Source organism: Salminus brasiliensis, chromosome 4, assembly GCF_030463535.1.
Source record: "Salminus brasiliensis chromosome 4, fSalBra1.hap2, whole genome shotgun sequence".
In the NCBI taxonomy this organism is placed as follows: Eukaryota; Metazoa; Chordata; class Actinopteri; order Characiformes; family Bryconidae; genus Salminus; species Salminus brasiliensis.
Genome location: NC_132881.1, coordinates 9438951 through 9511039, shown reverse-complemented (window position 1 = coordinate 9511039; position 72089 = coordinate 9438951). Strand labels below are relative to the sequence as shown.

General features: G+C 39.4%; 6 non-coding genes across 6 annotated transcripts; all 6 read left to right on the top strand.

Annotated features, from left to right (window-relative positions):
• The first annotated feature begins 45217 nt into the window (after positions 1-45217).
• trnar-ucu (transfer RNA arginine (anticodon UCU)) lies at positions 45218-45307 on the top strand. The gene is given in 2 exon segments: positions 45218-45254; positions 45272-45307. It is a non-coding gene; the product is annotated as a tRNA-Arg (tRNA).
• An 833-nt stretch (positions 45308-46140) lies between these two features.
• Positions 46141-46230, top strand: trnar-ucu (transfer RNA arginine (anticodon UCU)). The gene is given in 2 exon segments: positions 46141-46177; positions 46195-46230. It is a non-coding gene; the product is annotated as a tRNA-Arg (tRNA).
• Positions 46231-46756: 526 nt separating this feature from the next.
• trnat-agu (transfer RNA threonine (anticodon AGU)) lies at positions 46757-46830 on the top strand. Its single transcript has one exon. It is a non-coding gene; the product is annotated as a tRNA-Thr (tRNA).
• A 1888-nt stretch (positions 46831-48718) lies between these two features.
• Positions 48719-48808, top strand: trnar-ucu (transfer RNA arginine (anticodon UCU)). Its single transcript is given in 2 exon segments — positions 48719-48755; positions 48773-48808. It is a non-coding gene; the product is annotated as a tRNA-Arg (tRNA).
• A 4337-nt stretch (positions 48809-53145) lies between these two features.
• On the top strand, positions 53146-53235 carry trnar-ucu (transfer RNA arginine (anticodon UCU)). The gene is given in 2 exon segments: positions 53146-53182; positions 53200-53235. It is a non-coding gene; the product is annotated as a tRNA-Arg (tRNA).
• Positions 53236-56690: 3455 nt separating this feature from the next.
• On the top strand, positions 56691-56764 carry trnat-agu (transfer RNA threonine (anticodon AGU)). The gene has a single exon. It is a non-coding gene; the product is annotated as a tRNA-Thr (tRNA).
• The last annotated feature ends 15325 nt before the right edge of the window (positions 56765-72089 follow it).

Sequence of the window (72089 nt, the reverse complement as noted above, 5' to 3'; positions counted from 1 at the left end):
CTGTAAGACAAAAAAAGAAAGTCAATACATGTATAGAAACTAAATGACCACCTACCTGTTACACACTTGCAGACAGATAGTAGCGAGTCACACACAGTTGGAGATGCACAGACCCTTGGTTCATGAGGTCCGAAAAACCTGTAAGACAAAAAAAGAAAGTCAATACATGTATAGAAACTAAATGATCACCTACCTGTTACACACTTGCAGACAGATTGATAGCGAGCCACACACACAGTGGCAATGGAAAGACCCTAGGTTCATGCGGTCCGAAAAACCTGTAAGACAAAAAAAGAAAGTCAATACATGTATAGAAACTGAATGATCACCTACCTGTTACACACTTGCAGACAGATTGATAGCGAGCCACACACACAGTGGCAATGGAAAGACCCTAGGTTCATGCGGTCCGAAAAACCTGTAAGACAAATAAAGGAAGTCAATACATGTATAGAAACTTAATGATCACCTACCTGTTACACACTTGGAGACAGATTGATAGCGAGCCACACACAGTTGCAATGGACAGACCCTTGTTGGTTGTATGCATCATCAGGAAGGGGGGAGCCATTGGTCCTGAAAGCCTGTAAGACAACAAAAAGGCAATATATGCACAGAAACTGAATGATCACCAACCTGTTACACACTTGCAAAAAGAAAGTAGCGATTCACACACAGTTGCAGATGCACAGGCCCTTGGTTTATGCGGTCCGAAAAACCTGTACGACAAAAAAAGAAAGTCAATACATGTACAGAAACTGAATTATCACCAACCTGTTACACACTTGCAGACAGATAGTAGCGAATAACACACAGTTGCAGATGCACAGACCCTTGGTTCATGCGGTCCGAAAAACCTGTAAGACAAAAAAAGAAAGTCAAAACGTTTAGAAACTGAATGATCACCTACCTGTTACACACTTGCAGAAAGATAGTAGCGAGTCACACACAGTTGCAGATGCACAGAACCTTGGTTCATGTGGTCCGAAAGACGTTTAAGACAAAAAAAAAAGTCAATATATGTATAGAAACTGAATGATCAACTACCTGTTACACTTTTGCAGACAGACAGTAGCGAGTCAAACACAGTTGGAGATGCACAGACCCTTGGTTCATGATGTCCGAAAAACCTGTAAGACAAAAAAAGAAAGTCAATACATGTATAGAAACTGAATGATCACCTACCTGTTACACACTTGCAGACAGATTAATAGCGAGCCACACACACAGTGGCAATGGAAAGACCCTTGGTTCATGCGGTCCGAAAAACCTGTAAGACAAAAAAAGAAAGTCAATACATGTATAGAAACTGAATGATCACCTACCTGTTACACACTTGCAGACAGATGGTAACGAGTCACACACAGTTGCAGATATACAGACCCCTGGTTTATGTGGTCTGAAAAACCTATAAGACAAACAAAGAAAGTCAATACATGTATAGAAACTGAATGATCCCCTACCTGTTACACACTTGCAGACAGATAGTAGCGAGTCACACACAGTTGGAGATGCACAGACCCTTGGTTCATGATGTCCGAAAAACCTATAAGATAAAAAAAGAAAGTCAATACATGTATAGAAACTGAATGATCACTTACCTGTTACACACTTGCAGACAGATATTAGCGAGTCACACACAGTTGCAGATGCACAGACCCTTAGTTCATGCGGTCCGAAAAACCTGTAAGAAAAAAAAGAAAGTCAATACATGTATAGAAACTGAATGATCACTTACCTGTTACACACTTGCAGACAGATATTAGCGAGTCACACACAGTTGCAGATGCACATACCTTTGGTTCATGTGGTTCGAAAAACCTGTAAGACAAAAAAAGAAAGTCAATACATGTATAGAAACAGAATGATCACTTACCTGTTACACACTTGCATACAGATAGTAGCGAGTCACACAGTTGCAGATATACAGACCCTTGGTTCATGTGGTCCGAAAAACCTATATGACAAAAAAAGAAAGTCAAAACATGTATAGAAACTGAATGATCACTTTACTATTACACACTTGCAGACAGATAGTAGCGAGTCACACACAGTTGGAGATGCACAGACCCTTGGTTCAAGTGGTCCGAAAAACCTTTAAGACAAAAAAGGAAACTCAATACATGTATAGAAACTGAATGATCACTTACCTGTTACACACTTGCAGACAGATATTAGCGAGTCACACACAGTTGCAGATGCACAGACCCTTGGTTTATGTGGTCTGAAAAACCTGTAAGTCAAAAAAAAGAAAGTCAATACATGTATAGAAACTGAATGATCACTTATCTGTTACACACTTGCAGACAGATGGTAACGAGTCACACACAGTTGCAGATATACAGACCCTTGGTTTATGTGGTCTGAAAAACCTACAAGACAAACAAAGAAAGTCAATACATGTATAGAAACTGAATGATCACTTACCTATTACACACTTGCAGACAGATAGTAGCGAGTCACACACAGTTGCAGATGCACAGACCCTTGGTTCATGCGGTCCGAAAAACCTGTAAGACAAAAAAAGAAAGTCAATACATGTATAGAAACTGAATGATCACCTACCTGTTACACACTTGCAGACAGATTGATAGTGCGCCACACACACAGTGGCAATGGAAAGACCCTTGGTTCATGCGGTCCGAAAAACCTGTAAGAAAAAAAAGAAAGTCAATACATGTATAGAAACTGAATGATCACTTACCTGTTACACACTTGCAGACAGATATTAGCGAGTCACACACAGTTGCAGATGCACATACCTTTGGTTCATGTGGTCCGAAAAACCTGTAAGACAAAAAAAGAAAGTCAATACATGTATAGAAACAGAATGATCACTTACCTGTTACACACTTGCATACAGATAGTAGCGAGTCACACAGTTGCAGATATACAGACCCTTGGTTCATGTGGTCCGAAAAACCTATATGACAAAAAAAGAAAGTCAAAACATGTATAGAAACTGAATGATCACCAAACTGTTACACACTTGCAGACAGATAGTAGCGAGTCAAACACAGTTGCAGATGCAGAGACCCTTGGTTCATGCGGTCCGAAAAACCTGTAAGACAAAAAAAGAAAGTCAATACATGTATAGAAACAGAATGATCACTTACCTGTTACACACTTGCATACAGATAGTAGCGAGTCACACAGTTGCAGATATACAGACCCTTGGTTCATGTGGTCCGAAAAACCTATATGACAAAAAAAGAAAGTCAAAACATGTATAGAAACTGAATGATCACTTTACTATTACACACTTGCAGACAGATAATAGCGAGTCACACACAGTTGGAGATGCACAGACCCTTGGTTCAAGTGGTCCGAAAAACCTTTAAGACAAAAAAGGAAACTCAATACATGTATAGAAACTGAATGATCACTTACCTGTTACACACTTGCAGACAGATATTAGCGAGTCACACACAGTTGCAGATGCACAGACCCTTGGTTTATGTGGTCTGAAAAACCTGTAAGTCAAAAAAAAGAAAGTCAATACATGTATAGAAACTGAATGATCACTTATCTGTTACATACTTGCAGACAGATGGTAACGAGTCACACACAGTTGCAGATATACAGACCCTTGGTTTATGTGGTCTGAAAAACCTACAAGACAAACAAAGAAAGTCAATACATGTATAGAAACTGAATGATCACTTACCTATTACACACTTGCAGACAGATAGTAGCGAGTCACACACAGTTGCAGATGCAGAGACCCTTGGTTCATGCGGTCCAAAAAACCTGTAAGACAAAAAAAGAAAGTCAATACATGTATAGAAACTGAATGATCACTTATCTGTTACACACTTGCAGACAGATGGTAGCGAGTCACACACAGTTGCAGATATACAGACCCTTGGTTCATGTGGTCCGAAAAACCTGTAAGACAAAAAAAGAAAGTCAATACATGTATAGAAACTAAATGACCACCTACCTGTTACACACTTGCAGACAGATAGTAGCGAGTCACACACAGTTGGAGATGCACAGACCCTTGGTTCATGAGGTCCGAAAAACCTGTAAGACAAAAAAAGAAAGTCAATACATGTATAGAAACTAAATGATCACCTACCTGTTACACACTTGCAGACAGATTGATAGCGAGCCACACACACAGTGGCAATGGAAAGACCCTAGGTTCATGCGGTCCGAAAAACCTGTAAGACAAAAAAAGAAAGTCAATACATGTATAGAAACTGAATGATCACCTACCTGTTACACACTTGCAGACAGATTGATAGCGAGCCACACACACAGTGGCACTCGAAAGACGCTTGGTTCATGCGGTCCGAAAAACTTGTCAGGCAAAAAAAGAAACTCAATACATGTACAGAAACTGAATGATCACCTACCTGTTACACATTTGCAGACAGATAGTAGCGAGTCAAACACAGTTGCGGATGCACAGACCCTTGGTTCATGCGGTCCGAAAGACCTTTAAGACAAAACAAAGAAAGTCAATATATGTATAGAAACTGAATGATCACCAACCTGTTACACACTTGCAGACAGATAGTAGCGAGTCACACACAGTTGCAGATGCACAGACCCTTGGTTCATGCGGTCCGAAAAACCTGTAAGACAAAAAAAGAAAGTCAATACATGTATAGAAACTGAATGATCACCTACCTGTTACACACTTGCAGACAGATAGTAGCGAGTCACACACAGTTGGAGATGCACAGACCCTTGGTTCATGAGGTCCGAAAAACCTGTAAGACAAAAAAAGAAAGTCAATACATGTATAGAAGCTGAATGATCACCTACCTTTTACACACTTGCAGACAGATAGTAGCGAGTCACACACAGTTGGAGATGCACAGACCCTTGGTTCATGAGGTCCGAAAAATCTGTAAGACAGAAAAAGAAAGTCAATACATGTATAGAAACTGAATGATCACCTACCTGTTACACACTTGCAGACAGATTGATAGCGCGCCACACACACAGTGGCAATGGAAAGACCCTTGGTTCATGCGATCCGAAAAACCTGTAAGACAAAAAAAGAAACTCAATACATGTATAGAAACTGAATGATCACCAAACTGTTACACACTTGCAGACAGATAGTAGCGAGTCAAACACAGTTGCAGATGCAGAGACCCTTGGTTCATGCGGTCCGAAAAACCTGTAAGACAAAAAGAAGAAAGTCAATACATGTATAGAAACTGAATGATCACTTACCTGTTACACACTTGCAGACAGATATTAGCGAGTCACACACAGTTGCAGATACACAGACCCTTGGTTCATGCGGTCCGAAAAACCTGTAAGACAAAAAAAGAAAGTCAATACATGTATAGAAACAGAATGATCACTTACCTGTTACACACTTGCATACAGATAGTAGCGAGTCACACAGTTGCAGATATACAGACCCTTGGTTCATGTGGTCCGAAAAACCTATATGACAAAAAAAGAAAGTCAAAACATGTATAGAAACTGAATGATCACTTTACTATTACACACTTGCAGACAGATAGTAGCGAGTCACACACAGTTGGAGATGCACAGACCCTTGGTTCAAGTGGTCCGAAAAACCTTTAAGACAAAAAAGGAAACTCAATACATGTATAGAAACTGAATGATCACTTACCTGTTACACACTTGCAGACAGATATTAGCGAGTCACACACAGTTGCAGATGCACAGACCCTTGGTTTATGTGGTCTGAAAAACCTGTAAGTCAAAAAAAAGAAAGTCAATACATGTATAGAAACTGAATGATCACTTATCTGTTACACACTTGCAGACAGATGGTAACGAGTCACACACAGTTGCAGATGCACATACCTTTGGTTCATGTGGTCCGAAAAACCTGTAAGACAAAAAAAGAAAGTCAATACATGTATAGAAACAGAATGATCACTTACCTGTTACACACTTGCATACAGATAGTAGCGAGTCACACAGTTGCAGATATACAGACCCTTGGTTCATGTGGTCCGAAAAACCTATATGACAAAAAAAGAAAGTCAAAACATGTATAGAAACTGAATGATCACCAAACTGTTACACACTTGCAGACAGATAGTAGCGAGTCAAACACAGTTGCAGATGCAGAGACCCTTGGTTCATGCGGTCCGAAAAACCTGTAAGACAAAAAGAAGAAAGTCAATACATGTATAGAAACTGAATGATCACTTACCTGTTACACACTTGCAGACAGATATTAGCGAGTCACACACAGTTGCAGATGCACAGACCCTTGGTTCATGCGGTCCGAAAAACCTGTAAGACAAAAAAAGAAAGTCAATACATGTATAGAAACAGAATGATCACTTACCTGTTACACACTTGCATACAGATAGTAGCGAGTCACACAGTTGCAGATATACAGACCCTTGGTTCATGTGGTCCGAAAAACCTATATGACAAAAAAAGAAAGTCAAAACATGTATAGAAACTGAATGATCACTTTACTATTACACACTTGCAGACAGATAATAGCGAGTCACACACAGTTGGAGATGCACAGACCCTTGGTTCAAGTGGTCCGAAAAACCTTTAAGACAAAAAAGGAAACTCAATACATGTATAGAAACTGAATGATCACTTACCTGTTACACACTTGCAGACAGATATTAGCGAGTCACACACAGTTGCAGATGCACAGACCCTTGGTTTATGTGGTCTGAAAAACTTGTAAGTCAAAAAAAAGAAAGTCAATACATGTATAGAAACTGAATGATCACTTATCTGTTACACACTTGCAGACAGATGGTAACGAGTCACACACAGTTGCAGATATACAGACCCTTGGTTTATGTGGTCTGAAAAACCTACAAGACAAACAAAGAAAGTCAATACATGTATAGAAACTGAATGATCACTTACCTATTACACACTTGCAGACAGATAGTAGCGAGTCACACACAGTTGCAGATGCACAGACCCTTGGTTCATGCGGTCCGAAAAACCTGTAAGACAAAAAAAGAAAGTCAATACATGTATAGAAACTGAATGATCACTTATCTGTTACACACTTGCAGACAGATGGTAGCGAGTCACACACAGTTGCAGATATACAGACCCTTGGTTCATGTGGTCCGAAAAACCTGTAAGACAAAAAAAGAAAGTCAATACATGTATAGAAACTAAATGACCACCTACCTGTTACACACTTGCAGACAGATAGTAGCGAGTCAAACACATTTGCAGATGCAGGGACCCTTGGTTCATGCGGTCCGAATGACATTTAAGACAAAAAAAGAAAGTCAATACATGTATAGAAACTAAATGATCACCTACCTGTTACACAATTGCAGACAGATTGATAGCGAGCCACACACACAGTGGCAATGGAAAGACCCTAGGTTCATGCGGTCCGAAAAACCTGTAAGACAAAAAAAGAATGTCAATACATGTATAGAAACTGAATGATCACCTACCTGTTACACACTTGCAGACAGATTGATAGCGAGCCACACACACAGTGGCACTCGAAAGACGCTTGGTTCATGCGGTCCGAAAAACTTGTCAGACAAAAAAAGAAACTCAATACATGTACAGAAACTGAATGATCACCTACCTGTTACACATTTGCAGACAGATAGTAGCGAGTCAAACACAGTTGCGGATGCACAGACCCTTGGTTCATGCGGTCCGAAAGACCTTTAAGACAAAAAAAAGAAAGTCAATATATGTATAGAAACTGAATGATCACCAACCTGTTACACACTTGTAGACAGATAGTAGCGAGTCACACACAGTTGCAGATGCACAGACCCTTGGTTCATGCGGTCCGAAAAACCTGTAAGACAAAAAAAGAAAGTCAATACATGTATAGAAACTGAATGATCACCTACCTGTTACACACTTGCAGACAGATAGTAGCGAGTCACACACAGTTGGAGATGCACAGACCCTTGGTTCATGAGGTCCAAAAAACCTGTAAGACAAAAAAAAGAAAGTCAATACATGTATAGAAACTGAATGATCACCTACCTGTTACACACTTGCAGACAGATAGTAGCGAGTCACACACAGTTGGAGATGCACAGACCCTTGGTTCATGAGGTCCGAAAAACCTGTAAGACAAAAAAAGAAAGTCAATACATGTATAGAAGCTGAATGATCACCTACCTTTTACACACTTGCAGACAGATAGTAGCGAGTCACACACAGTTGGAGATGCACAGACCCTTGGTTCATGAGGTCCGAAAAATCTGTAAGACAGAAAAAGAAAGTCAATACATGTATAGAAACTGAATGATCACCTACCTGTTACACACTTGCAGACAGATTGATAGCGCGCCACACACACAGTGGCAATGGAAAGACCCTTGGTTCATGCGATCCGAAAAACCTGTAAGACAAAAAAAGAAACTCAATACATGTATAGAAACTGAATGATCACCAAACTGTTACACACTTGCAGACAGATAGTAGCGAGTCAAACACAGTTGCAGATGCAGAGACCCTTGGTTCATGCAGTCCGAAAAACCTGTAAGACAAAAAGAAGAAAGTCAATACATGTATAGAAACTGAATGATCACTTACCTGTTACACACTTGCAGACAGATATTAGCGAGTCACACACAGTTGCAGATACACAGACCCTTGGTTCATGCGGTCTGAAAAACCTGTAAGACAAAAAAAGAAAGTCAATACATGTATAGAAACAGAATGATCACTTACCTGTTACACACTTGCATACAGATAGTAGCGAGTCACACAGTTGCAGATATACAGACCCTTGGTTCATGTGGTCTTAAAAACCTATAAGACAAACAAAGAAAGTCAATACATGTATAGAAACTGAATGATCCCCTACATGTTACACACTTGCAGACAGATAGTAGCGAGTCACACACAGTTGGAGATGCACAGACCCTTGGTTCATGATGTCCGAAAAACCTGTAAGACAAAAAAAGAAAGTCAATACATGTATAGAAACTGAATGATCATCTACCTGTTACACACTTGCAGAAAGATTGATAGCGCGCCACACAAACAGTGGCTATGGAAAGACCCTTGGTTCATGCGGTCCGACAAACCTGTAAGACAAAAAAAGAAAGTCAATACATGTATAGAAACTGAATGATCACTTATCTGTTACACTATTGCAGACAGATGGTAGCGAGTCACACACAGTTGCAGATATACAGACCCTTGGTTCATTTGGTCCGAAAAACCTATAAGACAAAAAAAGAAAGTCAATACATGTATAGAAACTGAATGATCACCTACCTGTTACACACTTGCAGACAGATAGTAGCGAGTCACACACAGTTGGAGATGCACAGACCCTTGGTTCATGAGGTCCAAAAAACCTGTAAGACAAAAAAAGAAAGTCAATACATGTATAGAAGCTGAATGATCACCTACCTTTTACACACTTGCAGACAGATAGTAGCGAGTCACACACAGTTGGAGATGCACAGACCCTTGGTTCTTGAGGTCCGAAAAATCTGTAAGACAGAAAAAGAAAGTCAATACATGTATAGAAACTGAATGATCACCTACCTGTTACACACTTGCAGACAGATTGATAGCGCGCCACACACACAGTGGCAATGGAAAGACCCTTGGTTCATGCGGTCCGAAAAACCTGTAATACAAAAAAAGAAACTCAATACATGTATAGAAACTGAATGATCACCTACCTGTTACACACTTGCTGACAGATAGTAGCGAGTCAAACACAGTTGCGGATGCACAGACCCTTGGTTCATGCGGTCCGAAAGACCTTTAAGACAAAAAAAAAGAAAGTCATTACATGTATAGAAACAGAATGATCACTTACCTGTTACACACTTGCATACAGATAGTAGCGAGTCACACAGTTGCAGATATACAGACCCTTGGTTCATGTGGTCCGAAAAACCTATATGACAAAAAAAGAAAGTCAAAACATGTATAGAAACTGAATGATCACTTACCTGTTACACACTTGCAGACAGATATTAGCGAGTCACATACAGTTGCAGATGCACAGACCCTTGGTTCATGCGGTCCGAAAAACCTGTAAGACAAAAAAAGAAAGTCAATACATGTATAGAAACAGAATGATCACTTACCTGTTACACACTTGCAGACAGATGGTAACGAGTCACACAGTTGCAGATATAAAGACCCTTGGTTTATGTGGTCTGAAAAACCTATAAGACAAACAAAGAAAGTCAATACATGTATAGAAACTGAATGATCACTTACCTGTTACACACTTGCAGACAGATAGTAGCGAGTCACACACAGTTGCAGATGCACAGACCCTTGGTTCATGCGGTCCGAAAAATCTGTAAGACAAAAAAAGAAAGTCAATACATGTATAGAAACTGAATGATCACCAACCTCTTACACACTTGCAGACAGATAGTAGCGAGTCAAACACAGTTGCGGATGCACAGACCCTTGGTTCATGCGGTCCGAAAGACCTTTAAGACAAAAAAAAAAAAGTCAATATATGTATAGAAACTGAATGATCACCAACCTGTTACACACTTGCAGACAGATAGTAGCGAGTCACACACAGTTGCAGATGCACAGACCCTTGGTTCATGCGGTCCGAAAAACCTGTAAGACAAAAAAAGAAAGTCAATACATGTATAGAAACTGAATGATCACTTATCTGTTACACACTTGCAGACAGATGGTAGCGAGTCACACACAGTTGCAGATATACAGACCCTTGGTTCATGTGGTCCGAAAAACCTGTAAGACAAAAAAAGAAAGTCAATACATGTATAGAAACTAAATGACCACCTACCTGTTACACACTTGCAGACAGATAGTAGCGAGTCACACACAGTTGGAGATGCACAGACCCTTGGTTCATGAGGTCCGAAAAACCTGTAAGACAAAAAAAGAAAGTCAATACATGTATAGAAACTAAATGATCACCTACCTGTTACACACTTGCAGACAGATTGATAGCGAGCCACACACACAGTGGCAATGGAAAGACCCTAGGTTCATGCGGTCCGAAAAACCTGTAAGACAAAAAAAGAAAGTCAATACATGTATAGAAACTGAATGATCACCTACCTGTTACACACTTGCAGACAGATTGATAGCGAGCCACACACACAGTGGCACTCGAAAGACGCTTGGTTCATGCGGTCCGAAAAACTTGTCAGACAAAAAAAGAAACTCAATACATGTACAGAAACTGAATGATCACCTACCTGTTACACATTTGCAGACAGATAGTAGCGAGTCAAACACAGTTGCGGATGCACAGACCCTTGGTTCATGCGGTCCGAAAGACCTTTAAGACAAAAAAAAGAAAGTCAATATATGTATAGAAACTGAATGATCACCAACCTGTTACACACTTGCAGACAGATAGTAGCGAGTCACACACAGTTGCAGATGCACAGACCCTTGGTTCATGCGGTCCGAAAAACCTGTAAGACAACAAATGAAAGTCAATACATGTATAGAAACTGAATGATCACCTACCTGTTACACACTTGCAGACAGATAGTAGCGAGTCACACACAGTTGGAGATGCACAGACCCTTGGTTCATGAGGTCCAAAAAACCTGTAAGACAAAAAAAGAAAGTCAATACATGTATAGAAACTGAATGATCACCTACCTGTTACACACTTGCAGACAGATAGTAGCGAGTCACACACAGTTGGAGATGCACAGACCCTTGGTTCATGAGGTCCGAAAAACCTGTAAGACAAAAAAAGAAAGTCAATACATGTATAGAAGCTGAATGATCACCTACCTTTTACACACTTGCAGACAGATAGTAGCGAGTCACACACAGTTGGAGATGCACAGACCCTTGGTTCATGAGGTCCGAAAAATCTGTAAGACAGAAAAAGAAAGTCAATACATGTATAGAAACTGAATGATCACCTACCTGTTACACACTTGCAGACAGATTGATAGCGCGCCACACACACAGTGGCAATGGAAAGACCCTTGGTTCATGCGATCCGAAAAACCTGTAAGACAAAAAAAGAAACTCAATACATGTATAGAAACTGAATGATCACCAAACTGTTACACACTTGCAGACAGATAGTAGCGAGTCAAACACAGTTGCAGATGCAGAGACCCTTGGTTCATGCGGTGCGAAAAACCTGTAAGACAAAAAGAAGAAAGTCAATACATGTATAGAAACTGAATGATCACTTACCTGTTACACACTTGCAGACAGATATTAGCGAGTCACACACAGTTGCAGATACACAGACCCTTGGTTCATGCGGTACGAAAAACCTGTAAGACAAAAAAAGAAAGTCAATACATGTATAGAAACAGAATGATCACTTACCTTTTACACACTTGCATACAGATAGTAGCGAGTCACACAGTTGCAGATATACAGACCCTTGGTTCATGTGGTCCGAAAAACCTATATGACAAAAAAAGAAAGTCAAAACATGTATAGAAACTGAATGATCACTTACCTGTTACACACTTGCAGACAGATATTAGCGAGTCACACACAGTTGCAGATGCACAGACCCTTGGTTTATGTGGTCTGAAAAACCTGTAAGTCAAAAAAAAGAAAGTCAATACATGTATAGAAACTGAATGATCACTTATCTGTTACACACTTGCAGACAGATGGTAACGAGTCACACACAGTTGCAGATATACAGACCCTTGGTTTATGTGGTCTGAAAAACCTACAAGACAAACAAAGAAAGTCAATACATGTATAGAAACTGAATGATCACTTACCTATTACACACTTGCAGACAGATAGTAGCGAGTCACACACAGTTGCAGATGCACAGACCCTTGGTTCATGCGGTCCGAAAAACCTGTAAGACAAAAAAAGAAAGTCAATACATGTATAGAAACTGAATGATCACTTATCTGTTACACACTTGCAGACAGATGGTAGCGAGTCACACACAGTTGCAGATATGCAGACCCTTGGTTCATGTGGTCCGAAAAACCTGTAAGACAAAAAAAGAAAGTCAATACATGTATAGAAACTAAATGATCACCTACCTGTTACAAACTTGCAGACAGATAGTAGCGAGTCACACACAGTTGGAGATGCACAGACCCTTGGTTCATGAGGTCCAAACAACCTGTAAGACAAAAAAAGAAAGTCAATACATGTATAGAAACTTAATGATCACCTACCTGTTACACACTTGCAGACAGATTGATAGCGAGCCACACACACAGTGGCACTCGAAAGACGCTTGGTTCATGTGGTCCGAAAAACCTGTAAGACAAAAAAAGAAAGTCAATACATGTATAGAAACTGAATGATCACTTACCTATTACACACTTGCAGACAGATAGTAGCGAGTCAAACACAGTTGCGGATGCACAGACCCTTGGTTCATGCGGTCCGAAAGACCTTTAAGACCAAAAAAAGAAAGTCAATATATGTATAGAAACTGAATGATCACCAACCTGTTACACACTTGCAGACAGATAGTAGCGAGTCACACACAGTTGCAGATGCACAGACCCTTGGTTCATGCGGTCCGAAAAACCTGTAAGACAAAAAAAGAAAGTCAATATATGTATAGAAACTGAATGATCACTTATCTGTTACACAATTGCAGACAGATGGTAGCGAGTCACACACAGTTGCAGATATACAGACCCTTGGTTCATGTGGTCCGAAAAACCTGTAAGACAAAAAAAGAAAGTCAATACATGTATAGAAACTGAATGATCACCTACCTGTTACACACTTGCAGACAGATTGATAGCGCGCCACACACACAGTGGCAATGGAAAGACCCTTGGTTCATGTGGTCTGAAAAACCTATATGACAAAAAAATAAAGTCAAAACATGTATAGAAACTGAATGATCACTTTCCTATTACACACTTGCAGACAGATAGTAGCGAGTCACACACAGTTGGAGATGCACAGACCCTTGGTTTATGTGGTCTGAAAAACCTACAAGACAAACAAAGAAAGTCAATACATGTATAGAAACTGAATGATCACCTACCTGTAACACACTTGCATACAGATAGTAGCGAGTAACACAGTTGCAGATGCACAGACCCTTGGTTCATGTGGTCCGAAAAACCTATATGACAAAAAAAGAAAGTCAATACATGTATAGAAACTGAATGATCACCTACCTGTTACACACTTGCAGAGAGATTGATAGCGAGCCACACACACAGTGGCAATGGAAAGACCCTTGGTTCATGCGGTCCGAATGACCTTTTAGACAAAAAAAAGAAAGTCAATACATGTATAGAAACCGAATGATCACTTATCTGTTACACACTTGCAGACAGATGGTAATAAGTCACACACAGTTGCAGATACACAGACCCTTGGTTTATGTGGTCTGAAAAACCTATAAGACAAACAAAGAAAGTCAATACATGTATAGAAACTGAATGATCCCCTACCTGATACACACTTGCAGACAGATAGTAGCGAGTCACACACAGTTGGAGATGCACAGACCCTTCGTTCATGATGTCCGAAAAACCTGTAAGATAAAAAAAGAAAGTCAATACATATATAGAAACTGAATGATAACCTACCTGTTACACACTTGCCGAAAGATTGATAGCTCGCTTCACACACAGTGGCAATGGAAAGACCCTTGGTTCATGCGGTCCAAAAAACCTGTAAGACAACAAAAGAAAGTCAAAACATGTATAGAAACTGAATGATCACTTATCTATTACACACTTGCAGACAGATGGTAGCGAGTCACACACAGTTGCAGATGCACAGACCCTTGGTTCATGAGCTCCGAAAGACCTTTAAAACAAAAAAAGAAAGTCAATACATGTATAGAAACTGAATGATCACCTACCTGTTACACACTTGCAGACAGATTGAAAGCAAGCCACACACACAGTGGCAATGGAAAGACCCTTGGTTCATGCGGTTCGAAAAACCTTTAAGACAAAAAAAGAAAGTCAATACATGTACAGAACTTGAATGATCTCCAACCTGTTACAAACTTGCAGACAGATAGTAGCGAGTCACACACAGTTGCAGATGCACAGACCCTTGGTTCATGCGGTCCGAAAAACCTACAAGACAAACAAAGAAAGTCAATACATGTATAGAAACTGAATGATCACTTACCTATTACACACTTGCAGACAGATAGTAGCGAGTCATACACAGTTGCAGATGCACAGACCCTTGGTTCATGTGTTCGGAAAAACCTGTAAGACAAAAAAAGAAAGTCAATACATGTATAGAAACTTAATGATCACCTACCTGTTACACACTTGGAGACAGATTGATAGCGAGCCACACACAGTTGCAATGGACAGACCCTTGTTGGTTGTATGCATCATCAGGAAGGGGGGAGCCATTGGTCCTGAAAGCCTGTAAGACAACAAAAAGGCAATATATGCACAGAAACTGAATGATCACCAACCTGTTACACACTTGCAAAAAGAAAGTAGCGATTCACACACAGTTGCAGATGCACAGGCCCTTGGTTTATGCGGTCCGAAAAACCTGTACGACAAAAAAAGAAAGTCAATACATGTACAGAAACTGAATTATCACCAACCTGTTACACACTTGCAGACAGATAGTAGCGAATAACACACAGTTGCAGATGCACAGACCCTTGGTTCATGCGGTCCGAAAAACCTGTAAGACAAAAAAAGAAAGTCAAAACGTTTAGAAACTGAATGATCACCTACCTGTTACACACTTGCAGAAAGATAGTAGCGAGTCACACACAGTTGCAGATGCACAGAACCTTGGTTCATGTGGTCCGAAAGACGTTTAAGACAAAAAAAAAAAGTCAATATATGTATAGAAACTGAATGATCAACTACCTGTTACACTTTTGCAGACAGACAGTAGCGAGTCAAACACAGTTGGAGATGCACAGACCCTTGGTTCATGATGTCCGAAAAACCTGTAAGACAAAAAAAGAAAGTCAATACATGTATAGAAACTGAATGATCACCTACCTGTTACACACTTGCAGACAGATTAATAGCGAGCCACACACACAGTGGCAATGGAAAGACCCTTGGTTCATGCGGTCCGAAAAACCTGTAAGACAAAAAAAGAAAGTCAATACATGTATAGAAACTGAATGATCACCTACCTGTTACACACTTGCAGACAGATGGTAACGAGTCACACACAGTTGCAGATATACAGACCCCTGGTTTATGTGGTCTGAAAAACCTATAAGACAAACAAAGAAAGTCAATACATGTATAGAAACTGAATGATCCCCTACCTGTTACACACTTGCAGACAGATAGTAGCGAGTCACACACAGTTGGAGATGCACAGACCCTTGGTTCATGATGTCCAAAAAACCTATAAGATAAAAAAAGAAAGTCAATACATGTATAGAATCTGAATGATAACCTACCTGTTACACACTTGCAGAAAGATTGATAGCTCGCCACACACACAGTGCCAATGGAAAGACCCTTGGTTCATGCGGTCCGAAAAACCTGTAAGACAAAAAAAGAAATTCAATACACGTATAGAAACTGAATGATCACCTACCTGCTACACACTTGCAGACAGATAGGAGCGAGTCACACACAGTTGCAGATGCACAGACCCTTGGTTCATGCGGTCCGAAAAACCTGTAAAACAAAAAAAGAACGTCAATACATGTATAGAAACTGAATGATCACTTATCTGTTACACACTTGCAGACAGATAGTAGCGAGTCACACACAGTTGTAGATGCACAGACCCTTGGTTCATGAGGTCCAAAAAACCTGTAAGACAAAAATAGAAAGTCAATACATGTACAGAATCTAAATGATCTCCAACCTGTATCAGACTTGCAGACAGATAGTAGCGAGTCACACACAGTTGCAGATGCACAGAACCTTGGTTCATGTGGTCCGAAAGACGTTTAAGACAAAAAAAAAAAGTCAATATATGTATAGAAACTGAATGATCAACTACCTGTTACACTTTTGCAGACAGACAGTAGCGAGTCAAACACAGTTGGAGATGCACAGACCCTTGGTTCATGTGGTCCGAAAGACGTTTAAGACAAAAAACAGAAAGTCAATACATGTATAGAAACTGAATGATCACCTACCTGTTACACACTTGGAGACAGATTGATAGCGAGCCACACACAGTTGCAATGGACAGACCCTTGTTGGCTGTATGCATCATCAGGAAGGGGGGAGCCATTGGTCCTGAAAGCCTGTAAGACAACAAAAAGGCAATATATGTATAGAAACTGAATGATCACCAACCTGTTACACACTTGCAGAAAGATAGTAGCGAGTCACACACAGTTGCAGATGCACAGACCCTTGGTTCATGCGGTCCGAAAAACCTGTACGACAAAAAAAGAAAGTCAAAACGTATAGAAACTGAATGATCACCTACCTGTTACACACTTGCAGAAAGATAGTAGCGAGTCACACACAGTTGCAGATGCACAGACCCTTGGTTCATGTGGTCCGAAAGACGTTTAAGACAAAAAAAAGAAAGTCAATACATGTATAGAAACTGAATGATCACCTACCTGTTACACTTTTGCAGACAGATAGTAGCGAGTCAAACACAGTTGGAGATGCACAGACCCTTGGTTCATGATGTCCGAAAAACCTGTAAGACAAAAAAAGAAAGTCAATACATGTATAGAAACTGAATGATCACCTACCTGTTACACACTTGCAGAAAGATTGATAGCGCACCACACACACAGTGGCACTCGAAAGACCCTTGGTTCATGCGGTCCGAAAAACTTGTCAGACAAAAAAAGAAACTCAATACATGTATAGAAACTGAATGATCACCTACCTGTTACACACTTGCAGACAGAGAGTAGCGAGTCACACACAGTTGCAGATGCACAGACCCTTGTTCATGTGGTCCGAAAAACCTGTAAGACAAAAAAAGAAAGTCAATAAATGTATAGAAACTGAATGATCACCTACCTGTTACACACTTGAAGACAGATGGTAACGAGTCACACACAGTTGCAGATATACAGACCCTTGGTTTATGTGGTCTGAAAAACCTATAAGACAAACAAAGAAAGTCAATACATGTATAGAAACTGAATGATCACTTACCTGTTACACACTTGCAGACAGATAGTAGCGAGTCACACACAGTTGCAGATGCACAGACCCTTGGTTCATGCGGTCCAAAAAACCTGTAAGACAAAAAAAGAAAGTCAATACATGTATAGAAACTAAATGATCACCTACCTGTTACACACTTGCAGACAGATTGATAGCGAGCCACACACACAGTAGCAATGGAAAGACCCTTGGTTCATGCGGTCCGAAAAACCTGTAAGACAAAAAAAGAAAGTCAATACAGGTATAGAAACTGAATGTTCACCTACCTGTTAAACACTTGCAGACAGATAGTAGCGAGTCAAACACAGTTGCAGATGCACAGATCCTTGGTTCATGCGGTCCGAAAAACCTGTAAGACAAAAAAAGAAAGTCAATACATGTATAGAAACTGAATGATCACTTATCTCTTACACACTTGAAGACAGATGGTAACGAGTCACACACAGTTGCAGATGCATAGACCCTTGGTTCATGCGGTCCGAAAAACCTGTAAGACAAAAAAAGAAAGTCAATACAGGTATAGAAACTGAATGTTCACCTACCTGTTACACACTTGCAGACAGATAGTAGCGAGTCAAACACATTTGCAGATGCACGGACCCTTGGTTCATGCGGTCCGAATGACATTTAAGACAAAAAAAAGAAAGTCAATACATGTATAGAAACTGAATGATCACTTATCTGTTACACACTTGCAGACAGATAGTAGCGAGTCACACACAGTTGTAGATGCACAGACCCTTGGTTCATGAGGTCCAAAAAACCTGTAAGACAAAAAAAGAAAGTCAATACATGTATAGAAACTGAATGATCACCTACCTGTTACACACTTGCAGACAGATAGTAGCGAGTCAAACACAGTTGCAGATGCATAGACCCTTGGTTCATGCGGTCCGAAAAACCTGTATTGACTTTCTTTTTTTGTCTTACATGTATAGAAACTGAATGATCACTTATCTGTTACATACTTGAAGACAGATGGTAACGAGTCACACACAGTTGCAGATATACAGACCCTTGGTTTATGTGGCCTTAAAAACCTATAAGACAAACAAAGAAAGTCAATACATGTATAGAAACTGAATGATCCCCTACATGTTACACACTTGCAGACAGATAGTAGCGAGTCACACACAGTTGGAGATGCACAGACCCTTGGTTCATGATGTCCGAAAAACCTGTAAGACAAAAAAAGAAAGTCAATACATGTATAGAAACTGAATGATCATCTACCTGTTACACACTTGCAGAAAGATTGATAGCGCGCCACACCCACAGTGGCTATGGAAAGACCCTTGGTTCATGCGGTCCGACAAACCTGTAAGACAAAAAAAGAAAGTCAATACATGTATAGAAACTGAATGATCACTTATCTGTTACACTATTGCAGACAGATGGTAGCGAGTCACACACAGTTGCAGATATACAGACCCTTGGTTCATGTGGTCCGAAAAACCTATAAGACAAAAAAAGAAAGTCAATACATGTATAGAAACTGAATGATCACCTACCTGTTACACACTTGCAGACAGATAGTAGCGAGTAACACAGTTGGAGATGCACAGACCCTTGGTTCATGAGGTCCAAAAAACCTGTAAGACAAAAAAAGAAAGTCAATACATGTATAGAAGCTGAATGATCACCTACCTTTTACACACTTGCAGACAGATAGTAGCGAGTCACACACAGTTGGAGATGCACAGACCCTTGGTTCTTGAGGTCCGAAAAATCTGTAAGACAGAAAAAGAAAGTCAATACATGTATAGAAACTGAATGATCACCTACCTGTTACACACTTGCAGACAGATTGATAGCGCGCCACACACACAGTGGCAATGGAAAGACCCTTGGTTCATGCGGTCCGAAAAACCTGTAATACAAAAAAAGAAACTCAATACATGTATAGAAACTGAATGATCACCTACCTGTTACACACTTGCTGACAGATAGTAGCGAGTCAAACACAGTTGCGGATGCACAGACCCTTGGTTCATGCGGTCCGAAAGACCTTTAAGACAAAAAAAGAAAGTCAATACATGTATAGAAACTGAATGATCACTTATCTGTTACACACTTGCAGACAGATGGTAGCGAGTCACACACAGTTGCAGATATACAGACCCTTGGTTCATGTGGTCCGAAAAACCTGTAAGACAAAAAAAGAAAGTCAATACATGTATAGAAACTAAATGATCACCTACCTGTTACACACTTGCAGACAGATAGTAGCGAGTCACACACAGTTGGAGATGCACAGACCCTTGGATCATGTGGTCGGAAAAACCTGTAAGACAAAAAAAGAAAGTCAATACATGTATAGAAACTGAATGATCACCTACCTGTTACACACTTGCAGACAGATAGTAGCGAGTTACACACAGTTGCAGATGCACAGACCCTTAGTTCATGCGGTCCGAAAAACCTGTAAGAATAAAAAGAAAGTCAATGCATGTATAGAAACTGAATGATCACTTACCTGTTACACACTTGCAGACAGATATTAGCGAGTCACACACAGTTGCAGATGCACAGACCCTTGGTTCATGTGGTCCGAAAAATCTATATGACAAAAAAAGAAAGTCAAAACATGTATAGAAACTGAATGATCACCAACCTGTTACACACTTGCAGACAGATAGATAGCGAGCCACACACACAGTGGCACTCGAAAGAACCTTGGTTCATGTGGTCCAAAAAACTTGTCAGACAAAAAAAGAAACTCAATACATGTATAGAAACTGAATGATCACCTACCCGTTACACACTTGCAGACAGAGAGTAGCGAGTCACACACAGTTGCAGATGCACAGACCCTTGTTCATGTGGTCCGAAAAACCTGTAAGACAAAAAAAGAAAGTCAATAAATGTATAGAAACTGAATGATCACCTACCTGTTACACACTTGCAGACAGATGGTAACGAGTCACACACAGTTGCAGATTTACAGACCCTTGGTTTATGTGGACTGAAAAACCTATAAGACAAACAAAGAAAGTCAATACATGTATAGAAACTGAATGATCACTTACCTGTTACACACTTGCAAACAGATAGTAGCGAGTCAAACACAGTTGCAGATGCACAGACCCTTGGTTCATGCGGTCCGAAAGACCTTTAAGACAAAAAAAAAGAAAGTCAATACATGTATAGAAACTGAATGATCACCAACCTGTTACACACTTGCAGACAGATAATAGCGAGTCAAACACAGTTGCAGATGCACAGACCATTGGTTCATGCGGTCCGAAAAACCTGTAAGACAAAAAAAGAAAGTCAATACACGTATAGAAACTGAATGATCACCTACCTGTTACACACTTGCAGAGAGATTGATAGCGTGCCACACACACAGTGGCAATGGAAAGACCCTTGGTTCATGTGGTCCGAAAAACCTGTAAGACAAAAAAAGAAAGTCAATACATGTATAGAAACTGAATGATCACCTACCTGTTACACACTTGCAGAGAGATTGATAGCGAGCCACACACACAGTGGCAATGGAAAGACCCTTGGTTCATGCGGTTCGAAAAACCTTTAAGACAAAAAAAGAAAGTCAATACATTTACAGAACCTGAATGATCTCCAACCTGTTACAAACTTGCAGACAGATAGTAGCGAGTCACACACAGTTGCAGATGCACAGACCCTTGGTTCATGCGGTCCGAAAAACCTGTAAGACAAAAAACAGAAAGTCAGTACATGTATAGAAACTGAATGATCACCTACCTGTTACACACTTGGAGACAGATTGATAGCGAGCCACACACAGTTGCAATGGACAGACCCTTGTTGGCTGTATGCATCATCAGGAAGGGGGGAGCCATTGGTCCTGAAAGCCTGTAAGACAACAAAAAGGCAATATATGTATAGAAACTGAATGATCACCAACCTGTTACACACTTGCAGAAAGATAGTAGCGAGTCACACACAGTTGCAGATGCACAGACCCTTGGTTCATGCGGTCTGAATGACCTTTAAGACAAAAAAAAGAAAGTCAATACATGTATAGAAACTGAATGATCACTTATCTGTTACACACTTGCAGACAGTTGGTAACGAGTCACACACTTGCAGATATACAGACCCTTGGTTTATGTGGTCTGAAAAACCTATAAGACAAACAAAGAAAGTCAATAAATGTATAGAAACTGAATGATCACTTACCTGTTACACACTTGCAGACAGATAGTAGCGAGTCAAACACAGTTGCAGATGCACAGACCCTTGGTTCATGCGGTCCGAAAGACCTTTAAGACAAAAAAAAAGAAAGTCAATACATGTATAGAAACTGAATGATCACCAACCTGTTACACACTTGCAGACAGATAGTAGCGAGTCACACACAGTTGCAGATGCACAGACTCTTGGTTCATGCGGTCCGAAAAACCTGTAAGACAAAAAAAGAAAGTCAAAACGTATAGAAACTGAATGATCACCTACCTGTTACACACTTGCAGAAAGATAGTAGCGAGTCACACACAGTTGCAGATGCACAAACCCTTGGTTCATGTGGTCCGAAAGACGTTTAAGACAAGAAAAGAAAGTCAAAACATGTATAGAAACTGAATGATCACCTACCTGTTACACACTTGCAGAAAGATTGATAGCGCACCACACACACAGTGGCACTCGAAAGACCCTTGGTTCATGAGGTCCGAAAAACCTGTAAGACAAAAAAAGAAACTCAATACATGTATAGAAACTGAATGATCACCTACCTGTTACACACTTGCAGACAGATTGATAGCGAGCCACACACACAGTGGCAATGGAAAGACACTTGGTTCATGTAGTCCGAAAAACCTGTAAGACAAAAAAAGAAAGTCAATCCATGTATAGAAACTGAATGATCACCTACCTGTTACACACTTGCTGACAGATATTAGCGAGTCACACACAGTTGCAGATACACAGACCCTTGGTTCATGTGGTCCGAAAAACGTGTAAGACAAAAAAAGAAAGTCAATACATGTATAGAAACTGAATGATCACCTACCTGTTACACACTTGCAGACAGATTGATAGCGAGCCACACACACAGTGGCAATGGAAAGACCCTTGGTTCATGCGGTCCGAAAAACCTGTAAGACAAAAAAAGAAAGTCAATACATGTATAGAAACCGAATGATCACCAACCTGTTACACACTTGCAGACAGATGGTAACGAGTCACACACAGTTGCAGATGCACAGACCCTTGGTTCATGTGTTCGGAAAAACCTGTAAGACAAAAAAAGAAAGTCAATACATGTATAGAAACTTAATGATCACCTACCTGTTACACACTTGCAGACAGATTGATAGCGAGCCACACACACAGTGGCAATGGAAAGACCCTTGGTTCATGCGGTCCAAAAAACCTGTAAGACAAAAAAAGAAAGTCAATACATGTATAGAAACTGAATGATCACCTACCTGTTACACACTTGCAGACAGATTGTAGCGAGTCAAACACAGTTGCGGATGCACAGACCCTTGGTTCATGCGGTCCGAAAGACCTTTAAGACAAAAAAAAGAAAGTCAATATATGTATAGAAACTGAATGATCACCAACCTGTTACACACTTGCAGACAGATTGTAGCGAGTCACACACAGTTGCAGATATACAGACCCTTGGTTCATGTGGTCCGAAAAACCTGTAAGACAAAAAAAGAAAGTCAATACATGTATAGAAACTGAATGATCACCAACCTGTTACACACTTGCAGACAGATAGTAGCGAGTCACACACTGTTGCAGATGCACAGACCCTTAGTTCATGCGGTCTGAAAAATCTGTAAGAAAAAAAAGAAAGTCAATACATGGATAGAAACTGAATGATCACTTACCTGTTACACACTTGCAGACAGATAGTAGCGAGTCAAACACAGTTGCAGATGCAGAGACCCTTGGTTCATGCAGTCCGAAAAACCTGTAAGACAAAAAGAAGAAAGTCAATACATGTATAGAAACTGAATGATCACTTACCAGTTACACACTTGCAGACAGATATTAGCGAGTCACACACAGTTGCAGATGCACAGACCCTTGGTTCATGCGGTCCGAAAAACCTGTAAGACAAAAAAAGAAAGTCAATACATGTATAGAAACAGAATGATCACGTACCTGTAACACACTTGCATACAGATAGTAGCGAGTAACAGTTGCAGATATACAGACCCTTGGTTCATGTGGTCCGAAAAACCTATGTGACAAAAAAAGAAAGTCAAAACATGTATAGAAACTGAATGATCACCAACCTGTTACACACTTGCAGACAGATAGTAGCGAGTCACACACAGTTGCAGATGCACAGACCCTTTGTTCATGTGTTCGGAAAAACCTGTAAGAAAAAAAAAGAAAGTCAATACATGTATAGAAACTTAATGATCACCTACCTGTTACACACTTGCAGACAGATTGATAGCGAGCCACACACACAGTGGCAATGGAAAGACCCTTGGTTCATGCGGTCCGAAAAACCTGTAAGACAAAAAAAGAAAGTCAATACATGTATAGAAACTGAATGATCACCAACCTGTTACACACTTGCAGACAGAGAGTAGCGAGTCACACACAGTTGCAGATGCACAGACCCTTAGTTCATGCGGTCCGAAAAATCTGTAAGAAAAAAAAGAAAGTCAATACATGTATAGAAACTGAATGATCACCTACCTGTTACACACTTGCAGACAGATAGTAGCGAGTCACACACAGTTGGAGATGCACAGACCCTTTGTTCATGAGGTCCAAAAAATTTGTAAGACAAAAAAAGAAAGTCAATTCATGTATAGAAACTGAATGATCACCTACCTGTTACACACTTGCAGACAGATTGATAGCGCGCCACACACACAGTGGCAATGGAAAGACCCTTGGTTCATGCGGTCCGAAAAACCTGTAAGACAAAAAAAGAAAGTCAATACATGTATAGAAACTGAATGATCACCTACCTGTTACACACTTGCAGACAGATTGATAGCGAGCCACACACACAGTGGCAATGGAAAGACCCTTGGTCCATGCGGTCCGAAAAACATGTAAAACAAAAAAAGAAAGTCAAAACATGTATAGAAACTGAATGATCACCAACCTGTTACACACTTGCAGACAGAGAGTAGCGAGTCACACACAGTTGCAGATGCACAGACCCTTAGTTCATGCGGTCCGAAAAATCTGTAAGAAAAAAAAGAAAGTCAATACATGTATAGAAACTGAATGATCACCAACCTGTTACACACTTGCAGACAGATAGTAGCGAGTCACACACAGTTGGAGATGCACAGACCCTTTGTTCATGAGGTCCAAAAAATTTGTAAGACAAAAAAAGAAAGTCAATACATGTATAGAAACTGAATGATCACCTACCTGTTACACACTTGCAGACAGATTGATAGCGCGCCACACACACAGTGGCAATGGAAAGACCCTTGGTTCATGCGGTCCGAAAAACCTGTAAGACAAAAAAAGAAAGTCAATACATGTATAGAAACTGAATGATCACCTACCTGTTACACACTTGCAGACAGATTGATAGCGAGCCACACACACAGTGGCAATGGAAAGACCCTTGGTCCATGCGGTCCGAAAAACCTGTAAAACAAAAAAAGAAAGTCAAAACATGTATAGAAACTGAATGATCACCAACCTGTTACACACTTGCAGACAGAGAGTAGCGAGTCACACACAGTTGCAGATGCACAGACCCTTGGTTCATGTGGTCCGAAAAATCTATATGACAAAAAAAGAAAGTCAAAACATGTATAGAAACTGAATGATCACCAACCTGTTACACACTTGCAGACAGATAGTAGCGAGTCACACACAGTTGCAGATGCACAGACCCTTAGTTCATGCGGTCCAAAAAACCTGTAAGAAAAAAAAGAAAGTCAATACATGGATAGAAACTGAATAATCACTTACCTGTTACACACTTGCAGACAGATAGTAGCGAGTCACACAGTTGCAGATATACAGACCCTTGGTTCATGTGGTCCGAAAAACCTGTAAGACAAAAAAAGAAAGTCAATACATGTATAGAAACTGAATGATCACCTACCTGTTACACACTTGCAGACAGATTGATAGTGCGCCACACACAGTGGCAATGGAAAGACCCTTGGTCCATGCGGTCCGAAAAACCTGTAAGACAAAAAAAGAAAGTCAATACATGTATAGAAACTGAATGATCACCTACCTGTTACACACTTGCAGACAGATAGTAGCGAGTCAAACACAGTTGCAGATGCAGAGACCCTTGGTTCATGCAGTCCGAAAAACCTGTAAGACAAAAAGAAGAAAGTCAATACATGTATAGAAACTGAATGATCACTTACCAGTTACACACTTGCAGACAGATATTAGCGAGTCACACACAGTTGCAGATGCACAGACCCTTGGTTCATGCGGTCCGAAAAACCTGTAAGACAAAAAAAGAAAGTCAATACATGTATAAAAACAGAATGATCACGTACCTGTAACACACTTGCATACAGATAGTAGCGAGTAACAGTTGCAGATATACAGACCCTTGGTTCATGTGGTCCGAAAAACCTATGTGACAAAAAAAGAAAGTCAAAACATGTATAGAAACTGAATAATCACCAACCTGTTACACACTTGCAGACAGATAGTAGCGAGTCACACACAGTTGCAGATGCACAAACCCTTGGTTCATGTGTTCGGAAAAACCTGTAAGACAAAAAAAGAAAGTCAATACATGTATAGAAACTTAATGATCACCTACCTGTTACACACTTGCAGACAGATTGATAGCGAGCCACACACACAGTGGCAATGGAAAGACTCTTGGTTCATGCGGTCCGAAAAACCTGTAAGACAAAAAAAAGAAAGTCAATACATGTACAGAAACTGAATGATCACCAACCTGTTACACACTTGCAGACAGAGAGTAGCGAGTCACACACAGTTGCAGATGCACAGACCCTTAGTTCATGCGGTCCGAAAAATCTGTAAGAAAAAAAAGAAAGTCAATACATGTATAGAAACTGAATGATCACCTACCTGTTACACACTTGCAGACAGATTGATAGCGAGCCACACACACAGTGGAAATTGAAAGACCCTTGGTTCATGTGGTCCAAAAAACCTGTAAGACAAAAAAAGAAAGTCAATACATGTATAGAAACTGAATGATCACCTACCTGTTACACACTTGCAGACAGATTGATAGCGAGCCACACAATGGAAAGACCCTTGGTTCATGCGGTCCGAAAAACCTGTAAGACAAAAAAAGAAAGTCAATACATGTATAGAAGCTGAATGATCACCTACCTGTTACACACTTGCAGACAGATAGTAGCGAGTCACACACAGTTGGAGATGCACAGACCCTTGGTTCATGAGGTCCGAAAAACCTGTAAGACAAAAAAAGAAAGTCAATACATGTATAGAAGCTGAATGATCACCTACCTGTTACACACTTGCAGACAGATAGTAGCGAGTCACACACAGTTGGAGATGCACAGACCCTTTGTTCATGAGGTCCAAAAAATCTGTAAGACAAAAAAAGAAAGTCAATACATGTATAGAAACTGAATGATCACCTACCTGTTACACACTTGCAGACAGATTGATAGCGCGCCACACACACAGTGGCAATGGAAAGACCCTTGGTCCATGCGGTCCGAAAAACCTGTAAGACAAAAAAAGAAAGTCAATACATGTATAGAAACTGAATGATCACCTACCTGTTACTCACTTGCAAACAGATAGTAGCGAGTCACACAAAGTTGCAGATGCACAGACCCTTGGTTCATGCGGTCCGAAAAACCTGTAAGACAAAAAAAGAAAGTCAATACATGTATAGAAACTGAATGATCACCTACCTGTTACACACTTGCTGACAGAGAGTAGCGAGTCACACACAGTTGCAGATGCACAGACATTTGAAAGATAGATCTACCATCAGGAAGGGAGGGGGTCATTCGATCCGAAAAACCTGTAAGACAAAAAAAGAAAGTCAATACATGTATAGAAACTGAATAATCACCAACCTGTCACACACTTGCAGAAAGATAGTAGTGAGTCACACACAGTTGCAGATGCACAGACTCTTGGTACATGCAGTCCGAAAAACCTGTGAGACAAAAAAAATACATGTATAGAAACTGAATGATCACCTACCTGTTACACACTTGCAAAAAGATTGATAGTGAGCCACACACCGTAGCAATGGACAGACCATTGTTGGCTGTATACACCATCAGGAAGGGGGGGAGCCATTGGTCCTGAAAGCGTGTAAGACAAAAAAAGGCAATACATGTATACAAACTGAACGATCACTTACCAGTTACAGAGTTGCAAAATGATGGACAGCGAACCACACACAGTTGCAGATGCACAGACCCTTCTCGGCTGGATCCACCATTAGGATGGAGGAGGGGGGTGGGGTCTTGGGGTCCAGAAAGCCTGTAAGACAATAAAGTCAATGCATCAATAGAAACTGAATGATCACTTACATGTTACAGAGTTGCAGAACACACAGTTCAGACAGTGAGCCACACAGTTGCTGATGAAAATACATTTGTTGGGTTGATGGGGTTCCTGAGAACCTGTAACACAAAAAAAAGTCAATACAGGTATGGAAACTGAATATAGTGAGGCCGATGGGGTATACTTGGAAAGGAGAGTGGGTTCCGTTCCCAGACCTAATGTGAGAAACTGTACATGAACTGAACAAACATAACGTAAAAGAGATGTTAAGGGGTCCAGCTGTGTCTGCAGCACGTAGACCATGTAAGTAATGGTGGGGGCTAATGATGATTCCTTATGGATGAAATGCAGACATCCTGCATATGAGAACAGTCCAACAACATATGACGTATAGTAGGGTATAAAACATAAGGTATTCCTTTGTCTGGGAGAGAGAGAAGAAGGGCACCCAGAATTGGCAGACTCCTTCCACACTGTACTTTTGTTTGGAATAAAATGTTTCATTGTTACAATTGAAAGACGGTGGTCACGAGTCTCCTTTCAAAAGAAGTCCTCCTCCGAAGAAGTAGAAGAACCACAACAAAGTTTATTGAGGTACCTGCTGGAACAGCCTGATAAAAGTGTGTTGCAATAATCTAACCGTGAGGTTAAGTGTGTACTAGCTTTTCTGCATCCTGTAGAAAAGGAATTTCTTAGTTTGGCAATGTAGGCTGTCCTAGTTATTTAGCTATATGTTGCTGAAATGATAGATCTGAATTAAATAAGACACCAAGATTTGTAGCTGCTGGACCAGAATAATGCAAAAAAAACAGCCAAGTGTAACATTTAGTCTGAGTTTACTTCTAGTGTCTTTTGGACCTAAAAAGAGAACCTATGTTTTGTTACTGTTAAGGAGAACGAAGTCATGTGGCATCCAGAGTACATCCTTCACACAGTCCTCAATTTTCTTTAATCTAGAGTTACTATCAGGTTTGGCTGATATATAGAGCAGGGTCATCTGCATCTGTAAGTTAACATCCTTTCTGCTTATAACTGCCCTGTGGTAACATCTATAATGTAAATAATAGATGCCCTTAAATAGAGCATTGTGGAACTCCATATTGGACATCTGTGTAATTTAGAAATACGGACTGATAGGGTTCGTTTAGATATGATTTGAACCACAATAGGGCTGTTTCTGTGATTCCAACCATGTTCTCTAATCTTTCAAAGAGAATAGTGTTATCTATAGTGTCAAAGGCTATGAATTTACTATTGTTAAAAGAGGTCTTATTATAATTGGGAGTAATTCGGTCAGTATTTTAAAGGGAATCGGGTCGAGTGTACAGGTTGTAAAATTTACTGAAGAAATAGTTTTTTGTTAGTTCTGGCTGTGGAAGTGAGTAGAAGACTTCCAGCCTTTGTTCTACAACTAACATTTTAACTCATGTTCTAAATCAGCTACACCAGGTGACAACAAATCCAACACTCCTTAATAGCAAAATGGCTGTCAAATGTTTTCTATATTATTATTAAAATTTTATTATAAAAATATTACTGGTTAAGGTAGTAGGGATCTGGGGTTGAGAATCTGTCCGGCATACCTGACTTACGTTGTATATTTAACAGTCTAAATTTAAATTTATTTGTGGAAGTTACTGGTACTGGTAAGAATTGATACGTAGGTTTCCTTTTTTTCCCCTAAGATTGTTAAAAAGCCAATTTTCTGTTCTCAATATATGCTCAATACTACAGGGTTTGTTTGAAATGTGAGCAAGTGATACTAATATTACGTTTTTAATACAAGCAGAGAAAGGGAAGAACAAATGGTTTGAATATAGTAAATCATCACTTACCTGACAGATCTCAGGCAGCACAGGTAGCAGGCAGCAGAGGACAGAACGTCAAACCTGCAGTCAGCAGTGGAGCGTGAAGAGTCAGCTGAATGGCTTGCTTCCTCGATCCTGGCGTCTGTTTTCTTCCAAATGGTGTCTGGAATTTAGTGTACTAGAGGTCTTCCAGGCCACAGGTACCGCAGCATTACTTTTTGGGCCCCGATATTTAATAGGGTCTTACAATAAAATCTCCAACAATGAGAACACTGTCTGGAGTAGTTGCCCTCTCTGCTGGAGCATGCAGAGCCATAGACAAAGTTGATAAAGACCCAGTTGCTTCAGCGTTGAACAATATCTCTCTCAGCAAACCGCTCAAAGAAAAAAATAAATATACATCAGCCCACCTTAGGCCTTCCACTTTCTTTTGGCCCAGGGAGAAAAAGGAAATTGGTGGTGGTCAGAGTTAGGGGACCTGTCAATAATAGGTGACTTTCTCACACTTTTCTACATCTGTTGAAGAAAAAATTAAGAAAAATCTCATTAACTTGTTTACTGTAAATGCAGTGTCTTGTCTGCTAATGATACTGAACATGTATACATCACTCTGTATTTAAAAGTAAAAATTAATTAGAACATTTTTGTGTACGATGTAAGCTAATTACAAATAATGCTAATGGGTACAATACACACAGTGCAGCATACGGAATGCTGAAGCATCTGGTGCTAAGGTAGTGGTATGGGGGCCCAAATGAAAATCTGCTTAGGGCCCCATAAAGTCTTGGGCTGGCCCTGGTCACGCAGATGCTCCCAGTGCCTCTCCATGGCCACCATATTCCTTGAAAGTAAACACAGTATTTCATAATCAAACTTTCTACTGTTCGAAACCATTCATCCATAAGAACGTCTTTATCTTCAAAATATTTTAAGCCTTCATGAGGGAAGGGGCAGCTGCTACCGAACCAGGTGATGCTAGCCTGAAATGGGACAGAATGCTAATTTGGAACACATCCTTGCCGAAGTGAGTAGAATGAGCTTGTCGCTGCAAACAGTTGCTTATGATGTGTCAATGATTAAGGACACTACAGAATAAATGAAAAACGGCATGCAGGGGCGACTAGCAGAGGAGGAAGGGCAATCTCCAACTTGGAAGAGGCCACTCAACAACTGGTGAATGGCCATGAGCTGCATGGCAAGCGCATAGATACTCTGGAGAGCCGTGTGGAAGATCTGGAAAATAGAAGCTGCCACAATAATGTCAGATTGTTGGGCTTAAAAGAGGGCATTGAAGGGGAGAACTTGATTGTATGCATTGAAATGATACTGTCAGAGGGCCTGCACATGCACATTAACAACAAATTCGAAATTGAAAGAGCACACTGCTCTCCCAGATCTCGTCCGCATGAAGACCAGCCTCAGAGATTGATCCTCTCTGCGTTCAACCACAAGAGATAATGTCTTTAAAGCTGCGAGGGAGAAAGGAGGTGTAGTGTGGTGTGGAAGCAACATTTCCTTGTTTCCATACATGTCGAAGAAGCTGGTTGAGAGGAGGAAAACTTTCTGATTGGCGAAACAGCTGCTGCGTGACAAGAAAGTGAGGTTTCCTTTAGTCTTTCCTGCAGCGCTCCAGTTTGCGTAGAAGAGGAGAAACAAAGTTTGACGTCACAACAGAAGCTGTCAAGTTCATAGAGAAGTAAGTTACTGATGGAGAATAAACTATAAAACATCCACTAGCACAAGGAGACTGAGAGGTATAATTGGTCTGGATAGCTTTGTGTAGCTGTTTAGGCTATAACCTAGTAGACGTCTCAGACATTCCACTGACCTAAGTTAAGTTCTCTTCTTTTTTTTCTTCCTTTTTTCTCTTTGTTGTTAGTTTTGTGGACATGAATTTAACAAGAAGAGAATCCTCAGCTGGCTACTGGAGACATTTTTCTGTTCATGTTCTTCTAAGATATAAAGGGTAAATAACACTGTGTAATATCTATGCTCCTAACATGGAGGATCCATCTTTCTTTCATGGAGTTAATAAATTGGGAAATGCCCAAGGACAAGGCAGGACTTCAATTAGGTCTTAAATTTAAGGTCTTTAATTTGGGTAGCACAGACAGCGTAGCAATGGTTTTGGAGGCATCTAAAGCATACATTGGGGTAAAAGGATTGCACAGACTCTGAAAAGGGAAAAATAGCTCAATTAGAGAATTAAAACATTGGTAGCAGAACTAAATAGCATGGTACAAAGAGTTGGCCAGACATTACTCTGAAAGCTTATTTAAAAACATTTGTAAATGTAAGTTTCGAATTCAGGACATTTTCAAAAAAAAAACAAACAAAAAAAAACACGTTCGGACACAATTTTTGGCCAGACAGTTAAAAGAACAATGTTCTGTCCACATCATTTCTAAAGGTAATAATGATGTCTGTAAACAATTCTATGAGAACCTGTATAGATCAAGCATTTATTCTTGATGCACCAATAACCCAAGAAGAGGTTAAAACTGGCATGAAAACAGGGAAATCACCAGGAACAAATGGGTTTCTGGTGGAGTACTATAAAGAATATAATTACTCCAATACTGACAAATATGTTTCAGGAGGCTTTTCAAAGAGGCTTTTCACTTCCAACATCTCTTAAAAAACACTCCTCACTCTGATACTTAAGAAAGGAAGAGATCATATGGATCCGGCTAACTTTCGACCAATCAGCCTCATCATTGTATATAGTAAGATACTGGCTAAGGTACTGATCTTCAGATTGGAAACAATCTTACCACACATTATACATTCAGATCAAGTAGGCTTTATAAAGGGTAGGTCTTCTACTGATAATTTGAGAAGGCTCATGCACCTAATGTGGTTAAATGCCTCCTAGTCAATGCCAATGCCAGTGGCCACTGTATTGCTTGATGCTCAACAGGCCTTCGATAGGGTCGAGTGGGACTCCTTACACTCGGACCTGTTGAGGTTTGGTTTTGGTTCTGGTTTTGCTAAATGGATAAAAATAATATTTGTCAAAACTGATGCTTTAGGGTTGCTGTATGCCACTGCTCTTATTTACAATTGCACTGGAACCCCTAGCGGTGGCCATAAGAGCGAACCCTGCCATCAAAGGAGTAAACCCAGTCACTATGCACTCTCAAGAGGTCTGGGCAAAGGTTCATAAATTGCACAGGATTTCCCACTACAAACAACATCATGCATCATTCTGGTTCAACCCAGAGGTGAAGATTGGGAAGCAGAAAGTGTTTTGAAAAGGGTGTAGACAAGGGTATACACACTGTGAATGATCTCTAAAAAGAGGGGACATTTATGTAATTTACTGAACTTGTTCAACAGTAAATGCTACACGAAAAAGGTGATTTCTGGAAAATTTACAAATTAGACATTGCATAATTAGAAAGCCTTGCTCAGTAAGACCAGCCAACCCAATGGCTAACTATCTAGATAACTCTTATTAAGGCATCAATATTTTATAAAAACTCAATTTCTTTAATTTGCAGTGTATGTGATCAATTAAGAATAATTTGGCAGAGACATATTAAGTGTGAAATTAATAGGGATACATGGAGTCAGATCATAGCACAAAATGGCAAATTTAGTTAAAGGGAAATTTATACAATATAAAATTCTGCACTGGTATTATTGGACACATTGGAGGCTCTTTAAAATAGGACTAACAAATAGTAGTTTATGTTGGAGGTGTAAAAAAATATGGGAATGCCACATAGTTAAACCATTTTGGCACAGTGTGTTGGAATTGTTGGACACATGGGCGGGAGTAGCCCTGCCAGTGTCTCCCCACTTATGTCTCTTGGGAGATAAAACAGAAACCCCAACTCTAACAAAAGGCGTATATTCAGTTTTGATGCTGGGGATAACCTCAGCCATCAGAGTTATATTAAGACACTGGAAACCACCCACATGTCCTACACTCCAAGAGTGGGAAATCCTAATGAGTGAGACCACATCACATGAGGTTATGTTAGCTAGAATGAGGGGCAAAGGGTCTGTGGAACTGGGAATTTGGGATTATTTCATGGATCATCTCACTTCTAACTAACAGCATGATTATAAGACTTAAACTAAGAGATGTTTGTATACCTTATTATTTCACTTTATAATTATTATTGAAGGATTGGTGTTGGTACAATGTGTATCAGTATGTATATCTGTACCACATGAGCTTTTGTTTACTGTGTTAAATTACAAAAAAGAAATGACTAGGAGTAGCAAGCAGATAGGCAAGTAAAGACTGGGATAGACAGAAAGAGCGTTGTGGATGGACGGATAGAAAAGAGCATTGTAGAGGGACAGACAGGAATGCAACCCACAGATTCTTACTAAACTCAGTTAACATGGCTGCGTAAATCTAACGCCCATACCCAATCTCACCACTTTCCCGGGTGGTACCATTTCTACATATTTCTAAGACAAAGATGTTGCATTTGAAAGAACAAAAATCATACAAGATAACACTCATTACAGTATAACACTTCACCAAAGTGACATGGGTTGTCGAGCCAAAAAAAACAAAAACAAAACAAAAACAAACAAACAAACAAACAAACAAACCCCACAAACACACACCAGGCCGCAGACAGACAGGCTAACTCTGTGAGCTGCTTTGAGGGGTCACCCAGGTTTCATCGCATTGAGACTGTGTCTGTGCCCCAAATTAAACCCAAACACAGAACATTTAAATCAGCTTGTTTTATTAATTTGATTTGTGTTAAATGTTCGCATTCAAATGATAACCGCACCATCTTAGACCTAAAGCTCGGTCTACTTAAAATTAGATCATTAACTCTGAAAGCAGTCATTGTAAATGAAATGAAGTGATCAGAAATAAGATGTCTGAAACCTGTATTAGACCTGATCAATATTTAGCACTAAATGAAGCCACCCCCGCAGGTTATAAATATGTACATAGCCCTAGATTATCAGGCAGAGGAGGTGGAGTATGCGTAATCTAACAGAAAACACTTATATTCAAAAACACTATCAAATTCACTTTGTTTAAGATTCTCTACATTAAAATATCAAATCCAGCCACAAATAAAAATGCATTCACACTAACTATTATTTGTAGTCCTCCAGCACCACACTCTGAATTTTTAAAAGAATTGAGTGATTTTGCTGCAGACTCTGCAGTGTGCAGCAACAAAGTTATAATAGTAGGAGACTTTAATATTAATTTTGAAAAAGCAGACGATCCATTAAAAAAGGCCCTTGCATCAATCTTAGATAACTGTAACTGGATCCACACATTACTGTAATCATACCCTAGATTTAGTCCTGAGCCTGGGTGTTAGCGATGATAATCTAAATATTCTACCTCAAGCTTAGTAACATCAGACCATTATTTAATCCCCTATGAGCTACATCTTAAGCAAAATGTTAATTTGGCCCCTTGCCACTTTCTAAAGCATGCAATAACCCAAAGACCGCTGTACAGTTTACTGAAAACCTCCCAGACCTATCAACCTTAGCTTACACTCCGTCAGATTAAACATAGCTAGATAGATTAACAAACGGTCTATAAAATACCCTTCAATTAACCTTAGACAAAGTGGCTCTGCTCGCACAGTGGTACAGTGATCAAACTCGTATCTTAAAACAAACAGCGCAGAAACTAGAGCGAAAATGGCGGACGACCCAAGTGTCCCAAGATTCCAGCTTCTTTAACCAGTAGTGTTTTTAATTTTTTTAATAATAAAATAGAAAGCATTAAACAACAACTCCAACACTCCTTATTAAATCAAACATTTGACCTTAAATCAAAATTGCCTACTGGAAGCCTTCTACCCACTTCCACAGCCAGATTTAGAAAAAGATTTCCTCAGCAAATTTCACAACCTGTACACTTGACCCAATTCCCTCTAAAATACTATACGAAATACTCCCAATTATAATCAGACCTCTTTTAACAATAGTAAATTCATCCCTTTGCTTAGGGCATGTACCCAAAACCCTTAAATTAGCAGTCATGAAACCTTTAATTAAGAAACCAAATCTCCTAGTCCATCCATGAATAAGAAATTCCTGGATTCAGACCCCATCGTAGCACAGAGACAGCCCTAGTGAAGATTACAAAGATCTCTTTCTTGCCTCTGATCAAGGCTACATATTCTTTATTAGCCCTACTAGACCGCAGTGCAGCCTTTGATACAATAGTTCACACTATTCTACTAGAAAGATTAGGGAAAATGGTTGGAATCACAGGAACAGCCCTACCATGGTTTAAATCATATCTAACTGAACACTATCAGTTTATAAAGATAAAAGATGTATCATCAAATTACACAAGTAAGATATGGAGTTCCACAATACTCTATTTTAGGACTGCTATTATTTACATTATACATGTACCACTGGGCAATAATTTCCATTGCCATTGCAGATGACACACAGCTCTATATATCAGCCCAACATGTTGATAAATTTAGATTGAAGAAAATGGAGGACTGTGTAAAGGATATAAAACTCTGGATGTCACATAACTTCTTTCTTCTTAACAGTAACAAAACAAAACTTCTCCTTTTAGGTCCAAAAGACACTAGAAATAAACTATTTTTATTTAGACTTAATGTTAGATCAGCTGATTTTTCCATTATCCCTGGTCCAGCAACTAAAAATCATTTGACTGAATAAAGATTTGAATTAAGTAAACCATCACTTACCTGACTGGCGTGACTGGGTAAGGTCTTGGTGTAGCACCTTCTCAGTGTTTCCGGAGAGCACAACAGATTCCAGGCAGCAGAGGTGAAGCCTTTCTCTGTGATAGAGGACTGGACGTCATACCCAATTTCATCACTTTAACTGGTGGTACTATTTCCACATATTTCTCAGACTAGGAGAAGCTGCATTTGCAAACACTAGTAAATTAAACTTCACAGAAATGAATCGGGCTGTCTTACTAATGAGCTAAAAAACACAGTCACTTGTTTGTAAATCCAAGCAAATTTGAGTTTGAGAACCTTGAGTTTGGAAAGCTCAGTCAACTTAGTTTGATATTGGATCATTAGATATTCACTTTGCCCCTCCTCTCACTCACAAACAAATCCCCTAAAACCTCAAACATGACTTAAAAAAAACGATGGAGAACAGAAAAACTACACTCATTATATTTCCTCAACATTTCCAGTCTTTCCAATTGGACAAGGATATTTAATCAGAATAACCAGAATTCCTGCAACAGGTGCTGTTGATGCTAAAAGACAAAACAAATGCGGAAATCAAAAACTCTCAGAGATAAAGAGCTGCTGGTGTTACTTATAAAGACAAACAAACCTACTGAAGAACAGAGAAGAAATTAAAATCAATGACAAACCTTAACTTCTTCAACAAACAGTTTTTTTTTATCACTTTAGAGGTTCTAAACACGCATGTAGCGCATTTTCATAATAAATAAATCACTACTGTGACACTGTGGTACAATATGCCTATTTTAACCATTTTTAATGTAATATTGTTCCAGTTAAACATCCATAAAGCATATAAATCCAAAATCAGCTGTAGTGTAGAGAGACATCTGAAATATACTACTACCCTTAGAATAGCCAGATTACAATATACAAAAAAAGTACTTAAGAGAGCCTGCAGATTTCTTGTGGACTGCTCACTAGTGCTTGAAGGTGGGTAAAATTTTGTCTGTACTCACCCTCTTATTAACGGTACTTACTTGAAGTCCATAGAACCAATCCAAAACATAGGAGTTGGTATTTCAGACATCTTTCTTTCTGATAACAGTTTATAATCCTGGATGTTTCCTTGTGAAAGGAAAGTCTGAACCATGGAAATCCCTGGTTTGAGTTGCTGAGAGTCAATTCAGGAGTGATACATTTGTCTTCTGTGTGTAAAGTCTATCCCAATGTCCATAAGAAGAACAAGTTAGTTGTAAGGACTGCAAATAGAGAAACAAACAAACAAAAAACAAGACAAAAGTGAAGCTTTCTGCAAAAGCACAACAGAACAAAACCTCATGAAGCCACATCTAAACCACCTTGCTGCTTCATAGTTCCCTCCTTTTTGGCTTGTAACCTGGCCTACTTCCAATATACTGCCACATAGTGGATGGAGTAGGAATTACCATTAAAAAAAAGGTCAGCTATGGCTTCAAGTAGGCCCAAGTTTTAGGATTTTTTTAATGCCAATATAGAAAATAGACAATAGGCAAGTGGCTTAAAGTTCCAACCACAACAGGCCCAATGATACCTAAAGAACCAGCACAACAGGCCCAATGATAATGATCATTACAAATCAATACACATAACCAGTCATCAAAATTATTGCATTTTCAACTAAAAAAAAACATTCTGTTAATAGACATCTCATATGAAGACTTTTGTATCCTTTGAAAAGAACTAAATCTGGCATGTGTGACTGTCTCCTATAAATACTTATAAATAAATGAACACATTGTAAGGTGAATGCTGTGCCAAGCTCTCACAAAGTGGTTTGTATTTCAGACATCCTTCTTTCTGATAACAGTTTATAATCCTGGGTGTTTCCTTGTGAAAGGAAAGTCTGAACCATGGAAATCCCTGGTTTGAGTTGCTGAGAGTCAATTCAGGAGTGATACATTTGTCTTCTGTGTGTAAAGTTTATCCCAATGTCCATAAGAAGAGCAAGTTAGTTGTAAGGACTGCAAATAGAGAAACAAACAAACAGAAAACAAGACAAAAGTGAAGCTTTCTGCAAAAGCAGAACAGCACAAAACCTCATGAATAAAACATACACAAAGCTTGACTGAATATAGAAAGAATTAAATGATAGCAAACTTACAGTGAGTGTTAGAACCTGTAGTTCCACCAGTAAGGATCTTCATTACAGTGAGGCCTGAAGTGAGCCACATCTAAACCACCTTGCTGCTTCATAGTTCCCTCCCTTTTGGCTTGTAACCTGGCCTACTTCCAATATACTGCCACATAGTGGATGGAGTAGGAATTACCATGAAAAAAAAGCAGTCACAACACTGGAGCCACACGAGTGTCAGCTATGGCTTCAAGTAGGCCTAAGTTTTAGGATTTGTTTTGTGCCAATATAGAAAATAGACAATAGGCAAGTGGCTTAAAGTTCCAACCACAACAGGCCCAATGAGACCTAAAGAACCAGCACAACAGGCCCAATGATAATGATAATTACAAATCAATACACATAACCAATCATCAAAATTATTGCATTTTCAACTAAAAAAACATTCTGTTAATAGTCATATCTCATATGAAGACTTTTGTATCCTTTGAAAAGAACTAAATCTGGCATGTGTGACTGTGTCCTATAAATACTTATAAATAAATGAACACATTGTTAGGTGAATGCTGTGCCAAGGTCCTGCACAATTGTTTCTTATTTTAGTGACAAATAAATAGCAATTTAATACATTTATAACTATTTTACAAAGTTAGTGAGATAATGTTTACATCAATCCTGATGCTTTAAATCTCTCCCACATGGTGAGGTATACGGTTTATTTATTTAACAATGGTATCGGATCGGTACTGTGTATCGATCAATAAGTTTATGTATTGGTATCGATTATGTATGGTGTATCTGTAATTGTAACATATAGGAAACAGCATATGACAGCATTATTGTAAGGCATTTCTGGCAACTTCACTGGTTAATAGAATATGCCTACATTGATAAATAAATAAAGTTGCACCCTGATTGGTGAATGTTTAGCATGTCAAATGTATGCTTGAATGTGATTGGCTAATACCAACCACAATAATTGACATATCAAGTCCTCTGGTCAGACTATTATAGAACAGGCTAAAGATGCAGCATGTAAAATTGTAGGTTGACTGGATGAATGGTTTCTAAGAATTATGTACTATTGGCCTCGCTTTCTTGTGACAAATGTCCACCAAACTTGACATACCCCCTCAAAATAATGTGCTGAACAGATTTTGTTAAAATGGGCTTGTTCAAAGTCAAAGTGTTCAAAAGGTACAAGTTATTCCTTATAATTATTATTAATTATAAATATTGCAGGTATTTTGCTACCAGATGTGTGAGGATTGGCAAAAAAATTCTTGAAGTAGAAAGGATCAAGAAAACACCCCCCCCCCCCCAAAAAAAAAAAAAAGAATTTTGTGTGTAGGACACAGAAGCTACAGACCAGATGCTATTGAATAAAAACGCTTAATGCTTTGTTGTAACGCCACCATCAGGCCAGTGAATGTCATTTTTCTTGAAGCTGCTGTAACTTTGTTGTGTCCATATGCAATGTGTTTAATGCATATATTAAACACATTCGTATTTACGGATTTAGGACACTGGGGGGCACTAGTGGACTGTTTGAGGTAAGAGAAAGAAGAGAGGAAAGGAGGAGAAGAATAAACAAAATAGTAAGCTCTCTGTTCCATAATCGTGTGTGGTTAATGTCTGACTCTGAACGACAAGCAACACAACAAAGTGGCGACGAGAGAAGGAGTGAAGATACAGACATGGCTCTGCTCTCCTTGCAACCTCCTGCTGTGTTCCTGGACTGCCCAGGCAACCCGACAATTCCATTTGCTACTTGGAAAATGCTATTCGATAACTATCTGCTTGCTGTCGGGGGAGGCGAGTTTCCTGCCGAGAGGAAGAGAGCCTTGCTTATTCACTGCTTGGGAACGGAGGGTAACCGAATCTACAGCACCTTACCACTCGAAAAAGATGACTATGAGGGCTCAGTAAAGGCTTTGGAGAAGCACTTCAGTCCAAAACTAAACATTGTCGCAGAAAGATACCGCTTTAGGCAAAGAGCACAAGCTGTAGGTGAGTCAAGTGATCACTATGTCGCAGCATTGCGTGAACTGGTAAAAAAATGTCAGTTTGGAGCTATGGAGGATGAGATGCTTCGGGATCAAATTGTAGAGAAAACAAACAGTTCCCGCATCCGTGAAAGACTTTTAATGGAAGAAGGTTTGACACTGGATAAAACTCTGGATGTAGCCAGGCGTACTGAAGCCGCTATAGCTGTTAGCGATTTCTGTGACTGATACAAAGCCCGTTGCTGCTGTGCAAGTGCAAAAGAAGGCCCGTAACCCAAAAAAAAACCTGCTCGTAAAACTGATGGTGCGACGTCATGCTACTGGTGTGGTGCTGCTGAGCACAAAGCAAATGACAAGTCGTGCCCTGCAACAAACTCTAAATGCAAGTCATGTGGAAAATTGGGACACTTCTCAAGAGTATGCAAGTCCTCTCGAAAGCCAGTTAATGAAGTGACTGTGCCTGAAATGTGTGTTTTAAGTGTTGAAAATAATTTCACTGTTGATGCAATTAAACTAATGTGCCCTGTTACCATCACTCTACCAAATACTACTGCTGCATGTAATGTAAAATTGCTAGTTGATACAGGATCTGGCGTTTCTATACTACCTAATAGTATTTACAATGCTAATTTTAGCTCAGTTAAACTGCATAATCCAAAAGTGCAGCTTGTGACGTATTCTAAGGAAAAACTGAATGTGATAGGATGTCTTAGAGCTGATGTTACTCACAATGGTAGTACTGCCTCTACTGACTTTTACATAGTGAAGACAGGGACACCTGTACTGGGCATGGACCTGGTTACTGCTCTCCAGCTGCAGATTAAAGGAGGACAGTTACTAACACAGGCGTCGGAAATCTGTGCAACGCTCCACCAAGCCAAAGCTCCATCTACTCACTTTGAACATGATGGTGGGTCACCTGCCACGTTCGGATGTGCGAGAAACTTCGTGCACAAAGTGAAGCTCCGGCCTGATGTGAAGCCTGTACGACAGAACCTCCGACACTTACCTCTCTCAGTTCGCGATGCTGTCTCCGAGGAACTCAAGGACCTGGAAAAACACGGCATAATTGAGAAAATTGATGCGTCTGAATGGGTCTCTCCAATTGTGGTCACCAAAAAAGAGAACTGGTGGCATACGCATGTGTGTTGACCTGAGGGAACTTAACAAGGCTGTGATTAGGGATAGCCATCCATTGCCACTGATTGAGGACATTCTGTCAGAACTGCGTGGCGCCGTGATGTTCTCAACTCTGGATTTGAAATCTGCTTACCATCAACTGACGCTGCATGAAGAGAGTAGGGGGCTCACTGCTTTCATTACACATGAAGGACTGTACCGGTACTGCAGAGTCCCATATGGACTGTGTTCAGCCCCAGCAGCTTTCCAAAAGATGATGATGCAGATTCTCAGTGGCATGAAGGGGGTGCAATGCTACCTTGATGACGTCATTACATATGGATCGTCAGAGGCGGAGCATGACGCCAACCTGAGTGCGGTGTTGCGCAAAATCAATGATGCTGGACTGAAGCTCAATGTTAACAAATGCCAACTCCGGCAAACCACACTAAGCTTCCTTGGTCAAAAGATTGGACCAGAGGGTCTGCTGCCAGATGACTCTCACGTTGCTGCTATTCTGAATGCACCGTCCCCTTCCGATCCTGCAACCTTGCGCTCTTTCCTTGGCCTGAGTGCATGGTACAGCAAGTTTGTGCCAAATTACGCAACTGTCGTTGAGCCCATGAGAGCTCTTCTTTGAAAAGATTGTTCATTTCACTGGAACAAGACAGCTCAAGCAGCATTTAAGCAAGTCAAGCAGTTGATTGTGCATAGCACTGCACTGGTGATGTTTGACCCCAGTAAGTCAACCATTGTTTCAACAGATGCCTCAGACTATGGGGTAGGTGCAGTCTTGACTCAGATGGACAGTAACGGGGCAGAGCAGACTGTTGCTTTTGCATCTCGCAGTCTTTCTGAGGCAGAGAGGAAATACTCTATAGTCGAGAAGGAAGCGCTAGCTTGCGTCTGGGCTGCCGAGAAATGGCGGACATGGCTGTGGGGAAGGAGATTCCTGTTACGCACTGATCACCAAGCACTTACCACGCTGCTGACTACCAAAGGCAATAACTGTGCTGGTCTCAGCATTACCCGATGGTCTGCTCGTCTCCTAGAGTTTGACTACGACGTTGAATACAGAACAGGGTCCCTGAACCATGTTGCTGACTGCCTGTCGAGACTCCCACTGCCTGAAACTGACACTGCATACGCAGAAGAGATTGAGTCAGTGGCTGCCATACTCACTGACCTGAGTGCTGTGTCTGAGGAAGACTTCCGTTCAGAATGTAATGACTGTCCAGTGCTCACTAAACTCCGTGCACAGATACAGAGAGGCTGGCCATCACGGAAGTCTACACTCGATCTTAACATACAGCCATACTTTCCAATTCGCCATGAACTTGCTGTCATGAATGAATGCATAGTCAGAGGGTCTCACAGATTACTTGTGCCAGAGTCATTGCAGAAAAGACTCATTGTGCTAGCCCATGAAACCCACCAGGGTATTGTGCGTACCAAACAACGCCTTAGAGAGTTGTACTGGTGGCCCAAAATGGACTCTCAGATAGAAATATGCATTAAGAACTGCTCAACCTGCCAACAGAATGACAAGACAACTGTCACCCATGATGCTCCACTGCAACCAGTTCCCCTACCAGCTGCTGCTTGGGAAAAGGTGTCCGTAGACATCATAGGCCCATTTGAGAAAGCTCCTCCTGATTGTAGATTTGCCATATCACTGGTAGATTACTTTAGTAAATGGCCTGAAGTAGCGTTTGCTCACCGCGTTGACACAGCTACTATTATACAGTTCCTGACTGCCCTTTTCTCTCGAGAAGGAATCCCAAAGACGCTGATAAGTGACAATGGTCCTCAATTTCTCTCTGCTGAGTTTGCTGACTTTCTCAAAGAGAGTGGAATACAACACCTGAGATCTTCAGTGTACTACCCAAGAGCTAATGGAGAAGTTGAGAGATTCAACAGACGCGTTAAGGACTGCTTACAGACTGCATCCATTCAAGGAGAACCCTGGAAGTCATTCCTGAGAACTTACCTGAGGGACTACAGAGCAACTCCTCATTCAACCACTGGAGTATCCCCATCAGAACTGCTCCATGGCCAGCGAATGAGAACAAAGCTACAGGTGATCGATATGCCTGCCCCACTAACAGAGAAGAAAGCGATGCGAGAAAGAGTGGGGAGTAAACAACAGAAAATGAAAGCGTACACCGATCAGCAAAGACATGCCAAGTCTTCCAACTTCCGGCCTGGTGACAAAGTGAGGGTGAGGAAACCATGGAAAGTGAAGAAAGGAGAACTGAAGTTTTCTAAACCTAGAACTATCGTGACAAAGAAAGGACCGGATACATACTTGTTGGATGATGGAAGAACCTGGAACTCCTCACATCTGTCCGTACTTCCCAACTTGAGCACAGATGTGGATTCTGATAGGGCAATGGACTGTACTGATAAAGGGACTGACCAAATAACTAACTCTGACTCGGTTAGCCAGTCCAGACCTGTCAGAATTAGAAATGCACCTAGCTGGACTAAAGATTTTGTTATGGAATGATCATAAAATGTGATTTACAATATTCAGGTTTTAGTTAAAGCGTTACTGTTACATTAATAATACTGTCAGGTTCTTCTGAGTTACAAGAAGGTATTCTTTGTTCAAGAGGGAAGATGTTGTGTCCATATGCAATGTGTTTAATGCATATATTAAACAAATTCGTTGTTACGGATTTAGGACACTGGGGAGCACTAGTGGACTGTTTGAGGTAAGAGAAAGAAGAGAGGAAAGGAGGGGAAGAATAAACAAAATAGTAAGCTCTCTGTTCCATAATCGTGTGTGGTTAATGTCTGACTCTGAACGACAAGTCAACACAACAAGCGCCTGTCTAGTAAACAGGAGATCCTGGCTTGGAATCCCAGCGGTGCCTTTTCCTTTGGTAATCTTTAATCAGTAACTGCTACAATGAGTAAATCAACCCTTTTTTTATTGGTGTCAGACTATGACTAACAGTATGCAGAGCTTTGGTGTGTGCTTTGACTTGCAGATAATCATCAGACCACTGGGATTTACATATGCATAGTAAATTTATTATTTGCCTCAAATATTAGCAGCACTACTGTTATTTTATAGGAAGGTTGGCCAAGGAACCAACTTCTTCGCCTGGGCTCTGTGGCGCAATGGTTAGCGCATTGGACTTCTAGATAAATAACTGGAGCAATTCAAAGGTTGTGGGTTCGAGTCCCACCAGAGTTGAGAGTGTTTCCTCTTCTTTATAGCTCTGTCTACTACCTTTTTGTACTTTTATTTGCAAGATTTTCTCTAGTCTTTTTACCTAATTAATAGCAATTTCAAACTTTCAGAAATATTCTGTTTGATGTTGGGGTATTGGAACATATTTGTGCTGCAGAAGATTCTGCATGTATTTGTGAAAAGTGAGATGAAGCAGTTTGAAATGTAGGATTTTAGCCTTTTCTGAATCAGAATGATGTTTGCTGATCCATTAAAAGATGTTTAAACGAAACCTGAAGGGTAAACAAAAGATGCTAAGTTTTGTGTGTACATTCTGCGTGACAAGGTCTAGTACTCTGTACATGTATATGATAGGTTTAAGCAATTGAGACAAGCTTTCAGAGTTGATGTTATTTGTTTCTGGAAAATGCAGAGGTTCCTAATCAGGGAAGTTGTTTTTGCTGTCTGTGTAAAGTTTGTATGCAAGAGAATGTTTTTGAGTTTGCCTGAAGCTACATTGTATTGATATAGAAAACCAGTCATGTAGGGCGCCGTGGCTTAGTTGGTTATAGGGCCTGTCTAGTAAACAGGAGATCCTGGGTTCGAATCCCAGCGGTGCCTTTTCCTTGGGTAATCTTTAATCAGTAACTGCTACAATGAGTAAATCAACCCTTTTTTTATTGGCGTCAGACTATGGCTAACAGTATGCAGAGCTTTGGTGTGTGCTTAGACTTGCAGATAATCATCAGACCACTGGGATTTACATATGCATAGTAAATTTATTATTTGCCTCAAATATTAGCAGCACTACTGTTATTTTATAGGAAGGTTGGCCAAGGAACCCATTTCTTCACCTGGGCTCTGTGGCGCAATGGATAGCGCATTGGACTTCTAGATAAATAGCTGGAGCAATTCAAAGGTTGTGGGATCGAGTCCCACCAGAGTCGAGAGTGTTTCCTCTTCTTTATAGCTCTGTCTACTACCTTTTTGTACTTTTATTTGCAAGATTTTCTCTAGTCTTTTTACCTAATTAATAGCAATTTCAAACTTTCAGAAATATTCTGTTTGATGTTGGGGTATTGGAACATATTTGTGCTGCAGAAGATTCTGCATGTATTTGTGAAAAGTGAGATGAAGCAGTTTGAAATGTAGGATTTTAGCCTTTTCTGAATCAGAATGATGTTTGCTGATCCATTAAAAGATGTTTAAACAGAACCTGAAGGGTAAACAAAAGATGCTAAGTTTTGTGTGTACATTCTGCGTGACAAGGTCTAGTACTCTGTACATGTATATGATAGGTTTAAGCAATTGAGACAAGCTTTCAGAGTTGATGTTATTTGTTTCTGGAAAATGCAGAGGTTCCTAATCAGGGAAGTTGTTTTTTTTGCTGTCTGTGTGAAGTTTGTATGCAAGAGAATGTTTCTGAGTTTGCCTCAAGCTATATTGTGTTGATATAGAAAATCAGTCAGGTAGGGTGCCGTGGCTTAGTTGGTTATAGCGCCTGTCTAGTAAACAGGAGATCCTGGGTTCGAATCCCAGCGGTGCCTTTTCCTTGGGTAATCTTTAATCAGTAACTGCTACAATGAGTAAATCAACTCTTTTTTTATTGGCGTCAGACTATGACTAACAGTATGCAGAGCTTTGGTGTGTGCTTAGACTTGCAGATAATCATCAGACCACTGGGATTTACATATGCATAGTAAATTTATTATTTGCCTCAAATATTAGCAGCACTACTGTTATTTTATAGGAAGGTTGGCCAAGGAACCAGTTTCTTCACCTGGGCTCTGTGTAGCAGTGGATAGCGCATTGGCCTTTTAGATAAATAGCTGGAGCAATTCAAAGGTTGTGGGTTCGACTCCCACCAGAGTCGAGAGTGTTTCCTCTTCTTTATAGCTCTGTCTACTACCTTTTTGTACTTTTATTTGCAAGATTTTCTCTAGTCTTTTTACCTAATTAATAGCAATTTCAAACTTTCAGAAATATTCTGTTTGATGTTGGGGTATTGGAACATATTTGTGCTGCAGAAGATTCTGCATGTATTTGTGAAAAGTGAGATGAAGCAGTTTGAAATGTTGGATTTTAGCCTTTTCTGAGTCAGAATGATGTTTACTGATCCATTAAAAGATGTTTAAACGGAACCTGAAGGGTAAACAAAAGATGCTAAGTTTTGTGTGTACATTCTGCGTGACAAGCTTTCAGAGTTGATGTTATTTGTTTCTGGAAAATGCAGAGGTTCCTAATCAGGGAAGTTGTTTTTGCTGTCTATGTGAAGTTTGTATGCAAGAGAATGTTTTTGAGTTTGCCTGAAGCTATATTGTGTTGATATAGAAAAGCAGTCAGGTAGGGTGCCGTGGCTTAGTTGGTTATAGCGCCTGTCTAGTAAACAGGAGATCCTGGCTTGGAATCCCAGCTGTGCCTTTTCCTTGGGTAATCTTTAATCAGTAACTGCTACAATGAGTAAATCAACCCTTTTTTATTGGTGTCAGACTATGACTAACAGTATGCAGAGCTTTGGTGTGTGCAGTGGATAGCGCATTGGACTTCTAGATAAATAGCTGGAGCAATTCAAAGGTTGTGGGTTTGAGTCCCACCAGAGTCGAGAGTGTTTCCTCTTCTTTATAGCTCTGTCTACTACCTTTTTGTACTTTTATTTGCAAGATTTTCTCTAGTCTTTTTACCTAATTAATAGCAATTTCAAACTTTAAGAAATATTCTGTTTGATGTTGGGGTATTGGAACATATTTGTGCTGCAGAAGATTCTCCATGTATTTGTGAAAAGTGAGATGAAGCAGTTTGAAATGTAGGATTTTAGCCTTTTCTAAATCAGAATGATGTTTACTGATCCATTAAAAGATGTTTAAACGGAACCTGAAGGGTAAACAAAAGATGCTAAGTTTTGTGTGTACATTCTGCGTGACAAGGTCTAGTACTCTGTACATGTATATGATAGGTTTAAGCAATTGAGACAAGCTTTCAGAGTTGATGTTATTTGTTTCTGGAAAATGCAGAGGTTCCTAATCAGGGAAGTTGTTTTTGCTGTCTGTGTGAAGTTTGTATATAAGAGAATGTTTTTGAGTTTGCCTGAAGCTATATTGTGTTGATATAGAAAACCAGTCAGGTAGGGCGCCGTGGCTTAGTTGGTTATAGCGCCTGTCTAGTAAACAGGAGATCCTGGCTTGGAATCCCAGCGGTGCCTTTTCCTTGGGTAATCTTTAATCAGTAACTGCTACAATGAGTAAATCAACCCTTTTTTTATTGTTGTCAGACTATGGCTAACAGTATGCAGAGCTTTGGTGTGTGCTTAGACTTGCAGATAATCATCAGACCACTGGGATTTACATATGGATAGTAAATTTATTATTTGCCTCAAATATTAGCAGCACTACTGTTATTTTATAGGAAGGTTGGCCAAGGAACCCGTTTCTTCACCTGGGCTCTGTGGCGCAATGGATAGCGCATTGGACTTCTAGATAAATAGCTGGAGCAATTCAAAGGTTGTGGGATCGAGTCCCACCAGAGTCGAGAGTGTTTCCTCTTCCTTATAGCTCTGTCTACTACCTTTTTGTACTTTTATTTGTAAGATTTTCTCTAGTCTTTTTACCTAATTAATAGCAATTTCAAACTTTCAGAAATATTCTGTTTGATGTTGGGGTATTGGAACATATTTGTGCTGCAGAAGATTCTGCATGTATTTGTGAAAAGTGAGATGAAGCAGTTTGAAATGTAGGATTTTAGCCTTTTCTGAATCAGAATGATGTTTGCTGATCCATTAAAAGATGTTTAAACAGAACCTGAAGGGTAAACAAAAGATGCTAAGTTTTGTGTGTACATTCTGCGTGACAAGGTCTAGTACTCTGTACATGTATATGATAGGTTTAAGCAATTGAGACAAGCTTTCAGAGTTGATGTTATTTGTTTCTGGAAAATGCAGAGGTTCCTAATCAGGGAAGTTGTTTTTGCTGTCTGTGTGAAGTTTGTATGCAAGAGAATTTTTTTGAGTTTGCCTGAAGCTATATTGTGTTGATATAGAAAACCAGTCAGGTAGGGCGCCGTGGCTTAGTTGGTTATAGCGCCTGTCTAGTAAATAGGAGATCCTGGGTTGTATTCCCAGCGGTGCCTTTTCCTTGGGTAATCTTTAATCAGTAACTGCTACAATGAGTAAATCAACCCTTTTTTTTATTGGCGTCAGACTATGACTAACAGTATGCAGAGCTTTGGTGTGTGCTTAGACTTGCAGATAATCATCAGACCACTGGGATTTACATATGCATAGTAAATTTATTATTTGCCTCAAATATTAGCAGCACTACTGTTATTTTATAGGAAGGTTGGCCAAGGAACCAGTTTCTTCACCTGGGCTCTGTGGCGCAATGGATAGCTCATTGGACTTCTAGATAAATAGCTGGAGCAATTCAAAGGTTGTGGGTTCGAGTCCCACCAGAGTCGAGAGTGTTTCCTCTTCTTTATAGCTCTGTCTACTACCTTTTTGTACTTTTATTTGCAAGATTTTCTCTAGTCTTTTTACCTAATTAATAGCAATTTCAAACTTTCAGAAATATTCTGTTTGATGTTGGGGTATTGGAACATATTTGTGCTGCAGAAGATTCTGCATGTATTTGTGAAAAGTGAGATGAAGCAGTTTGAAATGTAGGATTTTAGCCTTTTCTGAATCAGAATGATGTTTACTGATCCATTAAAAGATGTTTAAACGGAACCTGAAGGGTAAACAAAAGATGCTAAGTTTTGTGTGTACATTCTGCGTGACAAGATCTAGTTCTCTGTACATGTGTATGATAGGTTTAAGCAATTGAGACAAGCTTTCAGAGTTGATGTTATTTGTTTCTGGAAAATGCAGAGGTTCCTAATCAGGGAAGTTTTTTTTTTTTGCTGTCTGTGTGAAGTTTGTATGCAAGAGAATGTTTTTGAGTTTGCCTCAAGCTATATTGTGTTGATATAGAAAATCAGTCAGGTAGGGTGCTGTGGCTTAGTTGGTTATAGCGCCTGTCTAGTAAACAGGAGATCCTGGCTTGGAATCCCAGCGGTGCCTTTTCCTTGGGTAATCTTTAATCAGTAACTGCTACAATGAGTAAATCAAACCTTTTTTTATTGGCGTCAGACTATGACTAACAGTATGCAGAGCTTTGGTGTGTGCTTAGACTTGCAGATAATCATCAGACCACTGGGATTTACATATGCGTAGTAAATTCATTATTTGCCTCAAATATTAGCAGCACTACTGTTATTTTATAGGAAGGTTGGCCAAGGAACCAGTTTCTTCACCTGGGCTCTGTGTAGCAGTGGATAGCGCATTGGCCTTTTAGATAAATAGCTGGAGCAATTCAAAGGTTGTGGGTTCGACTCCCAAAAGAGTCGAGAGTGTTTCCTCTTCTTTATAGCTCTGTCTACTACCTTTTTGTACTTTTATTTGCAAGATTTTCTCTAGTCTTTTTACCTAATTAATAGCAATTTCAAACTTTAAGAAATATTCTGTTTGATGTTGGGGTATTGGAACATATTTGTGCTGCAGAAGATTCTGCATGTATTTGTGAAAAGTGAGATGAAGCAGTTTGAAATGTTGGATTTTAGCCTTTTCTGAGTCAGAATGATGTTTACTGATCCATTAAAAGATGTTTAAACGGAACCTGAAGGGTAAACAAAAGATGCTAAGTTTTGTGTGTACATTCTGCGTGACAAGCTTTCAGAGTTGATGTTATTTGTTTCTGGAAAATGCAGAGGTTCCTAATCAGGGAAGTTGTTTTTGCTGTCTATGTGAAGTTTGTATGCAAGAGAATGTTTTTGAGTTTGCCTGAAGCTATATTGTGTTGATATAAAAAAGCAGTCAGGTAGGGTGCCGTGGCTTAGTTGGTTATAGCGCCTGTCTAGTAAACAGGAGATCCTGGCTTGGAATCCCAGCGGTGCCTTTTCCTTGGGTAATCTTTAATCAGTAACTGCTACAATGAGTAAATCAACCCTTTTTTTATTGGTGTTAGACTATGACTAACAGTATGCAGAGCTTTGATGTGTGCAGTGGATAGCGCATTGGACTTCTAGATAAATAGCTGGAGCAATTCAAAGGTTGTGGGTTTGAGTCCCACCAGAGTCGAGAGTGTTTCCTCTTCTTTATAGCTCTGTCTACTACCTTTTTGTACTTTTATTTGCAAGGTTTTCTCTAGTCTTTTTACCTAATTAATAGCAATTTCAAACTTTAAGAAATATTCTGTTTGATGTTGGGGTATTGGAACATATTTGTGCTGCAGAAGATTCTGCATGTATTTGTGAAAAGTGAGATGAAGCAGTTTGAAATGTAGGATTTTAGCCTTTTCTGAATCAGAATGATGTTTACTGATCCATTAAAAGATGTTTAAACGGAACCTGAAGGGTAAACAAAAGATGCTAAGTTTTGTGTGTACATTCTGCGTGACAAGGTCTAGTACTCTGTACATGTATATGATAGGTTTAAGCAATTGAGACAAGCTTTCAGAGTTGATGTTATTTGTTTCTGGAAAATGCAGAGGTCCCTAATCAGGGAAGTTGTTTTTGCTGTCTGTGTGAAGTTTGTATGCAAGAGAATGTTTTTGAGTTTGCCTGAAGCTATATTGTATTGATATAGCAGACCAGTCAGGTAGGGCGCTGTGGCTTAGTTGGTTATAGCGCCTGTCTAGTAAACAGGAGATCATGGGTTCGAATCCCAGCGGTGCCTCTTCCTTGGGTAATCTTTAATCAGTAACTGCTACAATGAGTAAATCAACCCTTTTTTTATTGGCGTCAGACTATGACTAACAGTATGCAGAGCTTTGGTGTGTGCTTAGACTTGCAGATAATCATCAGACCACTGGGACTTACATATGCGTAGTAAATTCATTATTTGCGTCAAATATTAGCAGCACTACTGTTATTTTATAGGAAGGTTGGCCAAGGAACCAGTTTCTTCACCTGGGCTCTGTGTAGCAGTGGATAGCGCATTGGACTTCTAGATAAATAGCTGGAGCAATTCAAAGGTTGTGGGTTCGAGTCCCCCCAGAGTCGAGAGCGTTTCCTCTTCTTTATAGCTCTGTCTACTACCTTTTTGTACTTTTATTTGCAAGATTTTATCTAGTCTTTTTACCTAATTAATAGCAATTTCAAACTTTCTGAAATATTCTATTTAATGTTGGGGTATTGGAACATATTTGTGCTGCAGAAGATTCTGCATGTATTTGTGAAAAGTGAGATGAAGCAGTTTGAAATGTAGGATTTTAGCCTTTTCTGAATCAGAATGATGTTTACTGATCCATTAAAAGATGTTTAAACGGAACCTGAAGGGTAAACAAAAGATGCTAAGTTTTGTGTGTACATTCTGCGTGACAAGGTCTAGTACTCTGTACATGTGTATGATAGGTTTAAGCAATTGAGACAAGCTTTCAGAGTTGATGTTATTTTTTTCTGGAAAATGCAGAGGTTCCTAATCAGGGAAGTTGTTTTTGCTGTCTGTGTGAAGTTTGTATGCAATAGAATGTTTTTGAGTTTGCCTGAAGCTATATTGTGTTGATATAAAAAGCCGCTCAGGTAGGCTGCCGTGGCTTAGTTGGTTATAGCGCCTGTCTAGTAAACAGGAGATCCTGGGTTTGAATCCCCGCGGTGCCTTTTCCTTGGGTAATCTTTAATTAGTAACTGCTACAATGAGTAAATCAACCCTTTTTTTATTGGCGTCAGACTATGACTAACAGTATGCAGAGCTTTGGTGTGTGCTTAGACTTGCAGACAATCATCAGACCACTGGGATTTACATATGCATAGTAAATTTATTATTTGCCTCAAATATTAGCAGCACTACTGTTATTGTATAGGAAGGTTGGCCAAGGAACCAGTTTCTTCACCTGGGCTCTGTGGCGCAATGGATAGCGCATTGGACTTCTAGATAACTAACTGGAGCAATTCAAAGGTTGTGGGTTCGAGTCTCACCAGAGTCAAGAGTTTTTCCTCTTCTTTATAGCTCTGTCTACTACCTTTTTGTACTTTTATTTGCAAGATTTTCTCTAGTCTTTTTACCTAATTAATAGCAATTTCAAACTTTCAGAAATATTCTGTTTGATGTTGCGGTATTGGAACATATTTGTGCTGCAGAAGATTCTGCATGTATTTGTGAAAAGTGAGATGAAGCAGTTTGAAATGTAGGATTTTAGCCTTTTCTGAATCAGAATGATGTTTGCTGATCCATTAAAAGATGTTTAAACGGAACCTGAAGGGTAAACAAAAGATGCTAAGTTTTGTGTGTACATTCTGCGTGACAAGGTCTAGGACTCTGTACATGTATATGATAGGTTTAAGCAATTGAGACAAGCTTTCAGAGTTGATGTTATTTTTTTCTGGAAAATGCAGAGGTTCCTAATCAGGGAAGTTGTTTTTGCTGTCTGTGTGAAGTTTGTATGCAAGAGAATGTTTTTGAGTTTGCCTGAAGCTACATTGTATTGATATAGAAAACCAGTCATGTAGGGCGCCGTGGCTTAGTTGGTTATAGGGCCTGTTTACATTTACATTTACATTTACATTTATGGCATTTAGCAGACGCCCTTATCCAGAGCGACTCACAGAGGTGGGACAGTGTAGTGTTAGGAGTCTTGCCCAAGGACTCTTCTTGGTGTAGCACAGCACAGTCACCCAGACCAGGAATCGAACCCCAGTCTCCGTTTAGTAAACAGGAGATCCTGCGTTCGAATCCCAGCGGTGCCTCTTCCTTGGGTAATCTTTAATCAGTAACTGCTACAATGAGTAAATCAAACCTTTTTTTATTGGCGTCAGACTATGACTAACAGTATGCAGAGCTTTGGTGTGTGCTTAGACTTGCAGATAATCATCAGACCACTGGGATTTACATATGCGTAGTAAATTCATTATTTGCCTCAAATATTAGCAGCACTACTGTTATTTTATAGGAAGGTTGGCCAAGGAACCAGTTTCTTCACCTGGGCTCTGTGTAGCAGTGGATAGCGCATTGGACTTTTAGATAAATAGCTGGAGCAATTCAAAGGTTGTGGGTTCGACTCCCAAAAGAGTCGAGAGTGTTTCCTCTTCTTTATAGCTCTGTCTACTACCTTTTTGTACTTTTATTTGCAAGATTTTCTCTAGTCTTTTTACCTAATTAATAGCAATTTCAAACTTTAAGAAATATTCTGTTTGATGTTGGGGTATTGGAACATATTTGTGCTGCAGAAGATTCTGCATGTATTTGTGAAAAGTGAGATGAAGCAGTTTGAAATGTAGGATTTTAGCCTTTTCTGAATCAGAATGATGTTTACTGATCCATTAAAAGATGTTTAAACGGAACCTGAAGGGTAAACAAAAGATGCTAAGTTTTGTGTGTACATTCTGCGTGACAAGGTCTAGTACTCTGTACATGTATATGATAGGTTTAAGCAATTGAGACAAGCTTTCAGAGTTGATGTTATTTGTTTCTGGAAAATGCAGAGGTTCCTAATCAGGGAAGTTGTTTTTGCTGTCTGTGTAAAGTTTGTATGCAAGAGAATGTTTTTGAGTTTGCCTGAAGCTATATTGTGTTGATATAGAAAACCAGTCAATTAGGGTGCCGTGTCTTAGTTGGTTATAGCGCCTGTCTAGTAAACAGGAGATCCTGGGTTGGAATCCCAGCGGTACCTTTTCCTTGGGTAATCTTTAATCAGTAACTGCTACAATGAGTAAATCAACCCTTTTTTTATTGGCGTCAGACTATGGCTAACAGTATGCAGAGCTTTGGTGTGTGCTTAGACTTGCAGATAATCATCAGAGCACTGGGATTTACATATGCATAGTAAATTTATTATTTGCCTCAAATATTAGCAGCACTACTGTTATTTTATAGGAAGGTTGGCCAAGGAACCAGCTTCTTCACCTGGGCTCTGTGGTGCAATAGATAGCTCTTTGAACTTCTAGTTAAATAGCTGGAGCAATTCAAGGGTTGTGGGTTCGAGTCCCACCAGAGTCGAGAGTGTTTCCTCTTCTTTATAGCTCTGTCTACTACCTTTTTGTACTTTTATTTGCAAGATTTTCTCTAGTCTTTTTACCTAATTAATAGCAATTTCAAACTTTCAGAAATATTCTGTTTGATGTTGGGGTATTGGAACATATTTGTGCTGCAGAAGATTCTGCATGTATTTGTGAAAAGTGAGATGAAGCAGTTTGAAATGTAGGATTTTAGCCTTTTCTGAATCAGAATGATGTTTGCTGATCCATTAAAAGATGTTTAAACAGAACCTGAAGGGTAAACAAAAGATGCTAAGTTTTGTGTGTACATTCTGCGTGACAAGGTCTAGTACTCTGTACATGTGTATGATAGGTTTAAGCAATTGAGACAAGCTTTCAGAGTTGATGTTATTTGTTTCTGGAAAATGCAGAGGTTCCTAATCAGGAAAGTTTTTTTTGCTGTCTGTGTGAAGTTTGTATGCAAGAGAATGTTTTTGAGTTTGCCTGAAGCTATATTGTGTTGATATAGAAAACCTGTCAGGTAGGGTGCCGTGGCTTAGTTGGTTGTAGCGCCTGTCTAGTAAACAGGAGATCCTGGGTTCGAATCCCAGCGGTGCCTTTTCCTTGGGTAATCTTTAATTAGTAACTGCTACAATGAGTAAATCAACCCTTTTTTTATTGGCGTCAGACTATGACTAACAGTATGCAGAGCTTTGGTGTGTGCTTAGACTTGCAGATAATCATCAGACCACTGGGATTTACATATGCATAGTAAATTTATTATTTGCCTCAAATATTAGCAGCACTACTGTTATTTTATAGGAAGGTTGGCCAAGGAACCAATTTCTTCACCTGGGCTCTGTGTCACAGTGGATAGCGCATTTGACTTCTAGATAAATAGCTGGAGCAATTCAAAGGTTGTGGGTTCGAGTCCCACCAGAGTCGAGAGTGTTTCCTCTTCTTTATAGCTCTGTCTACTACCTTTTTGTACTGTTATTTGCAAGATTTTCTCTAGTCTTTTTACCTAATTAATAGCAATTTCAAACTTTCAGAAATATTCTGTTTGATGTTGGGGTCTTGGAACATATTTGTGCTGCAGAAGATTCTGCATGTATTTGTGAAAAGTGAGATGAAGCAGTTTGAAATGTTGGATTTTAGCCTTTTCTGAATCAGAATGATGTTTGCTGATCCATTAAAAGATGTTTAAAATGAACCTGAAGGGTAAACAAAAGATGCTAAGTTTTGTGTGTACATTCTGTGTGACAAGGTCTAGTACTCTGTACATGTATATGATAGGTTTAAGCAATTGAGACAAGCTTTCAGAGTTGATGTTATTTGTTTCTGGAAAATGCAGAGGTTCCTAATCAGGGAAGTTGTTTTTGCTGTCTGTGTGAAGTTTGTATGCAAGAGAATGTTTTTGAGTTTGCCTGAAGCTATATTGTATTGATTTAGAAGACCAGTCAGGTAGGGCGCTGTGGCTTAGTTGGTTATAGCGTCTGTCTAGTAAACAGGAGGTCCTGGGTTCGAATCCCAGCAGTGCCTTTTCCTTGGGTAATCTTTAATCAGTAACTGCTACATTGAGTAAATCAACCCTTTTTTTATTGGCGTCAGACTATGACTAACAGTATGCAGAGCTTTGGTGAGTGCTTAGACTTGCAGATAATCATCAGACCACTGGGATTTACATATGCATATTAAATTCATTATTTGCCTCAAATATTAGCAGCACTACTGTTATGTTATAGGAAGGTTGGCCAAGGATCCAGTTTCTTCAACTGGGCTCTGTGGGTCAATGGTTAGGGCATTGGACTTCTAGATGCATAGCTGGAGCAATTCAGAGGTTTTGGGTTCGAGTCCCACCAGAGTCGAGAGTGTTTCCTCTTCTTTATAGCTCTGTCTACTACCTTTTTGTACTGTTATTTGCAAGATTTTCTCTAGTCTTTTTACCTAATTAATAGCAATTTCAAACTTTCAGAAATATTCTGTTTGATGTTGGGGTCTTGGAACATATTTTTGCTGCAGAAGATTCTGCATGTATTTGTGAAAAGTGAGATGAAGCAGTTTGAAATGTTGGATTTTAGCCTTTTCTGAATCAGAATGATGTTTGCTGATCCATTAAAAGATGTTTAAAATGAACCTGAAGGGTAAACAAAAGATGCTAAGTTTTGTGTGTACATTCTGTGTGACAAGGTCTAGTACTCTGTACATGTATATGATAGGTTTAAGCAATTGAGACAAGCTTTCAGAGTTGATGTTATTTGTTTCTGGAAAATGCAGAGGTTCCTAATCAGGGAAGTTGTTTTTGCTGTCTGTGTGAAGTTTGTATGCAAGAGAATGTTTTTGAGTTTGCCTGAAGCTATATTGTATTGATATAGAAGACCAGTCAGGTACGGCGCCGCGGCTTAGTTGGTTATTGCGCCTGTCTAGTAAACAGGAGATCCTGGGTTTGAATCCCAGCGGTGCTTTTTCCTTGGGTAATCTTTAATCAGTAACTGCTACAATGAGTAAATCAACCCTTTTTTTTATTGACGTCAGACTATGACTAACAGTATGCAGAGCATTGGTGTTTGCTTAGACCTGCAGATAATCATCAGACCACTGGGATTTACATATGCATAGTAAATTCATTATTTGCCTCAAATATTAGCAGCACTACTGTTATTTTATAGGAAGGTTGGCCAAGGAACCCATTTCATAAACTGGCCTCTGTGATGCAATGGATAGCACATTGGACTTCTAGATAAATAGCTGGAGCAATTCAAAGGTTGTGGGTTTGAGTCCCACCAGAGTCGAGAGTGTTTCCTCTTCTTTATAGCTCTGTCTACTACCTTTTTGTACTTTTATTTGCAAGATTTGGTCTAGTCTTTTTACCTAATTAATAGCAATTTCAAACTTTCAGAAATATTCTGTTTGATGTTGGGGTATTGGAACATATTTGTGCTGCAGAAGATTCTGCATGTATTTTTTAAAAGTGAGAGGAAGCAGTTTGAAATTTTGGATTTTAGCCTTTTCTGAATCAGAATGATGTTTGCTGATCCATTAAAAGATGTTTAAATGGAACCTGAAGGCTAAACAAAAGATGCTAAGCTTTTGTGTGTACATTCTGTGTGACCAGGTCTCCTACTCTGTACATGTATATGTACATGTGATGTTTTTTGTTTCTGGAAAATGCAGAGGTTCCTATTCAGGGAAGTTGTTTTTTCTGTCTGTGTGAAGTTTGTATGCAAGAGAATGTTTTTGAATTTGCCTGAAGCTATATTGTATTGATATAGATTACCTTTCAGGTAGGGCGCAGTGGCTTAGTTGGTTGTAGTGCCTGTCTAGTACACAGGAGATCCTGGGTTTGAATCCCAGCAGTGCATTTTCCTTGGGTAATCTTTAATCAGTAACTGCTACAATGAGTAAATCAACCCTTTTTTATTGGCGTCAGACTATGACTAACAGTATGCAGAGCTTTGGTGTGTGCTTAGTCTTGCAGATAATCATAGACGTTCAAAAATCAATTTTAACAACCCAATCAGAATCAACAGCGCTTCGTGATGTCCGAGTACTAGCAACTTATATATATATAATATTGCCGTTAAGTAAATTCTACTCAGCTAATTTTATTATTAAAGCAATATTTGTGTTACATACAATTAATAAAAACATTAAAAACTCGATTTGATTTTAAACTACATATATTCTTATTTTATTATGTGTTGGTAACTTTTAATTATTTAGTAAATATTAATGAACCCCAGTCCCACTTTTTACAGTGCATTGCTTCTCAGTAAGTCCGCTTCATGTCCACATCAGAAACAACTGAGTTTCCATATATATATATATATATATATATATATATATTGATAGATATAATATAAATATTGAATTTGGGGTTTCATTAGTTGTCAGTTATAACCATCAAAATTAAAATAAATAAACACTTGAAATATATCAGTCTGTGTGTAATGAATTAATATAATATACAAGTTTACCTTTTTGAATGGAATTGAAATAAATCATCTTTTTCAAAATATTCTAATTTTATGACCAGCACCTGTACATGACTCAACTGAAGATGTTCAGAAATCAGGTTCTGAATCTTCTTGTTGTGTTTCTTGATTCAGACTGCCTTCAGAACACCCACTGCTCCTGATTCAGTCCCAGAGACAAGCTTCATTGGTGGAGAGACATCCCTGCTGTTCCATGGCCTCAGTATGGATCACTTTCCGGTCCTCTGGTCCTAGGCTGGTAAATCAAGCAGTGTCTATGGGAGGAGATCCGCTGTCCAACAGAGTGTGGAAGTTCTGGTCTGTATCACTGAGGCCACCGGAACAAGCTTCACCCTCCATATTGAACTGGACACCAGTGGAGAGCTGATGCCTGAGGTGAAGAACATTCAACCACTGCACTTTTTTCAGGGTTGTCTGAGAGTAACCTACTTTCAAACCTACCAAGCGTTTCACTTAACTTACACAATAAGTCCAAATATTTGTGGACAACCTTTCTAAACAATGCTTTCAGCTACTTTATGTTGCACCCATTGCTGACACAGATGTGCAAATGCACACACACACACAGCTTGTCTAGCCCCTGTAGGTTAGATTGAGCTGTGGAGCAGTGGAACTGTGTTTTCTGAAATGATGGATGGTGCTCCATACAAAATTTTAGAGATGGGTTGGAGAGTTGGGGATGATTAGGTGGGGTGATCAACCAATATACTGACCTCACTAAAGCTGTTGTCGCAGAATGCAATCAAATCCACCAGGTAACCATAATTGGTTCATATCTGGTTTAAAAAATAATTGTTTAAATAACAGGAAAATAGGAACCTTGGCATCGCTGTCCAGACCTTCAGCTCCTTATGGATGATGAGTACCACAATCTGCTCCTCAATGGTTGTTTTACCAACAGCAAGATTTATTTGGGAACATCTCCTACAGAAATGGTACATTTATCTTCTGAGGTATATTTTTATGAAATTTAGATAAATATTTTAAAATGTACATAATGATTAAATATTCATATTTTAGTTTCAGGGTTTGAGAAATCGTTTGTCTGCAGGTCAGGGCGGCCTCATTACTATGCTCCTCCCTCATTGAATACACTTCTCCTTTAGATCAGAGGTAGTAAAGCTCCTCTGTGGATGTAGATTTAGTTCCAAAAACAACCAGTTTAAGAAACAGATCAGCAGCATTCATACATGACTCAACTGAAGATGTTCAGAAATCAGGTTCTGAATCACACTTGATTTAGACTTACGTTAGTCCACCCACTATTTCTGACTCAGTCCGAGACAAGCTCCACTGGTGGAGGGACCTCTGTGCTGGTCCATGGCCTCTTCAGCCTTTACTGAGAGACAGACAGACAGAGACATTATCAGGCTAACAAATGAGTGCTTCCCTAAAATCTTTTATAGTCTTTTATATTTATATTTAAAAATCTTTTATAGTGACCAAGTATACAATATTCACATTCAAATACAGAATATATAAACATATACACTATTTTACACTATTATGCACGATCTGTTCCAAATAAACATATTTACATATAAGCTCTTATAGTGAGTGAGTCTGTAGTAGAAAATAAGGTTATATTACAGGATATAAACAACATATATTATTGTACTATTCCAAATATACCAATTTTACATATTTTCCCTGATGTTTATATAATTTCCATATAATATTCCACATAATTACCAACTGTTTAGATTCTAATATTAGTAATATTACTGTTTTTATTTCATTACTTTACAGAACAAACCAGACAGAATATCTGCTGTAGGGGTGCAACAGCTAATCGACATAGTCTACAAAAATCGACGACCCAATTAGTTCATTAGTATTTAATAGACGATTAGTTGTTGACGTCACCACGCATATTTCTTGTGCTAACTCGGACCGTTTGTACATGGATCACATGTTCTGGTGAGTTTCACTTACTTGTCAAAGCAAGCTACCATAGTGTAGATTTATTGGACCATGTATGTGATACAGATGTTATTAGTCATTGGTAGTTGTGAATACTGATGGAGCAAAATTCATTTTAGTTTGTGTATATGCGATTAACAGTATTGCGATTAACCAAATATTTGAAGCAGACCTTTGTAGGAAGATAAAGTAATGGAAGGTAAAATACTCGACAGATCAGGTTGTTATAGGAGAAGACTTTAATGTAGTTCCAGATGGCTCAGTTGACCGTCTTCCCTCTAGAGGGCAGCATTATGATTATATTTTCAATAACTTAGTCTCCAATACTAATCTGACAGACTGTTGGAGGACAGGAAACCCCAATGCCAGACAGTACACCTGGTTTAATGCTTCCAATAACGGTCAGTGTTCAAGGCTACACTACTGGTTAATCCCTCACAATGTGACGGATAGTATTTTAAGCTGTGAAATTTCAGCATCTCCTTTAACTGATCACTGTTCAGTTACCTTGTTCCTCTCTTGGGAACAAATGTAAATCACCTTTGAATTCAATTTGGAAATTTAATAGTAACCTTTTACTTAATTGAAGATATTTCACTACTGGAAATTTCACCTCTGAACAAATGGGAGTGGTTTAAATGCAATGTTAGGGCAGCAGCAATTAGGATAGTATGCGTCTAAACAGATGAGGGCCCAACAATCCCAACAGACACACACAGACTCGTTTAGCATTGATTAGGAAGTGAATATGGGTTGAATGCAGTCACTCTGACGCCCACTTTCCAGAGTGTGTGAAAGTGTGTAAAAAAAGAAAAAAGAGAGAGACATTTTTAGGTAAAATAAAGTTTATTTTATTATCTTTATCGGTTGTTAATAAGAATGAGAATTATATCAGTGGTATATTAATTTAATTTAGAAAATATCAAATTGACATTTACGTTGTATTAAAGGACAGAAACAGTCATTGTAGGAAATGAAACTAGACGCTAGATGGCAGCATGGAGTCAGGAGTCAAATGCTTCAACAGCACTGAACTGTGTTAATACTCTGAAAAGCTTCTCAATAACCATCTCTACACCAAAGATGCTCAAGTACTTCTAATAAGGAGAGGATGTAGTTTGTACCTGTTTGATAATTGCTATGCAGACGATGGCGGTCCGGTCGAGTTGTGCAGCCATGTGTTTCTTTATGAAGGTAAATGTGCCTAAATTAACCAGTAGGTGGGATATTTCTACAGGCTAAAAGCATCATATCAGAGAATGCTCCCAGCAGACGTATATGAGAGATATAGTGTTAGTGACTATATGAGAGTAATAATTATGAGGTAACAGAGGTGATAAGAAATCGTTTTTTATTACTTTTATTTTTTTAATCACAGTTTACACTTTTTCACTCTAGCAAATATTAACGGTAAGCAGAGATTGCATGAAGCAACGAGAAAAACAGAATTATCATGAAAAACACATGAAAACTGTAAAAATGGGAGCGGGAGCCATTACAGCACAGTGTGTAATAAAAACTGAATAAAAATTTCTAAAGAATTTAATTTTTAAAGCATAAAGAAAAATGATATCACTCTCCAGTGTAAATTAGACCTTCCAGCAGTAAATATTCACTCAGCTTCTAGTTTAAGGAAACAGTGGCGTAGGGTTCAATTAAACTCCTCATACCACTTTATATTTATACAAGGAAGCTGTTACTGACATATAATGATCGCTAGATGGCGTTTCTTCCACACGTCATTCAGTTGGGTGTAGAGATTCTCGATATGCCAGGTGAGTTTAAACTGTTCACTGGATGTTCAAAAATAATATTATTATAATTAAAAGATATTAAATAATAATAGTAATAATAATAAGGACTTCCTGTTCGTTTCTGTTCATTTGTGTTGATTCATTGTTCATGTGTTTCACCTGGGACTGGGAGTACTAAAGGAGCGTAGTTCCCTTTGTTCACTGCCGTGAATTGACTCTACTGGAATCCCTGTGACGCTCTGGGATTCCTCACACGTTACCGCCGTGTTCAGGTCAGCTCTAGTTTTGCGGCCCATGTTTAGGAGAGATTCTCTGTCCGACTCGGAGGCAAGCCAGGTACGTTCGCTTCCTGCTCAGGTTCCATGGTGAACCAAGTTCTAGGCAGTACTCTACAGGTTCAGGTTAGGTCGGCCTTGCTTTCTGGTCTGGCAGCTGGTTCCCCCGCTACCTTTGTTTGTACACAGAGCTCGGCTCTGTCCTTAGTATCTCCCCTCTCTGCCCAAGCGAGGTTTGTGGCTTTGTGTTTATACCCCTTTAGTTTTCCCCCTCGTTTCACTCTCGTTTAGCTCCCTGCTCCTCCCAGTCCCAGGTTTGTTTTGTTTGCCATCTGACTTGTTGCGTTTTGGTTCTGTTCATGGTTTTGCCCATGTTGCTGCACTTTGCTTTTTGGATCCCATTGTTTTGTATTTGGTTAATAAAGTATCTTGCTTCGATTTCCATTTCTGCGAGTGTTCATCCCTTCAGGTCTGGCCGTACACGCCATGACAATAACATTAACAGGTGAACGTCATTCTTTATTTTAGTTCATTTATTTTGATTTTCATTTGTTGTATTTAATAATCATTTATAGTGAGACAAAAAAAAGTATTTAGTCAGCCACTGATTGTGCAAGTTCTCCTACTTAGAACAATAAGAGGTGTGTGAAACTATGAAAGACAAGGGAGGACAATGAGGAAAACAAATCCAGGAAATCAGATGGTAGAATTTTTAAAGAATTTATTTGTAAATTATGTTGGAAAATAAGTATTTGGTCACCCACAAACAAGCAAGATTTCTGGCTCTCACAGGCCTGTAACTTCTTCTTTAGGAAGCTATTCTGTCCTCCACCTGTTACCTGTATTAATGCCACCTGTTTGACCTTGTTATCTGTATAAAAGACACCTGTCCACAGCCTCAAACAGTCAGACTCCAAACCTAACCATGGACAAGACCAACATTAGATAAACATTAGAGCTTAAAATGTTGGGCTGATTTAAATACAATCAGGGTCATAAGTAATTGGACAGTGACTGAATGTGTGTAATTTAGCTTCAGTACACCACCTCAGGGGATCTGAAATCAAGTAGTCACACAAATGAGCTGGGCCTTGGCATCGCCTTCCACACCTTCAGCTTCCTCTGGTTTTTCTGTTCTTTCTGTCATTAGCAGTGCAAGCTGTTGTAGGAACCAGTGTGATGAGTATCACAGATCTGCTCCTCAAGGGTTGTTTTAACAACAGCAAGATTTATTTCCTACAGAAATGGTACATTTATCTTCTGAGGTGTATTTTTATTAAATTAGACTAATTATTGTTACTGTGTGTAATTATTAAATATACATATTTTAGTTTCAGGATTTGAGGAATCGTTCCTCTGCAGGTCAGTACGGCCTCAGGAGGAAACTAGTACCTACTAGACGGCTGAAGTACTTGCAGCTAAAAAGTAGACTTTCTAAGGCCAAAGCTCCAGAGATCTCAATACAGGTGTTGAGCTCCAGGCTGGTCCACACTTACAGCTGCATCTCCAAGTCTGTAAGTACTCCTCAGCAGGTAAATCACACACCAGCACAACCTAGAACCCCTTCAACCATGATCCTCCCTCATTTAATAGACTCCTCCTTCAGATCAGAGGTAGTAAAGCTCCTCTGTAGATGAGGTGAAGAACATTCAACCACTGCACTTTAATGATCACTTCTCTTGTAAATAAATGTACTTTTTCTCTCAGAACAGATGTTTAATCATGAGCTGCATGAAGAATTGTACAATGAAATGCAGATATTGTTAAATTTTATTGTAAAAAGATCTTTTTCAAATTTCTCCTTTTCAGTTGTTTAAAACTAACCTACTTTCAGACCTACCAAAAAAGAAAAAGGTAAAGGTGCATGTATTTGTCACTGCACAGCGAAATGTGTCCTCCGCATTTAACCGATCTGTGGTAGTGAACACACACACACTAATGATCTAGGGGCAGGGAGTACACACACACCCCGAGCGGTGGGCAGCCAACTCCAGCGACCCAGGGAGCAGAGAGGTTAAAGGGCCTTGCTCAAGGGCCCAACATTGGCAGCTTGCCAAGCCCAGGAATTGAACCCACAACCCTGTTATCGATAGCCAGACGCTCTAACCGCTGAGACACCGCTGCCCCTAAAACCAAGCGTTTCAGTTAACTTACACTTTATGTCCAAATGTTTGTGGAGACCCCTTCTTAGAAATGCATTCATCTACTTTATGTTGCACACACTTTTGACACATATGTGCAAACTGTGGAACTGTGGGGTGTTCATCATCCAACATCCTGACCTCACTAATGCTCTTGTGGCTGAATGCTTCAAAATCTAGTAGAGAGTCTTTTTTCCCTGGACACTGAAGACATCCAACAAAAACAGGTTGTTTTAGGACCTAAATCTACATCTACAGAGGAGCTTTACTACCTCTGCTCTGAAGGAGGAGTCTATTAAATCAATGAGAATTGATGAAGGGTTTCTAGGTTGTGCTGGTGTACCTATTTTCCAATACAGGTGCTGAGCTCCAGGCTGGACCATACTGACCTCATGAACAGACTCTTCCTTCAGAGGTAGATGTAGATTTACTTCCAAAAGCAACCAGTTTAAGAAACAGATCAGGAAAAATCATACATGACTCAACTGAAGATGTTCAATAATCAGGTTCTGAATCTTCTTGTTGTGCTTCTTGATTCAGACTGCCTGCCGACCACCTACTGCTCCTGATTCAGTCACAGAGACGGGCTGCCCCCCGGACGGGCTGATCCATGACCTCAGTGTGAGGGACTACCAGAATGTGGTAGGACATCTCCAGTCCTACAGTCTGCAGCTGGGCCAAAAAAATCTAGCAGTGTCTGTAAGAGGAGGTCCGCTGTCCAACACTAATTAAGTGTGGAAATTTAGGTCCGCATCACTTAGGTCTTCAGGTCACCCTCTGGAACACGCAAGTGGATGCCTGAGCAGGACAAGAAGAAGAGGTGAAGACTGTGGTGCTGCATTCAACCACTGCACTTTAATGATCACTTCTCTTGTAAATAAATGTACTTTTTCTCTCATGTTTAATCATGAGCTGCATGAAGAATTGTTCAATAAACTGCAGATATTGTAACATTTTACTGTAAAAATATTTGTAAAATTTGGGTTGTCTAAAACTACTTGCAAACCCTTTCACTTAACCCACACTATATGCCCAAATGTTTGTGGACACCCCTTCTAATAAATGCATTCAGCTACTTTAAATTGCACCCATTGCACATATATGCAAATGCACACACTTTAGTCTTTGTAGAGAAGTAGTGCCAACAGAATAGGACTCTCTGGAGCATTCATCTATTGGCACCATGCTGCCTAATGCCAGTCGTGGGGCAGAGGGGTATAAAGCCCCCCAGTATTAAGCTGTGGCACAGTGGAACTGTGGATTGTTCCACTGCGCCATAGCTCAAACACATTCTCTGGAGTGATTAATGGTGTTTCATCCAATACTTTTGGAATAAGTTGGGGTGGTGATTATTTAACATCCTGACCTTACCAATGCTCTTCTTGCTGAATGCAATCAAATCCTCACAGCAATGCTCCAAAATCTAGTAAGCTGTCTCCAGCCTTCCCTAGACACTAGAGACAGTCAATCCAATAAAACAGCATCAAGAATGAATGAGCAGGTGTCCCAATACATCTGTCCATGTAGTGCATGAGTCTCACTTATCCTACACCTCAAACACCTATAAAATAAAGCATAACACTACTCATAAACCTAATTCCAATCCAAAACCTTTAACTAACTTTACCCTGTTGAACATACACTGAGATGGTGATGATGGTTCGCTCGATGAAAGCTAGTCTGTGTGTGTACTCACATTTCACTGATCTGTTGACAGGGTCCCTGCACCTTCCCCGCCACTGTGTGTACTGACTGACAGACAGACAGACAGAGACATTATCAGGCTGACAAATGATCTGCATCATCTGCAGAATTATCACCATTAACAATATTATCATGATCCAGATTCAGTGGCTGCTTACCTAAATCAAGTCAAGTGACTTTTATTATATAGTATATGATACACAAATTCAAATCCAGAATCTATACACATAAATACACACTATTTTACACTATTCTGCAAGGTCTGGGTGCAACAACTAAGATTAGTTTTAAATTTAGTTAAATAAAAAAAATTAGTTGATGTCATCACTCATGTTTCTCGCACTAACCAGGAACGGTTTGTGCATGGATCACGTTTTCTGTCAATGTTACCATAGTGTATATTTACAGGTAAAGCTGCCTTAATACACCAGTAAGTAGGAAATGATGATAGACTAAAATCATTATATGAGAGAACGCTCCCAGCAGGAGAGTGTAAATCACCATGTCAGTGTAAATATAAGCTAATAATGGTAATAAGAAATCATTTTTATATATTTATATATATTAACACCCAAGTAAATCCTCAGATTCAGAGATATATAGTAATGAAGTAGAACTACTTCAGTACTGTACTTAAGTACTAAAATACTGTATCTGTATCTACTGGAGGATTATTTTATCTCCTACTTCCACTTTTACTTCACTACATATTTTGGATGAGTTTAATACTTTTACTCCGTTAGATGTTTATGTGCTGCAGCTGCAGTGAGGACACTAACGCTAGAGCTCTGTAGTTTATTCCGAGATGGAAGAACCACTAGAAGAAACACCACCTTCCCCACCTTCAAATACTCGTATGTGGCCGAATGGTTCATGTTCATGAACTCCGTCTTCTACAGTTCTGTCCTTCTACTACAGCCAGAGGAACTGTGACAGTACTTAAGTCTGAGCATTTGAAATAATAGAAACACTGATACTCAGACTTTTGACTGCTTTCTGTAAGAACTACAGAACACAATACAGTACTTTTACTTTCAGTACTTAAGTAACTACATGCAATACTTAAGTACTTCCACTTAAGTCTGGAGCTTAAAGACACTTCTACTTCTACTCAAGTCACTTTTTTGATAGAGCACTTGTACTTTTACTCAAGTCTGGGTCTCTAGTACTTTCTACATGTCTGCTGAGATTGTATTTTGCACGTGAGAAAAACAGATTTATCATAAAAAAAAAAAAACACATGAAAGCGTTTGTTGGTGGGTTGTGGGTCCGCGCTTGCACAGATCACATTTGGATGGGTAGAAATCGGCAGAACACCAGTCTTCTGCGGCACGGCAGAGGAGAGGTGCGTACAGCTTGAGCTCTAGTTCTTAAACTGTTTAAAGAGTTAAAACTCATGATATGCTTAAAAGAAGAGAAAGCTTTAGTGAAAGCAGACTCGTTTAGCATTGATTACGAAGTGAGTATCGGTTGAATGCAGTGGATTAAGGTTTGGCCTCTATACAACCTTAACATCTTGTACAGAAATGGTAAATTTATATGTAAAAAATAGTAATATTTTAAACTGTGCAAAATAATTAATAATAATAATTAAACATTCGTATTTTAGTTTCAGAATTCAAGGAATCATTCCTCTGCAGACCAGTACGGCTTCAGAAGGACACTAGTATCTACAAAACGGCTGACTTGGAGGAAATGTCTGCATTAGAGCTGCTACACTGAATCTATAAAATTGATAATAATCGATTGTTAAAAGTGTTGGCAACGAATTTCATTATGGATTTGTTGTGTCGCACGATGTATGTGTTACTCGCCTTGTCATATCAGCTCATCTCCGCTTACGTTACCTGTGGCGCTTTGTCTACTCTGGAAAAAATTTATAAATAAGAGGGAGATGAGCGAAGCGAGTCAGAGCGGAGGCGTAATCTTTAAAATAAATTTAACATCAAGAAGTAAAAATATTCCAAAAAATTAAACATGAATGACGCAGAACAGAAGTTCAGCTTAAATCCTCACCAATGTGGGAGCACAGTCACTACAATAACCCCAGTTAGTTCTGTTTTGAAGTGAGGAAACATAACGGTGCACTCACACTATGTGAACCGGTGTAACACGGCACATGCTGTTTTTTGCTTAACTGGACAATGACAATGATAGAGTGTGTAAGTGTGTGTGTGTTACTTTTATTATCTGTGTAATTCGCTTAAGCAGTGTTTAAATGTGCTTTATAAAAGTTAAAAAAAAAAACATACAAACTAAAGGCAATTCATCCTGTCTCACTCCTCACTCCAATACAGTGCAGTGTTTGCATCAGCAATGCACTTATTTTTCTTTATTATTTCATTTATTTTATTTTTAATTTATTTAATTTATTTAATAATGTAATCTATTATTATTGAATTATTGTACACACTTATTTGCTCTGTTATTCAATGTTCTATTTTTAAATAAAGACATGGAAATGTATTTTTTTTGGACAGATTAATTGATTATTAAAATAATCGTTAGTTGCAGCCCTAGTCTGCATCTCCACGTCTATCAGTACTCCTCAGCAGGTAAACCACACACCAGCTCAACTTAGAAACCCTTCATCTATGATCCTCCCTCATTTAATATACTCCTCCTTCAGAGCAGAGGTAGTAGATGGAAGCTCCTCTGTAGATGTAGATTTAGGTCCAAAAACAACTAGTTGAAGAAACAGATCAGGAACAATCATACATGACTCAACTGAAGATGTTCAGAAATTAGGTTCTGAATTTTCTTGTTGTGCTTCTTGATTCAAACTGCCTTCAGAACACCCACTGCTCCTGATTCAGTCCCAGAGACGAGCTTCATTGGTGGAGAGCCTCCCTGCTGTTCCATGGCCTCAATATGGATCACTCTCCAGTCCTCCAGTCCTAGGCTGGTAAATCAAGCAGTGTCTAAGTCCAAATATTTGTGGACACCCCTTCTAAACAATGCTTTCAGCTACTTTATGTCCCGCCCTTCAACAAAAACAACCAATCAGGTTGCTGCTTACAGATTAAGTCCCGCTCTCCAGTAACGAGCTAAAGTCTCTCGACTACTTTGTGGCTCTGGCCAGACCCCACAAAATAAAAGTCACTAATACAAACGAATCTGCAACATAAAATACTTTTTGAATGAGAAAAATTACTGTCTTACATTAATTCCCACTTCCACTTTTATTTTGTTGTTCATCCAAAAATGTATATGAAAACTGATTAAAGGAAAACTGATCTATTTTTGTTATATTTTATTGCTGCTACATTACAAACCCTTGGGTTTAAAATTTAAAAGAGAAAAGGTATTGGAGTTTTATTAATCTTTTATATTATATAACTTTTATATTAGCAGGGTAATTCATTAACACAGTGAATTTCTGACTAAGTTATTAATTTTTTATTAACTTAATTGTTACTTAGCAAATACCTTAAACTACCTCAAGCAAAATCAGTTATTTATTTCAATAATTGTCAGATTATTCGATTGTAAAAATAGTTGTTTGTTGCAGCTCTAATCTGCTGCAGCCTGAGAAGTTTAAAAATGAATAAAGGTTTTATTTTAATTGAAGTGTTTGTCATTACTGAACAGTATGACTATTACTCCATTGAGTGTCATTTTAGTAAGAGAAGGACATTAATATGTAATGTTTAATATCTCAAGCAAGTTTGTTTATGAACATTAAAGCACGTACATTTACTCATTTAACAAAACTAATAAATAGCCTTACTCTGCTTACAGGGCCAAATCATCTCCTTTCAGTTCAACTTGAGTGTCAAGTAAAATAATTAAAAACAAAGTTTTACTTTTACCACTGTTTACTTAAGTGTTTCAGATTCATGTCAATGTAAAATATATAAACAAATTCCTAAATAAAATAAAAAACTCAGATACAGACAAGCTCATTTGTGTTTATTTACATTTGTGTTTTAGGCTGTGGCCAATCTACTGTGGTGAGAAGCAGTTTGACCAATGGTTGCTGTAGACCCCTGTACATGTAGACTAATCGTGTCGGTGAGAAGGCGGGGCTTCAACAGGCCTGTTTAAAGCTGTACACTGGAAATCAAAATTAGAGAACAATGTATGAACACTTGATTTTTGCAGAAATAATGCAATCTTCATTAGTCAACATTTGAAAGATTTTTTTGTTAGGGATATACCATACCACTAGAACAGCGTTTAACAAAATAACCAAAGTATTCAACAACAAATCTTTATTTCACAAAAACACAATAATCAAAATTAGAGAACAGCAATGACTGTAGCACAGAGAAAGATTACAACTACATTTTCTGAAGGTTACAACAGTCACCAGTCAGTAGGAAGTGTACAGGCATGTGCTTTGAATGACTTCAGCACATCTGCGGCCACAGGACATCACTAGTCTCTCACACTGCTCTGGTGTGATTTTGGTCCACTCTTCATGCAGTTTCTTCCACAGTTCGGTGACTGTAGTGGGTTTCTTGGCCATAAATTTATCACCAAGGATTTTCCAGAGATTTTCTATTGGGTTTAGATCAGGATTCTGAGCTGGCCATTTCATTGTTTCAATGTTTTCAGTTTCAAGGAACTGCTTTACCTGTTTTGCTGTGTGACAGGGGGCATTGTCACGCATGAAAATTGCTGGCTGATTGAGTGACAAATGCAAGGAAGGAACCACGTGTTGTTGAAGAAGGTTCTGATACACACTTGCATTCACTCTGCTGTATGAGAGGCCCAACTCCTGCTGCTGAAAACATTCCCCAACCCATGACATTTCCTCCTCCACCTTTCACTGACTTCTTTACACACTTGGGGTTCAGTCTTTCCCCAGCTTGTCGACGAACATAATGTTTCCTATCAGACCCAAATAAATGAAACCTGCTTTCATCACTAAAGTGAACTCTGGAACACTTTTCCTCTGTCCACACAACATGCTCCTCAGCAAAGGTTAATCTAGCCTTTTGATTCTTTCTGCTAATGAGAGGTTTGGTCACTGCAGAGTGGGATTTCAGTCCAAATGCTTGTAAACGTTGAACTGGTGAGCAATTCCAGCTGCAGTGTTGAACCGATTGCCCATGGAGATTCTCCGCATT